General features: G+C 44.2%; 3 protein-coding genes and 1 non-coding gene across 4 annotated transcripts in view; 2 read left to right on the forward strand and 2 right to left on the reverse strand.

The window, feature by feature from the left end:
• The first annotated feature begins 24,119 nt into the window (after window positions 1–24,119).
• LOC129653694 (polycomb group RING finger protein 6-like) lies at window positions 24,120–26,411 on the forward strand. The gene has a single exon (XM_055583409.1). The coding sequence runs from the start codon at window positions 24,171–24,173 to the stop codon at window positions 25,224–25,226; it is 1,056 nt and encodes a 351-aa protein (XP_055439384.1). The 5' UTR covers window positions 24,120–24,170; the 3' UTR covers window positions 25,227–26,411.
• Window positions 26,412–29,622: 3,211 nt separating this feature from the next.
• On the reverse strand, window positions 29,623–29,695 carry TRNAE-UUC (transfer RNA glutamic acid (anticodon UUC)). The gene has a single exon. It is a non-coding gene; the product is annotated as a tRNA-Glu (tRNA).
• Window positions 29,696–37,075: 7,380 nt separating this feature from the next.
• LOC129653695 (secreted protein of Ly-6 domain 1) lies at window positions 37,076–43,506 on the reverse strand. Its single transcript, XM_055583410.1, has 3 exons — window positions 43,390–43,506; window positions 39,392–39,505; window positions 37,076–38,347 (listed from the first exon to the last, which is right to left on the reverse strand). Exons 1-3 carry the CDS (start codon window positions 43,451–43,453, stop codon window positions 38,223–38,225), a joined length of 303 nt encoding a protein of 100 aa, XP_055439385.1. The 5' UTR covers window positions 43,454–43,506; the 3' UTR covers window positions 37,076–38,222.
• Window positions 43,507–65,807: 22,301 nt separating this feature from the next.
• ACRV1 (acrosomal vesicle protein 1) overlaps window positions 65,808–71,725 on the forward strand; it is a 7,086-nt gene continuing 1,168 nt past the window's right edge. The window contains exons 1-3 of the mRNA XM_055581234.1: window positions 65,808–65,859; window positions 68,158–68,682; window positions 70,701–70,820. Of these exons, the coding sequence (XP_055437209.1) occupies window positions 65,808–65,859; window positions 68,158–68,682; window positions 70,701–70,820 (697 nt within the window). The remainder of the gene's footprint in view (window positions 65,860–68,157; window positions 68,683–70,700; window positions 70,821–71,725) is intronic.

A 71,725-nucleotide genomic window follows, 5' to 3' on the forward strand; every position in this document is an offset into this window, starting at 1 on the left:
ATTCCAGTACTCTTGCCTGGAAACTCCCATGGATGGAGGAGCCTGGTAGGCTGCAGTCCATGGGGTCGCTAAGAGTCAGACACAACTGAGCGACTTCGCTTTCAATTTTCACTTTCATGCATTGGAGAAGGAAACGGCAACCCACTCCAGTGCTCTTGCCTGGAGAATCCCAGGGATAGGGGAGCCTGGTGGGCTGCCGTCTAGGAGTCTCGCAGAGTCGGACACGACTGAAGCAACTTAGCAGCAGCAGCAGCAGCAGCATACTACATTTTATTTACCCATTTACAGTATTTGTTGGTGAACACATGAGTAGCTTCCACCTTTTAGCTAGTGTAAGTAATGCTGCTATAAACATGAGTGTGCAAATATTTCTTTGAGACCCTGCTTTCAACCCTTTTGGTTACATACCCAGAACTGAAATTGATGGTAAAAAGGATACACTAATAACAATAATATGGGAATTCTATTTTTACTGTTTCGAGCAATCATTATGCCATTTTCTATAATGGCTGCACCATTTTACATTTCCACTAACCATGCACAAGCTTTCCCATTTCTCTACATTTTTACCAACACTTTTGCTTTCTGGTTTTTTGATATTAGCCATCCTATTAGGTGATAAGTGATAAAAGGCAGTCTTTAAAATAATAAAAGGCCCTCACTGATCCTGTTCCATCACCATGACCCATCCACAGTTCTTTTTGGTGGAACCAAATATAAGTACACCTAGCTTAATATAGGCTGGAATATGTGAGTTGGGTTTTATTGTCATTGGTCTTGATGGAGCTGTTGCTCACACTTTCGCATTTAATAACAAGGTTTTAGCTTAAGCCATGCTCCTCAGTGGCTCATCCAATTTGTCTTCCTTTCCACCTCCTATTTCAGCTCAAATATTTTTTAAAAAATATTTAAACTTGATATTCTGAAAAAAAATAGGTTTTTAGAAGATTTTTCTTATGACTTTGAAATGTTTTAACAAAGTAAAAGTCATGGAACTTCCCTGGTGATCCAGTGGCTAAGACTCTGCTCCAAACGCAAGCTGCCCAGGTTCAATCCCTACCGGGGAACTAAGATTCCCACACGCCACAGCTGAAGATCCGCACGTTGCAACTAAGACCCAGTGCAGCTAAATAAATAATAAAAATAAAGCAAATATTTAAAAACCGAATGAAAGTCATAAAGTGGTTTAATTTATTCTTATTTGTTTTCTTAAAAGAAATATAGCATGCCCAATTTAATTTGTTTTAAATTGTGAATGGAAATAATCAAAATAAGCAGTAAAAACACAAATAATGATCTCCATTTCCCCATGGCAAAAGAAAAGAGAAAAAGCATGTTAAGAACAAGAGAAGAAAAGAAAAAGAAAAAAAAAGGAGATAAGACAAAAAGAGCAGAAAATGTTTTATATATATATATATATATATATATACAGAAAATAAGAAGATGTATAAACATACATTGCTAGTTATAACAAGAGGATTTTACATTAAACAAATGTAAACACCAAGAAATAAACATTAAGAAGAAAAAAACTTTTCTTTGATTAAATTCATTAAGGTCGCTCTTCCTATAAAAGATGCTGTTCCACATTCTCAATTCTTCCCAAACTTCTTTGAAGAGCTGCCCGCCCTCACTACGTCCTCCTGTCCTGGTCCATTCTCTCCTCAACCTGCTGTAAGGTGGCTTCTGTGCCACTTCTCCACTGAACCCGCTCTGCCAATAACATGCACGTTGTCATGGAAACACCGAACCCTGCTCTCTGCTTCCCCACCTACTTCCAGGACCACCATCCATCATCTTTTTGGAGAGTGACCTTCACCCAATTTTTCTTTGGGTAGCCTCTAGTGTCAATGACTTGTCCACCCTCTTTCCCACCTCACTCCCTAGAGAACCTCTGTAAGCCTTATCACCAAAGCTGTCGATAGATTCTGAGTATGTATGTAGCATCTAAATCTGATGATCCTACTTTTCTTCTTTGGATGTCAGTACTTGGTATCTTCTTGGACTTTGAGGTCTCTCTGTCCATCTGCCAGGTGGACACATTTTCTTGAGTTTTCCACTGATCCCACGAACTCCTGATGTAGAAAATGGAACCCATGCCCTTTCTGGGCACACGGCAGTCACTGCTGAGCAGGTGGGATCAGAAACCAGGTGGCCAGAGGAACCGAGTGACTGTGAGGGATGAAGGTGGGATGGTGATTTATAGATGTGAAGGAAGCAGGAGATGAACCAAGGGTGAGCTGAGCTGAGAGCAGTTGGTGTTGGGGGGAAGGAACCAGCGGCCAGGAGGGAAGTGAAGAGGAAAGCTTGGAGGAGAGAGGAGGACACCGCATGCTCAGCAGGAGAGCGTGTGGAAGGATCCAGGACAAGAGATACCAGGAAGAGAAGGGTGAGGGGACACCACCACTAACAGGGAATTAGCACTTAGTGACCTGATCATTCTTTTCCTTTTCCGATATATTTATTACAGAAATCTCGACCTTTGCAGCAAAAGGATGAAATCTTCAGGTCCCCAATATAGTAATTTGAAGACATACAGAAATCATAACAGTCCAGTTCAGTGTGGTTGAAATTCCATCGACCTGGAAGAGAAGGACAGTGACTCTCAGCACCATAGAAACATACCCGGAACCTCCCCTGGACACACCCAGTCCGGCCTCCAGACTAGGGACATGTCCACCTCCCAGGGAGGGCCCCTCAGACTACAGCCCCTCCCCAGGGTCAGCAGTGAGGCACCAGCTGGAGCCAGAAGAACCTGGCTTTGTAGAATTACCTTTCTCTGAGAAAAGGAAGAAATCTCTGGTTCTGCATCCGGGACCTTGTTCCATGGTACAATTCCCTTTTCCCTTCAAACACTGACCTTTCTTAAAATTTTTGCAGACCATACATAATGTATCTGGAGCTATAGAAAATAGAAGCAAATGTTGATTACAGAGTCAAATGGGCTGATATTAAGCTGGGCTAGAACACTGGTAGGGTCAAGGGGTCAAGGGAAAAGCACGATCCTAAATATTTCCTTCCAATATACTCTTAAAGCTTGGGAACATTTGCATCATATTATGACTGTGGATTCTGCAAGGACAGGCATTTTTTACACAGGGATTTTTTTTTTTTAATTATTTACTTGACTGCACTGGGTCTTAGTTGTGGCATGTGGGATCTAGTTTTCTGACCAGGGATGGAACACAGGCCTCCTGCATTGGGAGCACAGAGTCTTAACCACTGGACCACCGGGGGAGTCCCTACACAGGGATTTTTACTCTATTAAAATAATATTAAAGCTGTCCCCTTAGCTATGATGCTATTATGAAGAACTCAATGAGATCGTCTACATACAGCCACCTGAGGCCAGATTCTCGTGCTGGCCCTAAGGTACGGTTGCAGTCTCACAAAACTTCCCACCATACCTCCCTCCCCACAAGGAATCTGATGTCCAAACATATCTAAGTGACAATGGAAATATTGTCCCTTGTAACATAAACACTGATTCCAGATGACCTTTCAGCAACCTGTTCCTGCTATATCACTGCCCCTTGGCTGTGTCTTTATGGAAAGTCTGCAGCAACCACTGACTGCCTCATAGGGACAGCCCAGCAAAGCACAAATCCTCTCCCCTTGAGAAGGGGCCCCAGCCCTAGTCTGCCCCATGGAGGGACTGACCCCGCTCTGAGACCTTGGAAAGGAACCTGAACTCTTTCCCTGGGAGCAGTCCGGGTGGGGACAGCAGAAAGAGTCCTCAGATCCTTGCCGGTCAAACCATCCCACAACCTCCTCCTTGACTTTGTCCCCTCCCGACCGGGTAGGGTCACCAGGTGGGCCCTGCTGCCGGGCCCAGCACCCACAGGGACTCACCCACTCCTTGGAAGAACATGAAAGGGAAGACCCCCAGCAGCAGGAGCAGCAGTAGGAGCTTGTCCATCTTGGTCCGGGGGTGCAGGGGGGTGGAAAGGTGCAGAGGTGGCTGGAGCAGGGGAGCAGAGTGCCCAGGGAGGGTGAGGACAGACTGCGCTTGTGTGCGGGTGAGAGGAGGCCGCACACCCTGGACAGAGCCGCCCTGGGCTGTGGGCAGGAGCTTCCTTTTACACACCTGCCCGTGGGTGTTTCACAGCCAAGTGGGCCCAGGAAATGTTCCCACAGGACCAGCCCCCTTGGACACTTACAAGGATGTTATCCGGTGGGCCTGGAAGCTTGTGGTGATTCTAGACACCTCCTATCTGGCTGCTGCCCAGGGAAGCTTCCTGTGCTGGGAGAGATATGGTGCCTGAAATTTGGTGTGCTACAGTCCATGGGGTCGCAAAGAGTCCGACACGACTGAGCAAGTGAATTGAACTGAACTGATCTCAAAGTAGATGGACCATATAATCTATTCTCTAGAGTGAAGCATTGACCTGAGAATTTGACCAGATCATTTTCTGCTTTCCACTATCTTTTCTGAGCTTCCCCAGTGATACATGCTAAGTCGCTTCAGTTGTGTTCTACTCTTTGTGACCCTATGGACTGTAGCCAGCCAGACTCCTGTGTCCATGGGATTCTCCAGGCAAGAATACTGGAGTGGGTTGCTATGCCCTCCTCCAGGGATTTTCTGGACCCAGGGATCAAACTCATGTTTCCTTCAGCTCCTGAATTGCAGAGAGATTCCTTACCACTGAGCCACCTGCGCATCCCCAGTGATAGATAACACGCCTCTTTTCAATACCACAGTATGCATTGTGTCCTATGCACTATTATTATCAATACAACCTTCAAGTTTGCATAGACCAGGGTGGAAGTAGCACTATGGAAGAAGAATTTTGTTCTTTGGTGGCTCCAATAATCTGTTCATATCCTGCTTTCTCCATTTTCTACTCCTTCCTCACCCTCTGCTCTTGCACAGCGATGACGGGGGTGATGTGGAACTCGGGGCTCTTTGGGCAGCCCTGGAACCCCACTATCCTGTGAGAGGGGCTGCTGAGCATACAGGGGACCCTGGATCATTCAGCAAAGTTCCTTATTGTGGGGACTGGGTATCAATGACGTCTTTCATCCACACACCCCACACTGCTGTAGAATCTACACTGAGTCACCTTTGTCTTTGGAAGGCGGTGGAGGGGAGTTCTCTCCTCTCACAATGTGGGAGGAGCTGGACTCCCAGTCTGTGGCACGTGGGGGCTCTGGGCCCCTTTCCCCACCGATTGCCTTCTAGGCTGGCAGACCCTCATGCATTCATGCATTTGTTCTACTATTCTTGTTGAGTCAGAAATAGAGCTGAGCGCCTGCTCTGTACCACGCAGTGTGCGGAGAGCTTCTGGGGAATGGTGAGAGTGACTGTCAGGGTCTCTGCCAGGAAAAGATTGTTCTGATGGAGGAGAGAAGGGAATGGGAGACCCCACCCCCCACCCCACACTGTGACCTGGAACTGCTTCTCTAGCCCCCAATCTGCATGTTGGGACCTTGGTCCATCATCTTTCTCCTTCCTTTGGCTGGATCTCCAAGCATGAATATCATTGTTGGGGAACTGGCTATTTTTATAAAACATGAAGACACTCCAGAGAATATAAGTAGCAAGGACGAATTGAAAGAGTAACATTGAAACATATACATTACCTTATGTAAAATAGATAGCCAGTGGGAATTTGCTCCTTTGCTGATGCAAGGAGCTCAACCCGCTGCTCTGTGACAACCTGGAGGGGTGGGATGGGGTGGGAGATGGGAGGGAGGTTCAAGAGGGAGAGAACATATCTGTGCCTATGGCCAATTTATGTTGATATGTGGCGAAAACTAACACAATATTTAAAACAATTATCCTCCAATTAAAAAATAAAATAAAACTGACATAGCTCTAAAAAAATGTAATTAAAATATAGGAAAAATATTTGCACCCTCTTTGCCTTGTGTGGGTCACCTAGTTAGTCCATGCCAATGACCAAGTGTCTGTAAAAATTCTGAGCCCTCCTATTTAGTCCTGGAGCAGTGATCATCTCTGTCTATATAAATCCAACTTGGTGAATGCAGGATCTGTGCTTTTAGGGGCTAGAAAAAGAGTTGAATATGGTAGAAATTGTTTTATACATTGTAAAACAATGTAGCCATCTACCTAGCTCTAAGGTCTCGATTACTTCTGTTGTTTGGATAGGATTTGCTTTTGCATATTTGTTTACAATGTGTTTATGATAGGTTGAAGATAAATCTCAAATGATGTATTTGCATTTGTAGATTCTGGGTTTTGAAAATACTAAATAAGTGTTGTTGTTCTAACTACTCTCACAATTGCCAACACCGACTTGGCTCTGAGAGGTGACAGGGACTCTTTACTTTCACCAAAAGTGAGTCAAACTCCTCTAAGCTCTCTTTTTGTCCTGTTTCCTGACCTGGACCGTGTCCTTGGCAAGGCCAGTCCAGTTTTAGCAAGAATCTTGCTGGCTCAGTTTTTAGTAAAACCCTCCACCTTGATAATCTGATCAAATTCCTCCTTCCCTGCCTCCATATCTTAACACGCTACCCTCAGCAAGAATCCTGTTGAGTCAACCTAGCAGGTTTCTCTTAGAGCTGATGTTTCCTCTTAGTAATTTTACGTCACTGACGCCACCCCCTGCCCCAACCAGACCCTTGTCTATAAATCTTCACTAGTCTTTGATGGACTCAGAACTGAGTCCAGGATTTCTTCCCTACCACCAAACCCCGCTAGAGTTGTTCCCTGGAATAAAATCTGCCTTATTGCTGTTAACAAATGTCCTGAGTATTTTTTAAGTTGTTATTGAATTTGTCACAATATTGCTTCTGTCCCATGCTTTGGTTTCTTGACTGTGAGGCATGTGAGATCTTAGTTCCCCAGCCAGGGATCAAACCCACACCCCATGCACTGGAAGGCTAGATCTTAACCACTGCACCAGCAGGGAAGCCCCATGAGTATTTTTCATTTAGCAGAGGGCCATGTCGCGAAGAGTCGGACACGACTGAGCGACTTCACTTTCACTTTTCACTTTCATGCATTGGAGAAGGAAATGGCAACCTGCCGGGGTCCAGCCCCGGCTGATCCAGGGTATTCAAAGGAGAGACAGCGTAGGCGACCTATTCAAATGTTAATTAGAGATATAAAGAGTAATAGAACGAGGATAGCTCAGTAGGAAAATTCAGTGGAGAAAAGAAGCTGAGTAGCTTGGTTTACGTGGAAAATCAATATAACCCGTGACACCAGGTTAGTTCTGACCACGGAGGCCGCAGGCGCCCTCTCAAATAGCGGAAGGTGCCCCACCTTAGACACCTTCTCGAGTGGGTCTTAGAAGCCCAGGCAAATAAATGGTCGCAGAGGATATCCGCGCTCCAGATGGAGACTCAGCTGGAAGTTGAGGGGAAGAATGACATGGGGAGACCAAGCGTTGGTGAGCAAGGCCCATAGCTTTATTTTCAACAGGGGCTTATATACCCTAAGTTACACATAGAGGATAATAGGGGATGCAAAGTCAGCAGTCTTTGATCCTTATCAAAAACCAGGGTTTCTTTCCTGCAAATTTATCGTATACAAATGGTTTAGGTGATTTACATCATCTTCTGGCCAGATGGCCTATTAACATTTTATGACTCTTGATAAAGGTTTGTCAACCGTAAGACTTATTTTCTCTAAGAGTAATTATTTTAAGGTTTGGCGCCATCTTCCGAAGATAAAATTGCATTCCTATAGGGCGGATGTGTAATGGGTTTACAACAAAGGAAAGAATTTATTACCTTAAGGGTCTAAAGTTACTAACACCAAGGCCACTACTTATTTTTTCTACATACCAACTATTAATTAATACATATTCAAGGATACAATTCAGGGGATGTGGAAGCTTGGCAACAAACATTGGCTCATCAATGAAATCTTTTACTAGTTTTATTCTGACAGTTTCTAACTCTCTGAGAGGCTCTAAGCTATTTGAATATCTTAAGCTTCCCGTGCCTCTCAAGGCTGGGAAACTGTAAACAATCGTATGCATAGCTGTAGGTGTCCGGGTAAACTTGTCAGGCGAGTTAGAGAGCCATCTGAGGGGTTTGGATTTAAACACTCCTAGTTGCCCAGGAACTTTATTAATTGGAGCTGTAAGTTAACTCTTTGACAGAGAGAGCGAGATGGTCGTAGGGGACAGCCCCCAGTAAAGTCAGAGGTGAGAGCACAAAGCAATAAAGTAGGCAGACTCTGGTTTTTTGGGGGTAGATGCTCGAGAATATCCGGGGGGACTCCCGAGGCTCGATCCTGCCTTTGCGTATGCCGAGCCTCCTTCCTCATGACCTTTGTCACGAGTGGAATGTCTCTCGCCGGCTCCCGGTGCAACCCACTCCAGTGTTCTCGCCTGGAGAATCCCAGGGACGGGGGAGCCTGGTGGGCTGCCGTCTATGCGGTCGCACAGAGTCAGACACGACTGAAGCGACTTAGCAGCAGCATGGTCCTAACTGAGTAAAAACAGAGGGAAGGGGAAGGAAAAGCAAACAGCATGGGCTGCACCTATGATGAGTGTATCCTGAGCCTCAGTGCAGGTGTCCCCCCAGGCTGGGTGCAGGCTTGGACTCCGGGACTGGAGGGGAGTCATGGGGGACGTCTGACCCGGAAGAAATGGCTATTTCAGCAAAGCCCTACCCACAAGAGAAGCTCTTGCTCTTGGGCCTGGAGCAGTGAAATGCCCAGAGAATAAAGAATCAGGGACTGTTGAGGGGCCCAGAGATCTGATCAGGCCTCATGTCCCCCACTGATTAGATAGCAGCCTCAAGGGCACAGGGGTGGCACCTGGGACATTTGTCCTTATAAGTGTCCAAGGGGGCTGGTCCTGTGGGAACATTTCCTGGGCCCACTTGGCTGTGAAACACCCACGGGCAGGTGTGTAAAAGGAAGCTCCTGCCCACAGCCCAGGGCGGCTCTGTCCAGAGTGTGCGGCCTTCTCTCACCTGCACACAAGCGCAGTCTGTCCTCACCCTCCCTGGGCACTCTGCTCCCCTGCTCCAGCCACCTCTGCACCTTTCCACCCCCCTGCACCCCCGGACCAAGATGGACAAGCTCCTACTGCTGCTCCTGCTGCTGGGGGTCTTCCCTTTCATGTTCTTCCAAGGAGTGGGTGAGTCCCTGTGGGTGCTGGGCCGGGGCTGAGGATGTGGAGTTGGGCCTGGCAGCGGCGTCCACCTGGTGACCCGATCCACTCGGGAGGGGACAAAGTCAAGGAGGAGGTTGTGGGATGGTTTGACCGGCAAGGATCTGAGGGCTCTTTCTGCTGTCCCCACCCAGACTGCTCCCAGGGAAAGAGTTCAGGTTCCTTTCCAAGGTCTCAGAGTGGAGTCAGTCCCTCCGTGGGGCAGACTGGGGCTGGGGCCCCTTCTCAAGGGGAGAGGATTTGTGCTTTGCTGGGCTGGCCCTATGAGGCAGAGTCAGTGGTTGCTGCAGACTTTCCATAAAGACACAGCCAAGGGGCAGTGATGTAGTAAGAGCAGGTAATTGGATGGCTTATTTTGAACCAATACTTTTACAGAATTGGCTATTTTTGTAATATTATGTATGCTTAATGAATTCAGGATACTGTCAGACCCTTTTCAGTGGTATTGGGACATAGGTGTTCCTTTGAAGAACAAAATTTTAAATTAAAAAAAATTATCTGCTTCCTTTGTGGCAGAGAAATGAATAATATAGCAGGAATTGTTTCATATTTTTAAAAATAGATTAGTCCTATATAATGCTTTTGTTCATGTTTTATTTGAAAAGTACTTGCTGTACCTCCTCCCCTGGTAGCTCAGTGGTAAATAATCCGCCACCCAATGCAGGAAACTTGGGTTCGATCCCTGGGTCGGGAAGATCCCCTGGAAAAGGAAATGGTAACCCGCTCCAGTCTTCTTGGCTAGAAAATCCCATGGACAGAGGAGCCTATAGGGCTACAGTCCATGAGGTCACAAAGAGTCAGACATGACTTAGTGACTAAACAGTAACAATTGTTACTGTGCTCTTTTTACTTAAATATGTGTGTACTTTGGATGACTTTTGGTGCTGTCCTTGAAAATCTTTGAAGACCAAAATCTGCCTCCTCATCCTTAAACCAGTGTAGTACTTATGCCCCATCCCTTTCCCAAGGGATCCTGGTCCAGGGTAGCTATATGGAATGCAGTGAGTGTGTTCTGCACAATTGCTCCAAAGCTAAAGGCAGCTTGTGAGCACAGAGCTGGTACTATGGGGGTGTTCAGCCCAGATCCCAGGGACCAAAGGCTGAGCAGACATAATCTCTTAGTGCTATTCAGGTGCAAGCTTGGAAATTTCACTCGCTTGGTTAGAACCCATAGCTTTTTTTTTCTCCCCTCTCATATCTCACCTAGTATCTGCCATATCTCCCAGCAGATAATGTGTCATATTCTTGTTCAAGGTTATTTTGGAAAAAAAAAACAGCTTTAGTGGGGCATCATTCACATAGTATGCAATTCTCTCATTAAGTATACAAAAAGTTATTTATCCTGAATGGATTTTGAGATTCCCATGTCAAAGACCCCATTTTCTTAAATATCCAATGGGAGCAGCCTAGTGGGGGTATTTCTTTCCCCAGATAGCATGCAGGACAAGTATTTAGAGCCAGGCTTTGTCCCTCAACTCCTAGGTCCTACTGTGTCTTACATACCTTAGTCGTAGCCCATTCTACCCTGGCCTCCGCTTCCCTGTGTGTGTCTCTGCAGCACCAGCCACCTTGTGTAAGGTCTGCACTATTTTTAAGAGGGGCATATGTTTGTATGGCGAGGGGAACTGCACTGCCGAAGAAGGCCCCGGTTGCAGAACTTCCGATATGTCCTTCTTCAATGTGAAAGGTAATGCTGTTACGTGGGGCTTCTCTGCCTTGAGCGGGCGCCTTATTCCTGACCCTGGGGAAAGGCTGCAGTCTGAGGGGCCCTCCCTGGGAGGTGGACATGTCCCTGGTCTGAGGGTGGGCTGGATGTGGCTGGGAGAGGTTCCAGGTACGGTTCTCCGGTGCTGAGCATCAACATCCTTCCTATCCAGATGGCTGGCTCTACAACCACACGCAACTGGACTGTTACGATAAATGTAGAGCTTGGAACTTGGTGCGTGGACGCCTCAAAGTTTCAAGTTTTTGCTGTAAAGGCCAAGATTTCTGCAATATGTACAGAGGAAGATCACTGCATTGGAAGAGTCACTAACTGCTAATTCCCTGTCAGTGGTGGTGTCCCCTCACCCTTCTATTCCTGGCATCTCTTGTCCTGGATCCTTCCACATGCCCTCCTGCTGAGCATGCAGTGTCCTCCTCTCTCCTCTAAGCTTCCCTCTTCACTTCCCTCCTGGCCACCGGCTCCTTCCCCCCAACACTAAGTGCTCTCAGCTCAGCTCACCCTTGGTTCATCTCCTGCTTCCTTCACATCTGTAAATCACCATCCCACCTTCATCCCTCACAGTCACTCTGTTCCTCTGGCTGCCTGGTTTCTGATCCCACCCGCTCAGCAGTGACTGCCGTGTGCCCAGAAAGGGGATGGGTCCCATTTCTACATCAGGAGTTCGTGGGGTTGGTGGAAAACTCAGGAAAATGTGTCCACCTGGAAGATGGACAGAGAGGCCTCAAAGTCCAAGAAGATACCAAGTACCAAGGTCCAAAGAAGAAAAAGTAGGATCATCAGATTTAGATGCTACATACATACTCAGAATCTATCGACAGCTTTGGTGATAAGGCTTACGGAGGTTCTCTAGGGAGTGAGGTGGGAAAGAGGGTGGACAAGTCATTGACACTAGAGGCTACCCAAAGAAAAAGTGGGTAAAGATCACTCTCCAAAAAGGGTGCGCAGAACATATTCAGTGCATTCCATATAGCTACCCTGGACCAGGATCCCTTGGGAAAGAGATGGGGCATAAGTACTACACTGGTTTAAGGATGAGGCAGATTTTGGTCTCCAAAGATTTTCAAGGACAGCACCAAAAGTCATCCAGAGCACACACATATTTAAGTAAAAAGAGCACAGTAACAATTGTTGCTGCTGTTTAGTCACTAAGGCATGGGTTACGGTCCTGGAAGTAGGTGGGGAAGCAGGACAGAAGAGCAGGATTTGGTGTTTCCATGACAACGTGCATGTTATTGCAGAGCGGGTTTAGTGGAGAAGTAGCACAGAAGCCACCTTACAGCAGGTTGAGGAGCGAATGGACCAGGACAGGAGGATGTAGTGAGGGTGGGCAGCTCTTCCAAGAAGTTTAGGAAGAATTGAGAATGCGGAACAGCATCTTTATAAGAACAATGAGTTTAGTAAGTTGTCAGGCATAGGAAGATTTGTGTCTTCTCTTTAGTGTAAAAATGCTTCTATTATTATGACTAGAAATATCTATCACCATCTTATTACCACTGTCGCTCTGTGTGTGTTTTTTCTGACCTTTTGACCTCTCTTTTCTCCTTTGTATTGTTTCCTCTGTCTTTACCCTTTTCCTTTATTTTCTTTCCCTAACCACTCATGATGCAAGAATATTATCATCTTACTTTACTTTTTTACTATAATCTTACACTTCTCTTTCATAAATTAAAACAAAGTATGAATAATATTTTGTTTCTTTTGTAGAGTCTAAAAATTCATTTTTGTATGATTTTTTTAATTTCAGCAAAATTTTTTGAACTTGTGAGAAAGTCTTCTGTATATCTACTTCTATTTTCAGAAAGTCAAGTGTAAATATTTTTCATGGTATTTTCCCCCTAAAATTGAGGTGAGATAGAAAATAAAATATAAGGCCAGTTAGATTAGCCTTTGTAGGGCGCCACCTAAGCCAGAGCTTTGTCTTTAAACTCTAAAATAAAGCCAGGACATGGAAGCAACCTGAATGTTAATCAGCAGATGAATGATTAAAGGAAATGTGGTACGTATATGCAATGGAATATTCAGTTCAGTTCAGCTCAGTCGCTCAGTCGTGTCCGACTCTTTGCAACCCCATGAATTGCAGCATGCCAGGCCTCCCTGTCCATCACCAACACCTGGAGTTCACCCAAACTCATGTCCATCAAGTTGGTGATGCCATCCAGCCATCTCATCCTCTGTTGTCCCCTTCTTCTCCTGCCCCCAATCCTTCCCAGTATCAGGGTCTTTTCCAATGAGTCAACTCTTCGCATGAGGTGGCCAAAGTACTGGAGTTTCAGCTTCAGCATCATTCCTTCCAAAGAAATCCCAGGGCTGATCTCCTTCAGAATGGACTGGTTGGATCTCCTTGCAGTCCAAGGGACTCTCAAGAGTCTTCTCCAACACCACAGTTCAAAAGCATCAATTCTTTGGTGCTCAGCTTTCTTTATAGTCCAACTCTCACATCCATACATGACCACTGGAAAAACCATAGCCTTGACTAGACAGACCTTTGTTGGCAAAGTAATGTCTCTGCTTTTTAATATGCTGTCTAGGTTGGTCATAACTTTCCTTCCAAGAAGTAAGTGTCTTTTAATTTCATGGCTGTAGACCATCTACTCATCCATAAAAAGGAATGAAATTGGGTCATTTGTAGTAATATGGACAGAACTAGAGTCTGTCATAAAGATTGAAGTAAATCAGAAAGAGAAAAGCAAATGTCATATATTAACGCATATATATGGAATCTAGAACTAAACTAGTACTGATGAACCCATTAGCAGAGCATAGACAGAGACTCAGATGCAGAAAATGACACTGGACACAGGGCAAAGGAGAGGGTGGGACAAACTGAGAGAGTAGTATTAACATATATAAACTATCATGTGTAAAATAGCTAGCTAGTGGGAAGCTGTTGTACAGCACAGGGAGCTCTGTGCTCTGTGATAACCTAAAGGGGTGGGATGGGGGTTCGGGAGAGGAATGTTCAATGGGGAGAGGATATATGTATACATTTAGCTGATTCACTTTGTTGTGAAGCAGAATCTAATACAATATTGTAAAGCAATTATGCTCCAATAATAAAATACAAAAAAAAAAAACACCAAAAAACCACCCTGTAAAACATCAGGAAAAACTCCATCCACGTTGCTGGTGAAAAACCAACTCAAGTATTCCAGCCCACATTAAGCTTGTCTAGTTAGATCTTGCTATACTAAGGACAGAGCTTCCCAGGTGGTGCTAGTGGTAAAGAACCTGCCTGCCAGTGCAGAATACATAAGAGATGCAAGTTCAGTCCCTGGATTGGGAAGATCCCCTGGAGGAGAGCATGGCAACCCACTCCAGTATTCTGACCTGGAGAATTCCATAGACAGAGGAACCTGGCGGGTTACAGTCCATGGTATTACAAAGAGTAGGACACAACTGAAATGACTTAACATGCCCACATGGATACTAAGGAGAACTATGGATGGCCAGGGTGATGGAGGCAGGACCAGTGAGAGGTTCTTTTTATTTTAAAAGCAATCCTCTTGGGACTTCTCTGGTTGTCCAGTGGTTAAGAATCTGCACTTCCACTTCTGGGAGCCTGGGTTCAATCCCTAGTTGGGGAACTAAGATCCAATATGCTGCATGGTGTGACCAAAAAATAAAAACCTTTTTAAATAACTGCATTCTTAGCCATATTCTCATGAGCAATGTGAACCCTGACTATTGTAAAACATTTTAAAAGTACAAATAAGTTAAAAGAACATTAAAAACAGAGTTAATGGGCAATAGTGACATGCTTTCAAGGAGCATAGTATGGTAAAAGGGAAAAAGTCACTTTATCTGGAGTAGCCTGAGAAAAAGTATCTCAGCCTGATAATCAAGGTTAATATCCACAGCAATAAAGCAGGTTAACAGCATATAACTTAGATACTAAGCCCTGAGAACAGCACAGCCCCTCTGTGGTTCTCCTCCCCCATATCCATAACCTTAGTTTAATTGCAAGAAAAATATCAGACAAACCCCAAACAAGGGACATTCTGTAAAATAACTGCACAGTAATCTTCAATATTATCAACAGCACAAAAAAAAACAGAGAAATTCTGAGAAATTGTCATAGTCCAGAGCAGGTAGGGAGATGTGGTGAGTAAAAGAAATGTAAGAATCCTGGAAGAGAAAAAGAAAACTTGGGCAAGAAGCTAAGGAAATCTGACTGCAGTATGGAGTTTAGTTAATAATAAAGAACTGTTGCTACTATTATCTCTGCTAATGAAATAATATTCTTTCATTAGTGGGAACAATACCAGTGCAATGTGATCTGTTTGCTGTCCAGGAAGCTGGGTGAGAACCTGGATACCAGTCCTGGCCTCTTTACTCTCTGCACATCCGTCTGCCCCGGGCCCAAAAACGAGCCTCTCCTGTGGGTGGGTGTGTATGTACTCAGCGGCTTAGCTGGGTCCAACTCTTTTGCAACCCCACAGGCTGTGACCTGCCAGGTTCCTCTGTCCATGGCATTCTCCAGGCAAGAATATTACAGTTGGTTACCATTTCCTTCTCCAGGGGATCTTCCCAACCCAGGGATCAAACCCACATTTCCTGCTCGGGCAAGTGGGTTCTTTACCACTGAGCCCCTTGGAAGCCCTCTCCTGTGAATAGGCTTTGCTAAAGGGGGTCCAAAGTCCCCTACTATTCCCTCCCCTCCAGTCCCAGAGTTCAAACCAGTACCCAGCCTGGCTGACACCTGCCTCAGGGCTCGGGGTGCACTCACTGTGGGTGCATCCCATGCCTTTTGCTTTCCCTTCCCTCTGCCTCTGATTGAGCTCGTAAGTGAGATGTCACAGGGCCTCTCAATACTGAATCCATGTTGACAATACGAGGGTAGTTGTCATAGCAAACCCTGGTGGCTCAGATGGTAAAGAATGTGCCTTCAATGCGGGAGACCCTGGTTCAATCCCTGGGTCAGGAAGATCCCCTGGGGAAGGAAATAGCAATCCACTGCAGTATTCTTGCCTGGAGAATTCCACGGACAGAGGAGCCTAGTGGGCTACAGTCCACAGGGTCCCAAAGAGTTGGACATGACTGAAAGACAAACCCACTAAGTATTTTCTATAAACCAGTATCCACATCTTCTGCTATAAGGCATATCTGAATTAGGACATATCTTCAGCCTATCATATACACATTAAATGTATGGCAAATACTTTCCAAATAAAAAAGGAACTAAAGCACTATAGGGGCTTCCCTGGTGGCTCAGAGGTTAAAGCGTCTGCCTGCAATGCAGGAGACCCGGGTTCAATCCCTGAGTCAGAAAGATCCCCTGGGGAAGGAAATGGCAACCCACTCGAGTATTCTTGCCTGGAGAATCCCATGGAGCGAGGAGCCTGGTAGGCTACAGTCCACGGAGTCGCAAAGAGTCGGACACGACTGAGCTACTTCACTTTCACTTTTCAAAGCATTATAGAGGACTAGACTATTTTATGAAATATGAAATAATTCCTGCTATATTACTCTTATTTCTCTAGACTACAAAGGAAGCAGATAATTTAATTTAAAATTTTGTTGCTGTTGCTCAAAGGAACACCTATGTTCCAGTACCTTCGAAAGTACAATTTTGTGGTATCCTGAATTCATTAGTCATGTGTAATAAAAATAGCTAATTCCCAAATAAGAGTATTCATTCTAGGAGATCCAGCCAAAGGAAGGAGAAAGATGATGGAGCAAGGTCCCAACATGCAGGTTGGGGGCTAGAGAAACCGTTCCAGGTGACAGTGCAGGATGGGGGGTGTCTCCCATTCCCCTCTCTCCTTCTCCATCAGAACAACCCTTTCATGGCAGAGACCTTGACAGTCATGCTAATCATTCCCCAGAAGCTCTCCGCACACTGCGTGGTACAGAGCAGGCACTCAGCCCTATTTCTGACTCAACAAGAATAATAGGACAAATACATGAATGCATGAGGGTCTGCCAGCCCAGAAAGCAATCGGTGGGGAAGGGGCCCAGAGCCCCCACGTGCCACAGACTGACAGTCCAGCTCCTCCCACACTATGAGAGGAGAGAACTCCCCTCCAGCGCTTTCCAAAGACAAAGGTGATTCAGAGTAAATTCTGCAGCAGTGTGGGGTGCGTGGATGAAGGATGTCATTGATACCCAGTCCCCACAATGACGAACTTTGCTGAATGGTCCAGAATCCCATGTATGCTCAGCAGCCCGTCTCACAGGATAGTGGGGTTCCAGAGCTGCCCACGGGGCCCCGAGTCCCACATCACTCTGGTCATTGCTGTGCAAGAGCAGAGGGTGAGGAAGGAGTAGAAAATGGAGAAAGCAGGATATGAACAGAGTACTGGAGCCACCAAAGAACAAAATTCTTCTTCCATAGCGTTACTTCCACCCTGGTCTATGCAAACTTGAAGGTTGTATTGATGATTATAGTGCATAGGACACAATGCGTACTGTGATATTGGAAACAGGCATGTTATCTATCACTGGGGAAGCTAGGAAAAGAGAGTGGAAAGCAGAAGATAATGAGCTAGCCAAAATTTCTCATGGAAGTTTATGCTCCTCAAACATGTTGATGGTGCTTCCTCAGGGAAAGATTTTGGTGCCATCATGAAAAACTCTACAAATAACAAATGCTGTAGAGGGTGAGGAGGAGAGGGAAACCGCCACATTGTTGGTGGAGATGTAAGCTATTGCAGCCACTATGGAAAACAGTCCAAATATATATATATATGACCCAGAAATCCCACTCCTGAACATGTATCTGGAGACAACTCTAATTCAAAAAGATACATGCAGCCCAATGTTTGGAGGAGCACTATTCACAATAGCCAACACATGGAATCAACCTAAATGTGCAACAACAGATGAATTGATAAGGAAGATGTGGTACATATACACAATAGAATATTACTTAGCCGTAAAAAAGAACAAAATAAGGCCATTTGCAGCAACGTAGAAAAATCTAAAGATTATTATACTAAGTGAAGTAAGCCAGAAAGAGAAAAACAAATACCACATGACATCGCTTTTATATAGAACCTAAAATATGACATAAATGAACTTATTTACTAAACAAAAATATACTCAAGGTTTCCCCTGTGGCTCAGAGGGTAAAGAATATGCCTGCAATGCAGGAGATCCAGGTTTGATCCCTGGATCATGAAGATCCCCTGGAGAAGGGAATGACAACCCACCCCAGTATTCTTGCCCGGAGAATTCCATGGACAGAGAGGCCTGGCAGGCCACAGTCCGTGTTATAGTCAGACTCACAAAGAGCTGGACACAACTGAGTGACTAGCTCTTTCACTTTAGAAAACAAACCTATGATTAACAAAAGTGAGAGTGGATGGGGTGGGACAAACTGAAGTTTGGGAGTGGTGGACACACACTCCCGTATATAAAACAGACAAACAACAAGGTCCTACTGTTTTGCACTGGAAACTATATTCAATATCGTGTGATAACCCATAATGGAAAAGAATATGAAAAAGGATACATATATGTGCATATGTGTGTGGTCTGTCTGTCTATGTAAAGCTGAATCACTTTCCTTTTACAGTAATGTAAATCAACTATACTTTTTTAAAAAGACTTTTATACTTTAAGGACAGTAAATATGAATCACCAATGCTTATACTTTTTAGAAAAGATTTAGGAAATGTGGCCCCACTGGAAAATGCCGGTGACAGCTTTCTGATTATGCTAAAATAAAATGGAGATGTGATATGACTAAAATAGCTCTACCTGTGTATCTGAACCTCACATAAGTCATTTAGAAGTATCGTGAGTTAAATTGACACCAAAAAGGCCATGCTTGCCTCAAAGAAGAATATGCAGCCCCACATTCCTGGCTGGCCTTCCTTCATCCATTCTTCCTCATAGTTTCTTAAACAACATTCCATAATGTGTCCAACCAGGCTGCACTGGAAGATTATGGTCATTTTAAATGGTGGAGTTATGCTGAATAAGACATGCACCTCCGTGAATGATATGCTGTGAAATTCTTCTGGTTTTTCAGGAGAGGAGCCTTCAGAGGTCCATCAGAAATTGAGCGCTTGATAATGTCATATATTAAATTCATTCTGAGCCCATGAAACTTCCAAAGTTGGGGAGAACTAACGGTTAGTTCTAATTCATGGTATTCCAAGCTTACTTAGTAAACGCCCCTTTCACCCCCCCAGAGCTTCGGTCTGCTGCTGCTGCTGCTGCTGCTAAATCGCTTCAGTCGTGTCCGACTCCGTGCGACCCCAGAGAAGGCAGCCCACCAGGCTCCCCCGCCCCTGGGATTCTCCAGGCAAGAACACTGGAGCGGGTTGCCATTTCCTTCTCCAATGCAATAAAGTGAAAAGTGAAAGTGAAGTTGCTCAGTTGTGTCCAACTCTTAGCGACCCCATGGACTGCAGCCCACGAGGTTGCTCTGTCCATGGGAGTTTCCATGCAAGAGTACTGGAGTGGGGTGCCATTGCCTTCTCCAGAGCTTCAATCTAGAGAATAAATTATATGGTCAGTTGACCTAGAGGTCATCAGGCACGATCTCTTTCTCAGTGCAGGAATCTTCTCCAGGGCATCAGCCAGGTAAGTGGCGTCTAGAACCACCACAAGCTTCCAGGCCCACGCTGATCTCCATCAGATCTTGCAGTAATGTGTCTAGGCAGAAACCCAACCAGGAAGTGTCCCAGCCAGAGACCAGACTCAGAAATTAGGTGGATCTGGGTTTAAAGACTCACTCTAACATCTACTGGCTATGAAACCCTGCATGGTACGTTGCTTCAGTCGTGTCCGACTCTGCGACCAGGCTCCTCTGTCCATAGGGATTCTCCAGGCAAGAATACTGGAGACCTTGGCAAGTCATTAATCTATAGCCCCCAATTTCCCCATTAGGGAAATAGGAAATATAATTCTGCTTAAGTCATCAGTTCTGCATTCAATTCTTTATATTCATCTTCTGTTCAACTATTAACTAGAGAATTCAGTTAAGAAAAATTTAATTTAAAAACTGGAACTAAGTAATATCATGGGTTTGTATTTAGTGAGCTCTATTCTCTTCTCGTTTCTTGGGCTCCTTCTTATTCACTAAAAGGGCTGATGTTAATGCTGAAGCTCCAGTTCTTTGGCCACCTAATGCAATGAGCCGATTCATTGGCAAAGACCCTGATGCTGGGAAAGATTGAAGGCAAAAGGAAAAGGGGTGGCAGCGGATGAGATGTTTAGACAGTGTCATTGACTCAATGGACATAAATCTGAGCAAATTCTGGGAGACAGTGGAGGACAGAGGAGCCTGATGTGTTGCAGTCCATGGGGTCCCAAAGAACCGGACACAACTGAGCAGCTAACACTCTCACTTTCCCTGAAAAACAGAAAAAGTTTCATCAACTGGGGATTTACTCTGAGAGCCTGTGATACCACCTGAAGTGAGGAGTCAGTGATAGAAGAGCACTGAGCTTGTTAAAAGACCCTGATGGTGTACATGTTTTCATGCTACCCTGCAGTTATTCCACCCTCTCTTCTCCTACCTCGTGCTGTGACCATAAGTCTGTTCTCAATGTTTATATGTCCATTGCTGCCCTGCAAATACACAGCACCATATGTAAAATAGATGGCCAGTGGGAATTCGCTATATGATTCAGGGAACTCAACCCGGGGCTCTGTGACAACCTAGAGGGGTGGGATGGGGATGGAGGTGGGAGGGAGGTTCAAGAGGGAGGGGACCATGTGTATACCTATGGCTGATTCATGTTTATGTATGGCAGACACCAACACATATTTTAAAGCAATTATCCTTCAGTTAAAAAAAAGACCCTGTTAGTGGGGTCAGTTGGTAAACTATCTGCCTGCAATGGAGGGGATTCTGGTTTGATTCCTGGGTTGGGAAGATTTGCTGGGGAAGGGATAGGCTACCCACTCCAGTATTTTGGGGCTTCCCTGGTGGCTCAATTGGTAAAGAATCCACCTGCAATGCAGGAGACCTGGGTTCGATCCATGGGTTGGGAAGATTCCCTGGAGAAAGGAAAAGCTGCCCTCTCCAGTATTGTGGCCTGGAGAATTCCAGGGACTGTATAGTCCATGGGGTCACAAAGAGTCGGACATGACTGAGCGACTTTCACTTTTCACTTTCTACCAGGACTAGTATAAGGCCAAAGCCCTGGGGAGGGGGAAGCGAGGCCCTTTGCCCTACTTAAGGGACTGCCTTCTGAGGCCGATGGACAAGCTGCTAGGGCTGAGTGCAGCTCTAGTTCTGCCTCCTGCCTGGTGAGTGCTGGGTGCGTGGGGAGTCTCATAACCTGGTGACCCCGGTAAACTGGTCAGCTGGCTCAGTGGCTGACCACCCAAAGAAGACCCGCTTCTTGAAAGCCACGTACTACATTTTCATCATCTTTGTGTAAAACGCATTCTTTTAAACAATTTTTTAAAAAACACATCAAAAACCTATAACAGAGTATAGCAGATTCACTTTGCTGTATACCTGAAAATATCACAGCATTGTAAATTAACTATGCTCTAATTTAAAAAAAAGGTGAAAAAATGCTGGCATAAAATATTTTAAAATTTTTTTCAGTTTTTAAAAGTTTTAAAATGTACTTAAGATGTTAAACTTAGATGTATTAAAACTTATTTGCTTAAAAAAAGAAACCAAAAAACTATAACAGGGTGATCAGCTCATCCCAGGTAGCCCGGGACTTTTCTGGCTTTAGCACTGAAAGTTTCACATCCTGGAAAACCCGTTTTTTCTTAGGCAAATGTGAGATGGTTAAACATTTACATACATGAGAATAGAAGTATAGGGACTAATATGTTTATATTGATTGTTGTTGCTCAGTCATTCAGTCGTGTCTGACTCTTTGCAACCCCATGGACTGTAGCACACCAGGCTTCCCTGTCCTTCACTATCTCCTGGAGTCTGCTCAAACTCACGTCCATTGAATTGGTGATGCCATCTAACCATGTCATCCTCTGATGCCAGCTTCTCCTGCCCTCAGTCTTTCCCAGAATCAGGGTCTTTTCCAATAAGTTGGCTCTTTGCATTAGGTGGCCGAAGTATTAGAGCTTCAGCTTCAACATCAGTCCTTTCAATGAATATTCAGGATTGATTTCCTTTAGGATTGAGTGTTTTGATCTCCTTATATTGATTAACTCTGGTTAATAGATTATTTAATAGCTTATTTTACTTGTATTATACATGACCTTATATACTTTTTTTTGAGTCCAGAAAAGTTTGGTTATATTCTCAGTGTAGGAATGGTAGCAATACTTCTTATGGGCAACAGGGTTTAACAAGGACCTAGAAGAAATAAAAAAGAGTCAATATATAATGAATAATGCAATAAATGAGATCAAAAACACTCTGGAGGCAACAAATAGTAGAATAAAGGAGGCAGAAGATAGGATTAGCGAAATAGAAAATAGAATGGTAGAAATAAATGGAAAAAAGAAAAGTGAATTAAAATAAATGAGGACAATCTCAGAGACCTCCAGGACAATATTAAACACCACAACATTCGAATCATAGGAGTCCCAGAAGAAGAAGACAAAAAGAAAGACCATGAGAAAGATAATAGTTATTAATTATTGTTAATAATTAATAAAATATATAGTTAAGAATTACTGAGGAGATAATCATTGAAAATTCCCTAAAATGGGGAAGGAAATAATCACCCAAGTCCAAGAAACCCAGAGAGTCCCAAACAGAATAAACCCAAGGCAAAACACCCCAAGACACATATTAATCAAATTAACAAAGTTCAAACACAAAGAACAAATATTAAAAGCAGCAAGAGAAAAACAACAAATAACACACAAGGGAATTCCCATAAGGATAACAGCTGATCTTTCAATAGAAACTCTTCAGGCCAGGAGGGAATGGCAAGACATACTTAAAGTGATGAAAGAAAATAACCTACAGCCCAGATTACTCTACCCAGCAAGGATCTCATTCAAATATGAAGGAGAAATCAAAAGCTTTTCAGACAAGCAAAAGTTGAGAGAATTCAGCACCACCAAACCAGCTCTCCAACAAATGCTAAAGGATATTCTCTAGACAGGAGACACAAAAACGGTGTATAAACTCGAACCCAAAACAATAAAGTAAATGGCATCAGGATCATACTTATCAATAATTACCTTAAATATAAATGGGTTGAATGTCCCAACCAAAAGACAAAGACTGGCAGAATGGATACAAAAACAAGACCCCTATATATGTTGTCTACAAGAGACCAACCTCAAAACAGGGGACACATACAGACTGAAAGTGAAGGGCTGGAAAAAGATACTCCATGCAAATAGAGATCAAAAGAAAGCAGGAGTAGCAATACTCATATCAGATAAAATAGATTTTAAAACAAAGGCTGTAAAAAGAGACAAAGAAGGACACTACATAATGATCAAAGGATCAATCCAAGAAGAAGATATAACAATTATAAATATATATGCACCCAACATAGGAGCACCACAATATGTAAGACAAATGCTAACAAGTATGAAAGGGGAAATTAACAATAACACAATAATAGTGGGAGACTTTAATACCCCACTCACACCTATGGATAGATCAACTAAACAGAAAATTAACAAAGAAACACAAACTTTAAATGATACAATAGACCAGTTAGACCTAATTGATATCTATAGGACATTTCACCCCAAAACAATGAATTTCACCTTTTTCTCAAGTGCACATGGAACCTTCTCCAGGATAGATCACATCCTGGGTCATAAATCTAGCCTTGGTAAATTCAAAAAAATTGAAATCATTCCAAGCATCTTTTCTGACCACAATGCAGTAATATTAGATCTCAATTACAGGAGAAAAATTTTAAAAATTCCAACATATGGGGGCTGAACAACACACTGCTGAATAACCAACAAATCACAGAAGAAATCAAAAAAGAAATCAAAATATGTATAGAAACGAATGCAAATGAAAACACAACAACCCCAAACCTATGGGACACTGTAAAAGCAATGCTAAGGGGAAGGTTCATAGCAATACAGGCATACCTCAAGAAACAAGAAAAAAGTCAAATAAATAACCTAACTCTACACCTAAAGCAACTAGAAAAGGAAGAAATGAAGAACCCCAGGGTTAGTAGAAAGAAAGAAATCTTAAAAATTAGGGCAGAAATAAATGCAAAAGAAACAAAGGAGACCATAGCAAAACTTAACAAAGCCAAAAGCTGATTCTTTGAAAGGATAAATAAAATTGACAAACCATTAGCCAGACTCATCAAGAAACAAAGGGAGAAAAATAAAATCAATAAAGTTAGAAATGAAAATGGAGAGATCAGGGGCCCTGCAGGCCCTTAGCGCCTGCGCGTTGGCAGCTCAGGCAGGCGGATGGAACTCCCGCGCTATCCAGCCACCTGGTCTCGCCTCATCTGTTCTCTACCTACGGCATGGAGGGGGTCCCGGCTGTAACCGCAGGCAACGCGGGCGCTGCCAAGGCCGAGGGAGCCGCAACCATGCCGCCGCCGCCTCCCGTCTCCCCGCCTGCCCTCACTCCGGCACCCGCAGCGGGTGAGGAGGGCCCGCCGCCCCTACCCGAGGCGGGGGATCCCGGCTGCTCGGGCTCCCGGCCCCCTGAGCTGGAGCCGGAGCGCAGCCTGGGCCGCTTGAGGGGCCGCTTCGAGGACGAGGACGAGGAGTTGGAAGAAGATGAGGACCTGGAGGAAGAAGAAGAGGAGAAAGAGGAGGAAGAGATGAGCCACTTCTCGCTGAGGCTGGAGGGGGGCCGGCCGGACTCCGAGGACGAAGAGGAGCGCCTGATCAATCTCTCTGAGCTGACTCCATACATCTTGTGTTCCATTTGCAAAGGTTATTTAATAGATGCAACTACCATTACAGAATGTCTTCATACATTTTGTAAAAGCTTCATTGTCAGACACTTTTACTATAGCAACAGATGTCCAAAATGCAACATTGTAGTACATCAGACACAACCTCTTTACAACATAAGGTTGGACCGACAGTTACAAGACATAGTGTACAAATTAGTGATCAATCTAGAGGAAAGAGAAAAAAAGCGAATGCATGATTTCTATAAAGAAAGAGGTCTAGAAGTACCTAAACCTGCTGTTCCACAGCCAGTCCCTTCAAGCAAAGGAAGAACTAAGAAAGTCTTAGAATCAGTGTTTCGTATTCCACCTGAACTTGACATGTCTTTATTACTAGAGTTTATTGGTGCTAATGAAGGCACAGGACATTTTAAGCCATTGGAAAAGAAGTTTGTCCGAGTTTCAGGAGAAGCAACTATTGGACATGTAGAAAAATTCCTCAGAAGAAAAATGGGCCTTGATCCAGCTTGTCAGGTGGACATCATCTGTGGTGATCACTTGTTAGAACGGTATCAAACTCTAAGGGAAATTCGACGTGCAATAGGCGATGCAGCAATGCAGGATGGTCTGCTGGTCCTTCATTATGGACTTGTGGTATCTCCTTTGAAAATTACTTGAAGATTGTAAGACTGTTATGAGTTGAGTGAACAAAATAAGGCGGCTTCTGCAGGATTGCATTCTCACCAAAGATTTCCATGAAACATGTAATTGCTATCATTTTGTGCTGTTTGAGACAGAACTTATCTATTTTCAGCACGAAGAATCATAGGAGTCTTATAAATCATAGGATTTTTAAGTATAACTTGTAATGATAGAATGCATCTGTTTAGTCAAAGATCTGTTCAGTAAAAAGTCTCTCTAGTAAGTGACTATATAAAAAGCGTCCATAGCTCAGGGGGAAAATTTTTTAAAGCATTTACTTTTTATGATTTCAGATACTTTGATATAGATTTTGTTTCCTAATCTTTGAGGTAAATCAGTCACTGTTTTTGTCTTCGTTGAGCCATACCCCTTTCAAGTTGGTGATTGGGATTCTGCTCTTTGGAATGGCATCAGTTGGGCAGTCATCCAGTTGGAAAAGAAGTATGCTTTTGAACTGAAAATTTAAAACCAGACTTTGTTAAATTACAGAATGTACTTCTCAGACAAAGACCAAAACTATGGGCCACTTTTGTATGTTGCTGCATTATTTTGAACTTATGTCTTTTTTTTTTTAAACCAGCAACACTACTAAAGAGATATTATCCACTTCTAAAAGGGATGAATTATATTTTTGTGTGTGAGAGGATACTGTCCCCTATAGGGTTTAGGTCTTCAGTATATTAAAGGCACCTTTAACATATCTTACAACAAGGGGTGCCTCTTTGCAACATTTTTTTGAATATTAGTTGTATTAACATTAATTTTGAGTACAAGTGTGATTGTCAGTACCTTGTAATGATATTGCTTTTGAAAGTAATTTAAAAATTTGAATTTAAGGTTTACAGAATACTTGTTCATTGTTTCCTCAGTAAGTCAGTTTAATGTTCATTTTCCCATTTTGTTGCTGGGATAAAGAATACGGGTGTTTGAGGGCTCACTCACTTGCATGCAAAAATTTCCATTTTAAAGATTATTTTGCTTAAAATTAGCATTGTAATACTTTAAAAGAAATACTTTGTAAACCTTATTTCACTGCAAAATTTCCAAGTCTGCATAAAAACAATTATAATTGGAGAAAGATTGGTAATTGTTTTATAAAGAATTTATGAATTCTGTATAAATTTCTTCTAACATTTAATACAATTTTTTAATAAAAATTTATTTTAACCTAAAAAAAAAAAAAAAAAGAAAATGGAGAGATCACAACAGACAACACGGAAATACAAAGGATCATAAGAGACTACTATCAGCAATTATATGCCAATAAAATGGGCAACGTGGAAGAAATGGACAAATTCTTAGAAAAGTACAACTTTCCAAAACTGGACCAGGAAGAAATAGAAAATCTTAACAGACCCATCACAAGCACAGAAATTGAAACTGTAATCAGAAATCTTCCAGCAAACAAAAGCCCAGGTCCAGATGGCTTCACAGCTCAATTCCACCAAAAATTTAGAGAAGAGCTGACACCTATCCTACTCAAATTCTTCCAGAAAATTGCAGAGGAAGGTAAACCTCCAAACTCATTCTATGAGGCCACCATCACCCTAATACCAAAACCTGACAAAGATGCCACAAAAAAAGAAAACTACAGGCCAATATCACTGATGAACATAGATGCAAAAATCCTTAACAAAATTCTAGCAATCAGAATCCAATAACACATTAAAAAGATCATACACCATGACCAAGTGGGCTTTATCCCAGGGATGCAAGGATTCTTCAATATCCACAAATCAATCAATGTAATACACCACATTAACAAATTGAAAAATAAAAGCCATATTATTATCTCAATAGATGCAGAGAAAGCCTTTGATAAAATTCAACATCCATTTATGATTAAAAAAAAAAAAAACTCTCCAGAAAGCAGGAATAGAAGGAGCATACCTCAACATAATAAAAGCTATATATGACAAACCCACAGCAAACATTATCCTCAATGGTGAAAAATTGAAAGCATTTCCCCTAAAGTCAGGAACAAGACAAGGATGCCTACTCTCACCACTACTATTCAACATAGTTTTGGAAGTTTTGGCCACAGCAGTCAGAGCAGAAAAAGAAATAAAAGGAATCCAAATTGGAAAAGAAGAAGTAAAACTCTCACTGTTTGCAGATGACATGATCCTCTACATAGAAAACCCTAAAGACTCCACCAGAAAATAACTAGAGCTAATCAATGAATATAGTAAAGTTGCAGGATATAAAATCTACACACAGAAATCGCTTGCATTCCTATACACTAACAATGAGAAAATAGAAACAGAAATTAAGGAAACAATTCCATTCACCATTGCAACGAAAAGAATAAAATACTTAGGAATATATCTACCTAAAGAAACTAAAGACCTATATATAGAAAACTACAAAACACTGATGAAAGAAATCAAAGAGGACACTAATAGATGGAGAAATATACCATGTTCATGGATTGAAAGAATCAATATAGTGAAAATGAGTATACTACCCAAAGCAATCTATAGATTCAATGCAATCCCTATCAAGCTACCAACGGTATTTTTCACAGAGCTAGAACAAAGAATTTCAGAATTTGTATGGAAATACAAAAAACCTTGAATAGCCAAAGCAATCTTGAGAAAGAAGAATGGAACTGGAGGAATCAACCTGCCTGACTTCAGGCTCTACTACAAAGCCACAGTCATCAAGACAGTATGGTACTGGCACAAAGACAGAAATATAGATCAATGGAACAGAATAGAAAGCCCAGAGATAAACTCATGCACCTATGGACACCTTATCTTTGACAAAGGAGGCAAGAATATACAATGGAGAAAAGACAATCTCTTTAACAAGTGGTGCCAGGAAAACTGGTCAACCACTTGTAAAAGAATGAAACTAGAACACTTTCTAACACCATACACAAAAATAAACTCAAAATGGATTAAAGATCTAAACATAAGACCAGAAAGTATAAAACTCCTAGAGGAGAACATAGGCAAAACACTCTCTGACATAAATCACAGCAGGATCCTCTATGACCCACCTCCCAGAATATTGGAAATAAAAGCAAAAATAAACAAATGGGATCTAATTAAAATTAAAAGCTTCTGCACAACAAAAGAAACTATAAGCAAGGTGAAAAGACAGCCTTTAGAATGGGAGAAAATAATAGCAAATGAAGCAACTGACAAACAACTAATCTCAAAAATATACAAGCAACTCCCACAGCTCAATTCCTGAAAAATAAACAACCCAATCAAAAAAGGGACCAAAGAACTAAATAGACATTTCTCCAAAGAAGACATACAGATGGCTAACAAACACATGAAAAGATGCTCAACATCACTCATTATCAGAGAAATGCAAATCAAAACCACAATGAGGTACCATTTCACGCCAGTCAGAATGGCTGCGATCCAAAAGTCTACAAGCGATAAATGCTGGAGAGGGTGTGGAGAAAAGGGAACCCTCTTACATTGTTGGTGGGAATGCAAACTACTACAGCCACTATGGAGAACAGTGTGGAGATTCCTTAAAAAACTGGAAATAGAACTGCCATGTGACCCAACAATCCCACTGCTGGGCATACACACAGAGGAAACCAGAATTGAAAGAGACATGTGTACCCCAATGTTCGTCACAGCACTGTTTATAATAGCCAGGACATGGAAGCAACCTAGATGTCCATCAGCAGATGAATGGATAAGAAAGCTGTGGTACATATACACAATGGAGTATTACTCAGCCATTAAAAAGAATACATTTGAATCAGTTCTAATGAGGTGGCTGAAACTGGAGCTGATTATACAGAGTGAAGTAAGCCAGAAAGAAAAACACCAATACGGTATACTAACGCATATATATGGAATTTAGAAAGATGGTAACGACAACCCTGTATGCGAGACAGCAAAAGAGACACAGATGTATAGAACAGTCTTTTGGACTCTGTGGGAGAGGGAGGGGGGGATGATTTGGCAGAATGGCATTAAAACATTTATAATATCCTGTAAGAAACGAATTGCCAGTCCAGGTTCGATGCAGGATACAGGAAGCTTGGGGCTGGTGCACTGGGATGACCCAGAGGGATGGTATGGGGAGGGAGGTGGAAGGGGGGTTCAGGATGGGGAACACATGTACACCCGTGGTGGATGCATGTTGATGTATGGCAAAACCAACAATATTGTAAAGTAAAATAATAATAATAATAAAATTAAATTAAATTTAAAAAGAAAATAAAAAGATTAGGATTATGAAAAAAAGAGATCTTCTGACTTGAATTCTGGATGCTGTTCCTTTCAGTTAGCCTTCTACCTATCTGACTAGCATCCCCTCATTCTAAAGGTGCTTCCCTCATCCAACCTTGTATTTATTTTAATTTTTTGGCCACGCCATATGGCTTGAGGAATCCTAGCTCCCTGACCAGGGATTGAAACTGGGACTTCTGCAGTGAAAGCACAGAGTCCTAACCACTGGACCACCAGGGAATTCTTCAACCCTTTAACTTTAGTGTTCCTTAGAATTCCATGCAGTTCCTATCATTCAGCACCTGGGTCACTGGAAAACCACCTAACTCAGAATTTTAGCAGTTTATACATCCTTGGTTAGCATGTAGCCATCTATGATCCCAAACATCACATCTCCAACTGTACAATTATACAAGTGTTCATACCTTTGTATCCAGTTACCAAGCCCATCATTTCTTATGTGGCCAATAAAGAATTCATTATGTTTGCAGAGAAAGGATCTCCTTTTCAGAATCTGTATGATTGAAAAACAAGCCTCCCATTCAGCGAGGAGCTAAAACCAGTGTGAGAGATGAGAAAATGCAGTCAAAGTCCTAACCAATGGACTTCCAGGGAAGTCCCTGCAATGAAATAGTTGAGATAACAGTGACAGACTATTTTGGGGGGGCTCCAAAATCATTGCAGATGGTGACTGCAGCCATGAAATTAAAAGAAGCTTGCTCCTTGGAAGAAAAGTTACGATCAACTCAACAGCATACTAAAAAGCAGAGACTTTACTTTGCCAACAAAAGTCTGTCTATTCAAAGCTATGGCTTTTCCAGTAGTCATGTATGGATGTGAGAGTTGGACTATAAAGAAAGCTGAGCACCGAAGAATTGATACTTCTGAATTGTGGTGTTAGAGAAGACTCTTGAGAGTCCCTTGGACAGCAAGGAGATCCAACCAGTCCATCCTAAAGAAAATCAGCCCTAAATATTCATTGGAAGGACTGAGGCTAAAGCTAAAACTCCCAATACTTTGGCCACCTTATGTGAAGAACTGACTCCTTGGAAAAGACCCTGATGCTAGGAAAGATTGAAGGCAGGAGGAGAAGGGGACGACAGAGGATGAGATGGTTGGATGGCATCACTGACTCTATGGACATGAGTTTGAGTAAGCTCTGGGAGTTGGTGATGGACATGGAAGCCTGGCATGCACAGTCCATGCGGTTGCAAAGAGTCAGACATGACTGAACGACTGAACGGAACTGAACTGACTCAGGAAAAGGGTTGACATGCCCCCATGCCTCAGTCCTCAGATATTAATAAGGTAAGACTTTGCATCATTGTTGTTGTTCAGTTGTGTTCGACCTCATGGACTGTAGCGACTGTAGAGACTCTTTGCCACCCCATGGACTGTAGCCCACCAGACTCTTCTGTTCAGGCAAGAATACTGGAGTGGGTTGCCATTCCCTTCTCCAAGGGAATCTTCCCAACCCAGGGATCGAACCTGCATCTCCTGGATCTCCTGCATTACCGGTGAGCCAGCATGGAAGCCCCAGGGTCCTGAGCACCAGTACCCAAGTCTCTGCCTCAGTCCATACAAGTCAGTTGTATCCAACTCTCTGCGGCCCTGTGAATTGTGCCCTCCAGGCTCCTCTGTCCACGGGATTCCCCAAGCAAGAATACTGGAGTGGGTTGCCATTGCCTCCTCCAGGGGATGGTCTGGTAAGACTAGATGATGCTGGGCCTTGAATGCCAAGCTGTGAGCTTTCTAGATTGTTCAAGAAAAGAGAAGGCTTGGGAGATCCACGAGGAAGACTAGAGGGAGCCTTGATGACTGCAGTTACAGAAAAGCTGGCAGGGACCTGAGCGGCCCACCTTTCTCTGCAGGAGCCTCTTCCTCTCCAGGGTCCCTGATGGGGGACTTCCAGTCTCCCCGGCTTCCAGGATTGGAGTTCAGGCTGGGACCAGAGTGGAGCAGGGTGACTAATGCCACAAGATCCATAACTGGTTGGATCTGGGCTCAAATCCTGACTCCAGCACTTACTGGCTGGAACTGTGGCCAAGTTACTTAACTTGTCTGAAAGCATCAGCTGCCTCATGGACTGCAGCCTATCAGGCTCCTCCATCCATGGGTAGGCTACGTGGACTGCAGCCTACCAGGCTCCTCCGTCCATGGGATTTTCTAGGCAAGAGTACTGGAATGGGTTTCCATTGAAGGCAATGGCAACCTATTCTAGTGCTCTTGCCTGAATAATCCCACAGACAGAGGAGCCTGGACAGCTACCATCCATGGGGTCACAAAGAGTCAGACATGACTGAAGTGACTTAGCATGCACACAAAATATAACAACAGATATCTTTAGGTGATGTAATTATGAGTGTTTTTTCACTATTCTTTTTGTGCACAAAAAATCATTTTCACAACCAAACAAATGTCACTTGTTGTTCCTGTCATCATACCCAGCACATCATTTATGACTCCCTGTGTAGGATCACCAGCTCCTTAAATCAGGTTGATGTAATTGGAAATGTGAAACTGCTTATGGCTGCAGTTTGCGCCTGTGGTGGTTAGATTCTCAGGGCAGCTTTTTTTTTTGTATTCTAAAGAAGTACAGTTGATTTACAATTTTGTATTAGTGTACAATAGGTACGCTATACAATAGCTGTATAGCAACGTGATTCAGTTATATATCAATCAACCATCCTTGTGTCTCTGGAATGAATTCAACTTGATCATGGTGTATGATCCTTTTTATGTGTTGTTGGGTTCAGTTTGCTGAGATTTTATTGAGGAGTTTTACACCTATATTCATCAAAGATATTGGTCTCTAATCTTTTTGGTAGTGTCTTTATCTGGTTTTGGTATGACAGGTGGCAGGAATACATGAAGGAAAAAAGACAGCTTCTTCAGGAAGTGGTATTGGGAAAATTGGACAGATACATGTAAAAGAGTGAAATTACAACATTCTCTAACACCATATACTGAAAAATAAATAAATAAATAATGATAGCCACCTCAAAGTAGATTAAAGACCTAAATCTAAGATGGGACTGTCCACTGATCAAACTCAGGCACCCTTTTCCACCCACTACCACCTGCAAAGCTGCTTGCTCCACACATTCTCACTAAAACCACCAGTGGAGGGAGAAGTTAGAAGTGTGCTTATGAACACATAAAGATCTTCCTGTCCCCCCATATATGTCTCTGTGTTTGGCTTGAGCCACCAAATGATAGAAACCAATCCCTTTCATTGCTTCTCAGCTTGGCTTCTAAACCTACTTCCCTCCCTCCCTCCCAGTGCTAAGCACATTTTTACCTCTTAATGTTTTTTCTCTGTGTCCATTATCAGGGTTTTCAGTGTGATTTTTATGGAAGGAAGAGACACGGAACTGGTACACGGAAGCTGATGGAAGGGCTGATTGGGATGGAGGCCAGCGATTCCATGAGAGAGAGAAGACTGGAAGGCAGCGTACAGTGCGGGGGGGTGGGATTGTTCTTAATCTCTAAATAGTCCGAAACAGGCTCTAGCCAATTGCGTAGGTTCTATAGTTGCCAGACAAACTGCTTGATCCCAATCATGATTTTCTTGCCCTTATGCCTTGCTGGGCATTCACTCATGAGTGTGTTGACAAGAGAAGACAAGCAAGGTGAAGGAAGCATTGGAAGCAAGTAAGCCACGTTTTAGGAAGAAATGAGAAGTCATCAGTAAAACGCAATCAAAACCAATTGGAACCCCTGTACATCATAGGGTTATAAAATGGTGTAGCCACTTCTGATAACACTTGGGCAGTTCTTTTAACTTTTCTTTAAAAAGTTAAACAATGAATTACTGTGTGACATAGCAATTTCATACCCAGGAATTGGCGAAATAAAAATTTGTTTAAGGCAGAACAAGAAAAAAAAAATTAAGCATAAAATCCTGTCTCTATCCATTTGGGCCACTACCCCTCTTCACTGTGCATTATTTGCATGCTCAGTTGTTGAGTCGTGTCTGACTCTTTGCAGCCCCATGGACTGTGCATTATAACATCCACATTATACATTAACCAGATCTCCTTGAAAGATGTAGGAATGCCTGATTGACTGAAAAGAGAATTTCCTTCTGGCACCAGCAAGGTAAGTCCTTAGGAGATAACATTCTTTCTCAATTCTGTAAGGGGTCACAGTGATCTGCTTTGGAAGTACAGATATGGGCTATGTAGACTATCCATATGCTACTTTCATAGATAACCTTTTGTCTCAAAAATGTACATAACTGTGCTTTGATCTGTTATAGGTGGAACAGCCCTCAGAGATTTCTGAAAGACTGTTTGCTGGGTTATAATCCTCAGATTAGGTTGAATAAAATTCTCCCCTTCTTTCTTAGATTGACTATTAATTTTTTCGACAGTATACATGTACAGCTATGAATTGTGAGTTTATGTTTTATTCAAGGACTTACTGAGGACTATAGCCTGGACACCAGCCTCTCAGTAGCTCTAAGGGGATTATCTGAAGAGGCAGAGGGGCTTCCCAGGTGATGCTAGTGATAAAGAACCTGCCTCCCAACGCAGGACATGCAGGAGATCTGGGTTTGATCCCTGGGTCAGGAAGATCCCCTGGAGGAGGGCATGGCAACCCACTCCAGTAGTCTTACCTGGAGAATCCCATGGACAGAGGAGCCTGGCAGGCTACAATTCATAGGGTCACAAAGAATTGGACACGACTGAAGTGACTTAGCAGGCACACATGCACCTAAGAGAATTAAAAACAAGCTGACACAAAAATTTGCACACAGATGTTCATAGCAGCATAATCCATAATAGGCAAAAAGTAGTTGGTGATGGACAGGGAGGCCTGGCGTGCTGTGATTCATGGGGTTGCAAAGAGTTGGACACGACTGAGCAACTGAACTGAATTGAAAAGGAAAAAAATAAAACCCTATCCATACAATGGAATATTATTCAGCAATAAAAAGAAATGCTGTACTGATACATACTTGTCTACTTAAAGAAAAGTGTACAGCTAAGAGTTGTGAGGTTATGTTTTATTCAGGGACTTACTGAGGACTATAGCCTGGATGACAGCCTCTCAGTAGCTCTAAGGGGATTATCTGAAGAGGCAGAGGAGAAGCCAGTTTGTGATTTTTGGCTAGGGAGTACATGAGGCCAGGTATACATCTTGATGAAGGGTAACTGCTAGTCAAAAAGAACACCTGTCTCAAGTTAATGACTTTAGGGTTTTTCCACTGTATAGGTAGATGCAAGAATATGGGGTTATTAACATTTTTCCTGAGATATATATCTAAGTACCTAAGGGGCCTGCTTGTCCACAGCACAGGGTGCCTCACCTGTTATCACCTGAATTTCCACTCAGAGTGCCCAGTGAGCTCTGCAGTGGGTTACAACTTAACCCTTGAGAAACCGGGGGTTGAGCAATGCTCTCTGTTCTTCTTTGTTAACATGCCACAGCATGGGTGAACATTGAACAAACGAAGAACTATAGAGAAATGGTAAGTGCTTTCAAATGTCAGCTGTGCCTTCGTCTTTGGGTTTTCTTCTTTCTCAAAAGGAGTTTGAGATGGACGTGTACACACTGCTATATTAAAAATGGATAACCAACAAGGATCTACTGGATAGCACAGGGAACTCTGTTCAATGTTGTGTCAGCCTGGATTGGAGGGGAGTGAGAGGGAGAATAAAAGAAAGTGAAAGCTGCTCAGTCATGTCCGACTCTTTGTGACACAATGAACTGTATAGTCCATGGAATTCTCCAGGCCAGAATACTGGAGTGGGTAGCCATTCCCTTCTCCAGGGGATCTTCCCAACCCAGGGATCGAACCCAGGTCTCCCACATTGCAAGTGGATTCTTTACCAGCTGAGCCACCAGGGAAGTCCTTGAGGCAGAATGGATACGTGTGAATGTATGGCTGAGCTCCTTTGCTGTTCACCTAAAACTATCACAACACTGTGTTGTTTTAGTATATAGTGTCCTTTATTCTGTTTTCTTTTTCCTTTGGCTGGTTTTGGCTGCACAGGTCGTCTTTGCTGTGCGCAGGCTCTCTCTAGCTGTGGCGGGTGGGGGGCTTTGAGGCCAGTGGGGGGCTTTTCTTCTGGCAGCGTGCAGGCTCAGCAGTTGTGTCGCATGGGCTCAGGTGACCTGAGGCTCGTGGAACCTTCCTGGACCAGGGATCAAACCCACATCCCCTGTACTGGCAGGCAGATTCTTAACCACTGGCCCACCTGGGAAGTCCTATCACAACATTGTTAATGGACAATACCCCAGTACAAAATAAAAAGTTTAAAAAAAAGAACAACCTTTTAAAGACTGGAAAATTCAAGAGAAGAATAGTATTTTATAACAGGCAAAAGCTATATGAAATTCAAACACAATATTGTAAAGCAAATTTGCTCCCATTAAAAAAATTTAAAAACCTAAAAAAAACTATATGAATTTTAGAACACAGCCATGCTCATTCCTTTACCTATTTTCTGTGGCTGCCTTTTTGCTACAAATGGCAGAGTTGAATAGTTGTAAGAGATCTTATGACTCATAAAACCTAAAATATTTACTCTCTGGTCCTTACAGAGAACATTGATCTGTTCTTGCTCCAATCAATAACTTTTGGATTGGAGAGCAGTACTGTGAACTTTGGAGACATATTGTCTGGGTGGAAATCTACTGCCATAGTTTTGGGAACTTACCACACTTCTCTAGTCTTTAGTTCCCTCATCTATAAAATGGGAATAATAGTACCTCCCTCACAGAGCTGTGAGAATAAAAAGATACAATGGATACAAGGGTACTGCTTTTGATATGTGCTACTTATGATTATTATTGTTATTATTATTATTGGCTACTTCACAGAAAGATATAAATGCTGACAGCAGACAGTCCCAAAGGTGGGATACACTGTCGTGACATTCAATGCCTTTGCTAATGAAATGCACCTTTGGGTGAAATATTTAGACATCAAGCATGGGTGGATTAAAAATGGGTACTCAGTGCACCAGAATTAGATCACATATGTACTCTGCTGCTTTTTAAAATATATTTATTTATTTATAAATTATTTATTTATTTGGCTGCTCTGGGTCTTAGTTGTAGCATCCGGGATCTAATTCCTTGACCAGGGATAGAACCCAGGCCCCCTGCTTTGGAGGCATGGAGTCTTAGCCACTGGACCATCAGGGAAGTTCCTGCATTCTGCTTCTTATTCTAAAGATAATTCTACCACTCAGAATTGTCTCCAGTCTTCCGTTCTTTGCAGATGGGCTTTCTCTGGTTCTCCATCATGTGACTGAAGATGGATACCCCAAAGCAGCTGAGTTTCATATTACAGTTCTAATCACATTCAAAGAATTAGTTTCTAAAACCCAGTAACAAAATGCCAGGAAAGAGAATTTTATTGAGTCAACTCAGTGGCAATCACCACTGACCCAGTCAACCCAGACCACAGGAAAGTCTTAGTATGTCCATATGTTTTGCACCCTCGAGGAGATGTATCTATTAATACACTTATTCTCCCGCCCAGCCTGTGGCATGTCTTCTGTGAATACAAAGCAAGCTATGGCCATCCAGAGACCATTATCAGGTAATAACCAAAAAAATGCAGAAGGCTGCAAATAAGAAAACGAGTTTATTGAGAGTGCTAAGAATTGCATTTTGGGAGGCAACCATTTGAATGGCAACTCACATGTGCTCCAGGTGGGGCAATAGACAATAGTGGGGGATTATAAAGGCAACAGAGACATTCTAGAGAAGAAACCATTACAGAACTATGATTGGTGCTGGCAGGCATTCAGTCACTTGCTGGCAGCAGACTGATTGCTAAGCTGTGCTCTCTAAGGAGAAAAGAAGAAAGTTCTAGGTGGTCTCAGGATGTCTGGGTTCAAAGTTCATGTTGGGTTTAGCAGTTGATGTGTGTAAGTTCCACTTCCTTAATGCCTCCCAACTCCATCTTGGATCCCTTTGACATAAGCGACTCCATTTTTTTAAGCCACTGATACTTAAGAGATTTGTGTTACAACACCTAGCCCACTGAACTAACCCATCGTTTATGGAGCCCCTCACACTTCTACTTTTTTCAGCCTTGGAAGACTCCCCCTCCTCCTTCAGTTCCTGCCTCCAGAACATGCAGAATCACAAATTCAGCCTTCCCCAGACCCTGCCTTTTTAAGCAGCCAATCAGTGTGACTGCCAATTAGGACCTGAAAAGGAAGAAAGTATCCTTGGACCTAGCTATGCCCACTAATCTTCATCCCAATTTGGTTTCAAAGACTACATCCCTGGGGCTTCTTGCAGTGAAGAAAAAGGAGTTTGAAGACAGAACAAGTCTGAGACTGCTTCTCATAGGGGATTCACATTCAGATCAGAGAATTTTGGAGGCTGCGGTGGTTGCAATTTAGGGAGAGTCCCTTGGACTGCAAGGAGATCCAACCAGTCCATTCTGAAGGAGTCCATTCTGAAGCCATGGGATTTCTTTGGAAGGAATGATGCTAAAGCTGAAACTCCAGTACTTTGGCCACCTCATGTGAAGAGTTGACTCGTTGGAAAAGACTCTGATGCTGGGAGGGACTGGGGGCAGGAGGAGAAGGGGACAACAGAGGATGAGATGGCTGGATCGAATCACTGACTCGAAGGATGTGAGTCTGAGCGAATTCCGGGAGTTGGTGATGGACAGGGAGGCCTGGCATGCTGCGATACATGGGGTCGCAAAGAGTTGGACATGACTGAGCCACTGAACTGAACTGAAATTAGTTTCATGCATAAAAGATCAGGGCAAAAGCTGGGGGCCCTGACTTTAGAACTTGTTGCAGAGAGACGAGTCATGACAGCATTTATATTCCACAATAACGTTAGGATTAAAGAGCTTCATAGGAATACATAGTTGGCTACAACCCTGGTGTCCGTAGGAAAGCGTGCCATCTGGAAAGGAGAAGAGAAGACAAGTGAGACCCCAGAACCTAGGACGCAGCCCCAGCTCAGCATATCCTGGGGGTACTGCTCAGTAAATATTCCTGAATGAAGCACAGGATTAATGCATCAACCAACTAATCAAGAATGAGGAGGAAATAGCACATTTCATGGAGGAAGACTCATACGTAGTAGAGAGAATGTCAGCCATCTGGGACTGACAGACTGGAGGTAGGGCCCCCTGGTGGGCTCTCCTGGGATAGCTTTGCAAGCTCCGTATGCAAGCATGCATGCTCAGCCGCTTCAGTCGTGTCCGACTCTTTGCGATGCCATGCACTGTAGCCCGCCAGGTGCCTCTGTCCGTGGGATTCTCCAGGCAAGAACACTGGAGCCATGCCCTCCTCCGGGGGATCTTTCCGACCCAGGGAAGAGTCTCCTGCACGGCAGGCGGATTCTTTACCAGCTGAGCTACCAGAGAAGCCCAAGCTCTGTATATTAGAGTACAATCCATCCCCCCACAAAAAAAGGCAGAAAGGATGAATAGAAACTGTCCTCTCCGCCCTGCCCATTTCTCCCCCAATACATGTCCCTAGTTCCCCAAAACCCCATCCCAGTCAGTCCCACTCAGCCTAGTTCCAGTTACCTTCAGGAGCTGAACTCCCTGCTTTCCCCCTCTGTTCCTTCCTCCTCCCTCCCTCAGTCAGCCCTCCCTCTCTCCTTCATCCCTTTCCCCCTCTCCTCTCCTCCCCCTCCCTTAAAGGTCCCCATTCTCGTTAAGGGCCAGTGGCAGCCCAGTACCAGAACGAGGGGATATGCTTCACTAATTTAGCTTAAAAAAGAAAACCAACCCCTTTCTATGTGGCTCCTGCTCCCAGGGTTCCTGAGGGACCACTTTCCTGAGTCCCACAGCCACCCCGACTTGTCCTTGGGGTCCAGGTACTCACAGGGTCCCATGGAGGGTTCATACTATCCCCTGTGCCCCTTTCCTGGAACACCCACTGTCAACCCCTAACCTCCAGCAAAGTTCACCCCGGAGACCTGTTAGGCACCACCTACTTTCGTAGATCCTCCTCAGAAAGCACTGCTGGCTGCCTTGAGTCTGGCAGATGCTTCCCCCGGTCTCGCAGACCCCGCTGGCGTTGACTCTGTTACACTGGAAACATTCTAGAGCTGGAAAGTGAAACCAACATAATAAGGTTCTTTCGGACCAGCCTCCCGGCAGCTCAGGAGGGAGAGCACCCGTGACCCAGGGGCGCCTGGACGCTGACGGTTTCCCTCCTCCTGATGAATGTTCTGGAGGCAGGTGATTTCTCCCTGCTTGGCTTCCACCCAGGCGGAGGCATGCGTGCCCCCAGGCACAAGACCTGCACCAAGCACAGAGAGCTCCGCAGTCCTCCCAGGAACCCGCGGTGCCGCTGGAGGAAGGGCAAGTCCTTCACTGCGGCTCCGCGGATCCCACTTGCCAGCTGATTATCACCCCAACCCCAGGGGGCGCCACTGAAGATGTTCCGTGTGAATGGCATCTGCAGGAGCGGTGCGATGAGGGCTGGAGTGAGGAGTCAGCACCGCCCACTCCCCTCCTTCTCGCAGAGCCCCCATCCTCCACCCTTTCTGTTCATCTAAAGAGACAACTCTAGGACTCAGCCTAAAAAGGGGCAGGGAAGGGAGAGACAGGACAGGTGGGCGGAGGGTTTTGGGAAGAAAAAGAGATCAGGAGAGAGTAAGGCAAGATAGGGGGAGACGAGGAGCAGAGGAAGGGAGAGAGAGAAGAGGGTGAGGAGGGAGAGGAGGGGAGGGAGAAAGAGGAGAGGGAGGAGGAGGGAGAGAAGGGGGAGGAGGGAGAGGAGAGGAGGAGGAGGGAGAGAGGGTGATTGACAGAGGGAAGGAGGGAGACGAGGACCAGGAGAGAGGGAGGGATCTGCCAGACAAACGCATGCGCCTGGGGTCACAGCTCCTCACTCCCTCCTCGCTGGTCCCGGAGTTATTTACCAAACAGTGAGTTCCTGCCAGTGAGAGGCGCTATTCTAGGTGTTGGAAATAGGGTGCTGAAGGGAGCACCGAAATATCCATTCCACCTGTCAAATACTAAACAAATAAATTGGGGAAATGACTGACAATGAAGAAATAAGAAAGGTTATTTCAGGTCCTGGTGACTCATGACAATGGGAAGGAGGATCATGGAGGAGCGAGCGTGAGGAGGCTGAGGGGAGGCAGAGAGCTTTCTCAGGGGTGACTTGAGCTCAAACCTGATTTTTTTTTTTATGCTAACCACTAAAACAACTGGCAGTAGCTAGCAAACTGGTTCCAGCAAGACACACAGGCAAGTGCGCAGACAGTTTCTGAGCTGCAGTTAGCTTGGCCAGTTTGAGAAAGAGAAGCATCAGCACAGGCAAAGTGGAAAAGGGCGAGAGGATTGTAAAACGAGACTGAAGAGGTTGATAGGGGTCAGACCACAAGCACGCATCTGCTTGGACCTGCGCTGTTGCGATGGTATTCATGGACCATGTGTGGCTGTTGAGCCTGTGAAATGCCAGTAGTCCTTTCAAACACAGCACACACACACACAAATCGTTTAAATTGCTCATCAGTGACTTTGATGTTGATTGCATGCTGAAATGATAGTAGTGTCCGACTCTTCGTTACCTCATGGACTGTAGCCCACCAGTCTCCTCTGTCCATGAGATTCTCCAGACAAGAATACTGGAGTGGGTAGTCATTCCCTCCTTCTGGGGATCTTCCTTACCCAGGGATTGAACCTGCATCTCCTGCGGCTCCTGAATTGCAGAATTCTTTACCACTGAGCCACCAGGGAAGCCCAATAGTTTAGATATATTGGGTTAAATAAAGTGTATATTAAAGTTAATTTTCCACATTTCTGAGTTTTTTAATATGCCTACTGGAAGAGTAAAAATGATGTCTGCAGCTTGGCTTGCATCTTATTTGGACCATCATTTAGGCCATCATAAGAACTGACATTGTATTCAAAGTTGGAAAAGGCCATCAGAGGCTTTTTCAATAGGCAGTGACATTGACTAGCTTTTTGCATGTACACTCTGGCAGCTCTGTAGACAATAGACTTTAAAGGAGAGAGTAACAGAGGCCCAGGACAGGGTTGGTGGAAACTGGAAGTTGGGAAGGAAGCCACAAGTCAACTGCATCCAAGCAAAAATTTGAGAAATTATAGGTCAGGTATATTGAAATAGGACTTCTCAGGTGGTGCTAGTGGTAAAGAACCCACCTGCTAATACAGGAGATGCAGGAGACCCAGGTTCGATCCCTGCGTGGGGAAGATCCCCTGGAGGACAACATGGCAACCCACTCCAGTATTCTTGCCTGGAGAATCCCATGGACAGAGGAGCCCGGCGGGCTACAGTCCATAGGGTCACAGAGAGTTGGACACGACTGAAGCGACCAGGCATGCCTGCACATTGTCTTACTTCCCCACACCCCTCCTGGTATTTCCTGGAATCAGCTTCCAGACAAATGATTTTTTATTCCTATCAGCTTCAGATGATGGATTTTCATTTAGATCAAGTGTATGCTCTTATAAATTAATTTTTCATATTTTGTACTCCAAGTCTTCTTGTGCTTTTACAGAACAAACAAAACATTGACTATTGGCAGGCTGATTCCATTTGCTAAAGAACATTGAGAAAAAGTGGTGCCTGTTAATGCCAATGATCATTCCAGTTTTAATCAATCATGGAATAAAAAAAAACTATGAAAGTATATTCTGTAGAAGGTGAAACACTTTTTGTAATGCTATAATAAATTTAATTGAAAAATCCACAAAGCACATAAACTCATTAATTTTTACAATGGAAGAATAAATACAAATGCCAGTAGAATATGATATTGCAGCAAAAGTGACTAAACTGAGAACCCAGAGAGTGAAAAATGCCCTTGCAGTTGGTTTTCATGCACACATAATTGTGAATTGTGTCCTGTGTCCAAACAAGATAGTATATGAATATAAATAAATGTATATGTAAGTATATTTTAAATATTTATACATTATAAACATATCATATATGAATATTAAAATACACAAATATCTATTAATACATGAATATTAAAATAAGTGATGTCTTTGTATAGCATATATTATGAACCATATATATGAAAATATATATTCTATATGTATGTGCACATACACACCCACAGGTAGAATAACTGAACTGTAAAAGTTGTGTGGTAAAGGTGATGTGGAATAAAAAATAGTCTTCAGCAAAAATTCTCCCTTCTCCCTGTCATCAAGCAGATCAGAAAATGGTTACACTTCTGAAGAACTACACTGGGATTCAATCTGTGTTCTACAACAAGTAAAGGACATTTTGTAAAAGGTCCTGCAAGTATTAATTGCATTTTGGTCATGTAATAGTGTCTGACTCCGGTTTTTGATGTTTCACAGCTGGCAACCTTGAAGTCTTGCCCCTTGTGCCCCACATGCGGGCCCCAAGGAGCTCCTTCTTTCAACACTGGTGGGAGTTTCACGCCACACAAGCCCCTACCTGAATGCAGGAACCATCACCCTGCCTCTCTTCCTCACCATCATATAAATTCAAGAGTCTCCTTTCTCTGATCCCCTAAGCCATCTTAAGATACCTGGCAGTAAGCCCTGCTCTCCCAAGAAAGCCTCATGAGATAACTAATTAAGGCTTTTCACACCCTCCTGGTACATATGTGGCATCATCAGTCTTGACATGTAATCCAAGTCTGAGTGAGGATTCATCCTGTTTCTATCACATAACCCCAACAGTTTAATGTCAAGTGTTTAACAAATGAAGTACCCAAGTATTTCAGCTTTCAAAAATGTTTAACCAGTTGAAATGATGAAAAACAGACTTTCAAGCAAAAAAGATATAGAAATGTATTCCTACAAAAGCAGAATGCCCCAGATTATAGGGTAAATGGTAATCTTATCTCTTGGAAATTCTAATGTCTAGGCAGGCAGACAAAGAGTGGAAGAGACAGGCAATGCCTAGAACCATAAGCTGCCACTCAGCCAGGTTCCCCTCTGCCCTCCTACATGCTGGGGGAGCAGGGGAGCTCACCTTGTGGGAGTCCGAGCAGTGAGGACAGGACCACCAGCAGCAGTAGCAGAAGGCACTTAGCCATCTCTGGATCTGGCTCAAGCCCCAAAGACTTACAGAAGGCAGGACCGAACCACAGCCTCAAGAGCCTCTGAGATCCCGACTTTATAATTCCAGGCTGGGAGGAGCAGCCAATGGCAGCCCAGGCAAAGGCTTGCACTTTCCCAGACAAAGAGAACAGAGTGCCTGAAGGAACTAGGGCCCTACATTCTTTCTAGCAATTACTGGCCTTGCTCACTTCCACTGGCCCTACTGAGGAAGCCAAGGTATGTAAGAAGAGCTGACTCTCTTGTGTCCCCATTGCGCAATTATAAAAATTGAAGACTAGAGTCTGACTTACATCACCTAGGGACTTGGGAATTCAGTTGAATTCATGATGTTTTACCATTTAAGAGGTTTACCATATTGAATGGAACTACTGAAGTATTGGAGGAAGCAATGGCACCCCACTCCAGTACTCTTGCCTGGAAAATCCCATGGACGGAGGAGCCTGGTAGGCTGCAGTCCATGGGGTCGCTAAGAGTCGGACACAACTGAGCGACTTCACTTTCACTTTTCACTTTCATGCATTGGAGAAGGAAATGGCAACCCACTCCAGTGTTCTTGCCTGGAGAATCCCAGGGATGGGGGAGCCTGGTGGGCTGCTGTCTATGGGGTCGCACAGAATCGGACACGACTGAAGCGACTTAGCAGTAGCAGCACTAAAGTATGGTGTGGGGGAAGTGGGAACAAGCAACAGGTTCACTTGCTCACTTACTCACTCAGGGGAGGCAAGCTGGTTCCTTACATGGGGTGACAGTAGGGGTTTGTCCAGGAGTCAGGCAAGAGGAGTTACTTAGGTGGTTTGCCCACCCCTTTAGTGGTGTTGAGTGCAGGGGCCATGCATATACCCTACATTTGCTCCCAGCTCTTCAGAAATTGGGTTTTTGGTCTCTTTTTATCTTGTCCATAATCTGCTCCAACTGCACATGTACGCAGTCATTTTTAGTTTCTGGGGGGTTTTCTGCTCAAGGAGACATTTGTCAGATACAAGGCCTGGAGCAAATTATCCCAGCCTGTTTGTCAGATACAAGCACTTGAGCAAAGGATCCCAGCCTGTCTCGGTAGTATTGTCTCCTTTCTTGGAAATGAAACACAACTGCATTTGTTTTTTTCACTTTTTGGCTAATAGGAGCAAAATGGAGTATTTCTCCCCAAGTCATCAAAATCTGTACTACAAGTGTTACTGAAAGAGTGTAGGGGGGGTCCAGCTGCTCACCGCTCAAAAGCCAAAAAACAGGCCAGGTTGGTGGAGAGTTTGCTTTATTTCAGGTGTTGGCAACTGGGGGTGGGGGGGAGGCGGGCAGGGAGGGTGGTGGACGTCTGTCCAAAGGCTGGCTCCCCTCCCTCCCCTGGCAGTCAGTGGGGCAAGAGCTTTTACAGACAGAAGGAAGGGGCCACATGCAGAAACAGCACAGTCAGCTGCTTCATTGGTCACTGACGGTCTGGCCCACATCATTTTGACTTTTAGGTATAGTGAATCTTCAGTTCCAGGGTCCATTTGTTCCCCCCCTTTTTAGACGAATTCTCAGAGAATTGTGGCAGCTTATGTCATGGGTACAGTTTGGTCATAATGTAGCTAATTTCTTCACCCTAGTGTTTTCATATCTATAAAACAACTCACAGGATGTAGCTCAAAATATTATCTATAGTCCTTGGTGGTTCAAATGGTAAAGAATCTGCCTGCAATGCAGGAGACCCGGGTTCAATCCCTGGGTCAGGAAGATCCCTTGGAGAAGCGAATGGCAACTCACTCCAGTGTTCTTGCCTGGAGAATTCCACGGACAGAGGAGCCTGGCAGTCTATAGTCCATGGGGTCACAAAGAGTTGGACAAGACTGAGTGACTTTCACTTCTCTTGAGAAAGAACTAAAGGTCCTTGACATGACCATATTATTATTATTTTGGTCTCCGTTGACTGTTTTCTGTTATTTCTGGATTTCTCATTTGTCTGATTAAACTTATTCTTTGACTAAAGTTTCCCATAGACAAAAGGCAGATAGAGGACATGGGGAGGTGAATTGGGGGAAGGACCATAGGGTCCTGCCCTGTTTCACAAGTAACCCAGAGTTTTCATTATTTTTTTTTAATCTCATTTTTCCTTTTTAAATAAAATTTTCTTTTCTATTCTGGATGCTGGACTACAGCTACTGGAGAACTCACTTTCCAGAATGGCGTCAGAAGAAAATCTGCTGACCCATCCCCACACCATCCAATGAAATAACTAACTGGCAAAAAGGATCTTAAATACAAACATTCTAAATCTCTGAAAATTGTCATAAGGGCATATAGCAAATCAGGAAATTATTTTTTTTTTCCAAGAAAATCTACTAAATCTCTGTAGGAACAATGAGAATCTGGGCGGGTAGTGCCACCAAAAGTGGGATCCAGATGCTTGCCACTCAGAAGCCATTGAAGAGGCCAGGTTGATGGAAGGAAAGTTTGCTTTAGTTTGGATGCCAGCAGTCCATAAGTATATAAGAATCTGAAGTTCTCCCCCAAAAGAACAAACTTGATTTTAAACAGAGTGTGGGGATGTTCAAGAAAAAGGGCGCCCTCAAAAACAATGGAGATTGGTAAATAAAGAAAAGACTCTTACCTCCCTGCAAGGACCACTGTAAACTATAGGTTAGCTAGTTTACCAGAGAGACCCAGAGAGAGAAACAGCTAAGAAAATCCTACTTGGGGCAGAACAGATTTGAAAGACTGGCCTGAAGGTTGACCTTTGCAAAGGGTCAACCCTTTGAAAATAATTGGATCAGACTCTGAAGATTTTCATGTCCCCGGAGGCCATCAGCATGAAGTCCACAGCTCGGTGTAATGACAGTTTCACAGGAAATCAGGGAAAGATCTGGCATACCCCTCTCATCCCAGGATGACTGTGACCATGCACTAAACTGTGCCCTCTAAGGGTGACATCAGAGCTGACACACTACAGGGGAAATAGATTTCACTACACTTGAAACCGCTATGGTGTTATCTCAGGCGGCTCTGAAGAGCACTGGTACCATAGTCCCTTATGTCTCAGCACAAAAAGAATTCAGTGACCGGCAGAGTGATAGATGAGCTTCCCAGGTGGTGCAGTGGTAAAGAATCGCTCTGCCAATGCAGGAGATGCAAGAGACGCAGGTTCAATCTCTGGGTCAGGGAAGATTCCTTAGAGTAGGAAATGACACCCTACTCCACTATTTTTGCCTGGAAGATTCCATGGGCAGAGAAGCCTGGTGGGCCATAGTCCATGGGGCTGCAAAGAGTTGGACACAGCTGTATTACTGAGCACACACAGCAGAGTGATGGATAAGAAGTGATGTATTAGAATAGGATGCTTGTGAGGCTTACAAGTAGTGGACGAGAGGGTACCATGCCTTGAGGACTATTGGGGCTACAGTTTTATAATCAAAGGAAAGGTGGGGAAGTGGAGAAGAACTTCTTGGTCTTTTTTGAATAGACATCATGTTTCTGTCATCAGCTCCTCCTCCAGTTGACCAGGGGAATTTTCTTGTTTCTACATGGTCAAGCTAGGCTCGCAAATTACTGTTTTTGTGTGTGAGAGCACATACCCTAGGGATCATTCATTTACTGAGCTCACCAGGTAGGCTGTGGGTCTCATGCCTCCATTGTTTTATTGTTTCGGGGCATGTCTCATGCTTCTGTTTCATGGTTTTGTTGTTACGCAAGCCTGCTTGGTTTTGTGATTAAGCAAACCTGCTTTCTTGAGTAATTATTAGCTTAGGGGGTCTCTCACATATTTTTCTACTTACAGTCCTCTAGTGGGATTAACTAATCACCGACTTTGTCCCTTTGCGCTGTCCCTATAACAGTAGTCCAACCAATTCACTAAACAAATAAACAGAAAATCACAGCAAAAACAACAAACGCTGGGAGGCTAGGTGAAAGAGCAGGAATCAATATCCAGAATTGCAGTGATGATTTATTTAAATGTTCAGTTTTCAACCCCATATCATGAGAAATGCAAAGAAACAGGAAAGTATGACCCATACACAGAAAGAAAATAAAACAGGCGATAAAAACCTCCTGTGACTGGGGGGTGGGAGGTGTGGAGGGGGAGATGCTGGTCAGAGGGCACAAATTTTCATTGTAAGATGACTAAGTTCTGGAGATCTAATGTGCAGCAAGGTGACTATACTTAACAAAACTGTATTGTGTACTTGACACTTGCTAAGAGAATAGATCTTGAGGGTTCTTACAACATACACACACACCCAAAGATAACTATGTAAGGTAGATTTTAAAAAATACTTTTTTTATTTATCATTTGTTTTTGGCTATACTGGGTCTTTGGTGCTGTGTGCCGGCTTTTCTCTAGTTGTGGCAAGCAGGGGTTACTGTCTGGTTGCGGTGCTCTGGATTCTTATTATTGGTGGCTCTTTTGTTGAAGAGCACAGACTCCAGGTGCGTGGGCTTCAGTGGTTACAGCACATGGGCTCAGTAGTCGTGGTTCACAGGCTCTAGAGCACAGGCTCAGTAGTCATGGCCCATGCACCACATGCTCCGTGGCATGTGGGACCTTCCTGGACCAAGATCGAACCTGTGTCTCCTACATTGGCAGGCATATTCTTTACCACTGATGCACCAGGGAAGTCCCATAGATGTTTTAATTAGCTTGACTGTGGTAATCATTTCCCAGTATGTACATACATGAAACCATCACACTGTATCTTTTAAACATACATAATTGTCATTATCGATTATACCTCAGTAAGGGCTTCCCTGTGAAACTAGTGGTAAAAAACCTGCCTGCCAATGCAGGAGACATAAAGACATAGGTTTGATCCCTGAGTCAGGAAGATCCCTGGAGAAGGGCATGACAATCCACTCCAGTATTCTTGCCTGGAGAATCCCATGGACAAAGGAGGCTGGCAGGCTACAGCCCATAGCGTCACACAAACTCACACTACGGAAGCAACTTAACATGCACGCATACCTCAATAAAGCTGGGGTAGGGGTTTCAGCTGAAAAAAAAAAAGCGCAGTCTAAAAGTTGAGTTGTTGTTCAGTCGTGTAGCTGTGCCCAACTCTTTTTTGATCCCATAAACTGTAGCCCAACAGGCTTCTCTGTCCATGGGATTTCCCAGGCAACAATATTGGAGTGGGTTGCCATTTCCTTCTCCAGGAAATCTTCCTGACCCAGGGATTGAATCCGTGTCTCTTGAATTAGTAGGGAGATTCTTTACCACTGAGCCCCTGGGGAAGCCCATGTTGAAAGTTATGTCAAATGTTTATTGATAAAGAAAATCAGATATCCCAAGTTAAGGAATTTCATGCTTTTCTATGTACGGGAAGATCCAAGAGTCTGAGCTCACTGAAATCTTTCCTTTGCTATGCACCTCAGCTATCTGGGGCTAGTATTACATCCTAAATTCCCTCAGGGCTCACCAGTGTTGCAGAGAAGAAGCCAATTGTGACTCCATGTTGGAAGCCGTTTCTTTGACTTGCTTTTCATTGCTGCTGTTATTATAATCATGCATAATGGCTTGCCTCATAGGACCCTACCCCTATGCCTGAATGTTAAACTAAAGTGTCTTTGTTCAGCTCACAGAGAGATAATCTGACTCTGCCCACATTAGAATGGCTACAAAAAAGAGATTAACACACCCCTTCCAAAGGCTGGCCCTTCCCAGAGATGTTTTGCAAAACTAAAGACCCTTTTTACTTCCTCACTGCCTCTCCCTCTCTATTCTGCCTTCTGACTTTAGTTCCGCATTGCTTCTCTCTCTCTGACTCTATAAAAGAACCTGTCATCCAGACCCTGACAAGATGGTCGCTTTGAGACATGAGTCTGCCATCTTCTCGGTCAGCCTCGGATTTATTGGCCTCTCATGCAGTGAGCAGAGAGAGCTTGGACTCGGTAACAAACTTGGAAAACCGGCCAATAAAACTGAGAGACAAGATGTTGAGGCAAGGAATACGACTTTATTGGGAAGGTCGGTTGACTGAGAAGATGGCAGACTAATGTCTCAAAGTAGCCATCTTGTCAGAGTCTGGATGCCAGGTTCTTATAGAGCCAGAGAGAGAGAGAAGCAATGAAGAACTAAAATCAAAGACAGAATAGAGAGGCAGAGGCAGTGAGGAAGTAAAAAGGGTCTTCAGTCTTGCAAAACATCTCCAGGAAGGGCCTTCCTGTGGAAGGGGTGTGTTAATCTCTTCTTTTTGTCTAGCTATTCACAGGTGGGCAGGGCCAGATTATCTCTCTATGAGATGAACAAAGGCTCTTTAGTTTAATAGTCAGGCACACAGGCAGGGGCCACTGATGCAGGCCATTGTGTATGACTGTAATAACAAAAGGAACAAGAAGCAAGTCAAATGAATAGTTTCCAGCATGGAGTCAGAATTGGCTTCTTTATAATAATATGGTTGGTTCTGTTTCTCTGGGGAACCCTGACAGGTACATTATCCAGAAAGCTCAACAAATTCTTAATAGGGTAAACCCAAGAGAGATTTACACCTGGGATTATCATGGTAAAAATCTTTAAAGATCAAAAATATCACGTAAGCAGCATGAAAAAAAAAAAAATGACCCAGGACATACAAGGGACTTCCTAAATAAAGTTAAAAGCTGACTTCTGTTCAGAATTAGTGGAGGCCAGAGGACACTGTGACACTGCCCTAAAGTGTGTGCAGAAAGTGAAGAGGAACTGAAGAGCCTGCTGGTTAAGGTGAAAGAGGAGAGTGAAAGAGTTGCCTTAAAACTCAACATTTGAAAAACTAAATCATGGCATCTGGCCCTATCACTTCATGGCAAATAGATGGGGAAACAATGGAAACAGTGACAGACTTTATTTTTTTGGGCTCCAAAATCACTGTGGATGGTGACTGCAGCCGTGAAATTAAATTCTGTGTCCCCTTCCCTGAGTTCCAAAGGGCAGGTTCAGACAGTTGCCAATCATGGAAGGGATGAAATGCAGAGATAAGGGAGGAACAGTCAGAATGCAATAGTTGTAGCCTTGGGAGCAAGGCTCTGGTCCCCGCTCTAGGCATACACAAAACAATAATTTTGAGCTGTTTTCAAATAGAGAAACCCCTCCAGGTGGGAGAGGCAAGCTGCCCAGAGGCACATAGACCCAGACAGCTGGAACCAGAGGCTGAAGATGACCACTCTCACTGACCTCACCACCTACCAATTAGAAGAATGTCCACGAGCTGATCAGACCCTGTTCCTTGAACACTGTAAAACTCATAACTCCCTCTAAGTTGGAACACACAGTTTTGATGGCTCTGGACCCCTTTGCCTGGCAAGACAAAAAAGCTATTCTTTTCTACTTCACTCCAAACTCTGTTTCTGAGATTGAATTCAGTGTTGGGGCACAGATACCTATTCAGCTTCACCCTCTTCGGGCCTCCATGAGCATACTGACTGAAGAAAGCTGCTTTACCAAGTGGTTTTTCTAGTCTCCCGATTATGTGGTTTCTGGGGGCCTCAGGTAGGAAGAGGGACCTTTGGCTTAGCTCAGCCCTGTGGGATTCAGTCCCTGGGAGCTTCTCTACAAAGAATCCAAGTCTAGGGAAGCTTCCAGCTCAGTGGGTGTTACAATCTCATACTGCTCTCCTTGATGGAGAGTGCTGACATTAGGGGAAAAAAAAAAGCACAACATGAGGGTTTCGTGGTTGGTTTTATTTGGGGGGAAATGAGGACTATAGCCCAGGAGATTGCATTTCAGATAGCTCTGAGAAACTTCTCCACAGAGGTAGGGTGGAGAAGGTCAGTATACATGTGATTTGGTGTATACTTTGGTGAAGAGGGAATTCATGCATTCAAGCACATTTTTTTTTCCAGAAGATTTCTGCTAGTCATGGAGAGCAGACATCATCATGAAGGATTCTAGTACTTTTCTAGATATGGGGAGATACAAGAACTGGGCTCATAAAATTGGCTCCTGAAGATATCTATCTAAAGACCTGTTCTGCCAGTTTTCCCCAGAGAACAGAATGTCTCATTTCTGTTCTGCACCCTGAGCTTCTTTCAGGGGGGTGTTCAAAGTCAGCAGCTGCAGCGGTACGTAATTTAATCCTCGTAGAGGTAGATGGCAAGTGCCATGGCAAGTGCTGATTTAAGAGGGAAAGATCTCCACCTTGGGGTTATGAAGATGGCTAAATACACAGCAAGTAACAGTCGGACGGGGGAGACTGATAGCAGTTTATTAGTCGTGTGTGAGTCTGTGTGTGTGAGTCTGTGTGTGTGTGTGCTCAGTTGTGTCCAACTCTTTGCAGCCCCATAGACTGTGGCCCGCCAGACTCCTCTGTCCATGGGATTTCCCAGGCAAGAACACTGGAGCAGGTTGCCATTTCCTCCTCCAGGGCATCTTCCTGATCCAGGCATGGGAGCCACACCTCCTGCGTCGGCATGCAGATTCTTTACCACTGCGCCACCGGGGAAGCCACTATTAGTCACACAAGATGCCCCAGTTATGTGGCAGGATAACAAACGGACTCACTCAACTCTATCCTTTCCCCCTTCTCCTTCCCCGAAGAACTCTAATTTCTTCTAAGAGGCTTCCAAGCTTTTTCAAAACCTGGCCTCACAGAGGGTTTTTGGCAAGCACAAACAGAAGTTGTCTAGGACAACTTTGGGCTTCTCAGCTGGCTCAGTGGTGAAGAATCCACCAGCCAATGCAGGAGACACAAGAGACATGGGTTTGATCCCTGGGTCAGGAACATTCCCTGGAGGAGGAAATGGCAACCCACTCCAGTACTCTTGCCTGGAGAAATTCATGGACAGAGGAGCCTGGTGGGACCCCCGTCCATGGGGTCCCAAAGAGTTGGACATGACAGAGCAACTAACACTTTGGAACTTGAGGTCTTGTAAACTGGTGAGGTAAAGTCTCATTAATTGTTCTTTTAGGGGATTTTCCTCATTCTCTTAATTGAGAGTCATTCCTCTGCATTTTCATTTTACTGAACTTCATCTGTCTCTATGAATTTCGGAGAAACTGTTATCTGCTGTGGTCTTGAAGGAGTGTTTCTATGTGGGAGCATCCCTGTGTAGTCTGTGTCCAGTATTTTTGTTACAAGGGCTGGTTTTAGTGTGGACACCAGCCATGTCTTTCCTCCGAGTGTGCTGGCCATATGCCCTTGGTAGGCTGTGTGTGTTGTGTTGGGGTTTTAGAGCCTATGCAGGATGAGGTGGGGCTTCCTGTCCACACTGTGCTGTCCCTGCTCTGGCAAGGGTGGGGTCTGCTCCCCAGTTGCTGAAGTAGAGGTCCCAAGGGTCTGGTTTGATCAGGCTCCATTGCTGTGGAATGCATTCCCTGCCCCAAAGGAGAAGATTGCTGAAGCGTGAAGCCTGTGCAGGCACAGAGGGTCCAAACGTTCCTGCCTAGATATCCATGGTTCCGTTCAAGTCAGTTCCAACTCCAAGCCTTTTCTGTTGTGTTGATCTCAGATCTAGGGTATGCCTACGGTGCGGAGTGGTGGTGTAAGTTTGGAGGTCGGGGTGTTGTGGCTGCAGGAATTGAGGTGACTGTCATTTCCCAAGACCTGTCTTCCCCAGACCCTGGGCTGTAGCTAAACCAAGTCCTCTCCCAGGGCCTATCTGATGTTCAGTGTTTAACCACTGCACCCTCTGTGGCACCACCCAGCCTCTTGTGAAGGTGGTGGCCACTAAGGCCTATCCGAGTCATAGGCCAGCCCCCCTCGTCTGTCTGTGCTGAGTGCTTAGTCACTACATCATGTCCGACTCTTGCAACCCCTTGGACTGTAGCCCACCAGGCTCCTCTGTCCATGAGGATTCTCCAGGCAAGAATACTGGAGTGGGTTGCCATGCCCTCCTCCAGGGGGTCCCTCCAGGGGATCCTCCCAACCTAGAGATTGAACCCAGGTCTCCCTCATTACAAGCGGATTCTTTACCATCTGAGCCACTTATGCACGCTTGCTCCTTGGAAGAAAAGCTAAAACCTAGACAGCATATTAAAAAGCAGAGACATTATTTTGCCGACAAAGGTCCGTCTAGTCAAAACTATGGTTTTTCCAGTAGTCATGTATGGATGTGGGAGTTGGACTATAAAGAAAGCTGAGTGCCAAAGAATTGATGCTTTTGAACTGTGGTGTTGGAGAAGGCTCTTGAGAATCCCTTGGACTGCAAGGAGATCCAACCAGTTAATCTAAAGGAAAAGACTTTCCGGTGATGCTGGGATAGATTGAAAGCAGGAGAAGGGGACAACAGAGGATGAGATGGTTGGATGGCATCACCGACTCAATGGACATGAGCAAACTCCAGGAGTTGGTGATTCACAGGGAAGGCTGGCGTGCTGTAGTCCATGGGGCCACAGAGTCGGACACGACTGAGTGGTTGAACTAAACTGAAACCAAGTCCTCTCCCGGGGCCTGAGATTCAGAGCTTAGCGGCTGCGCCCTCTTGTGGCGTCTCCTAGTACATACTCTGACGTCTGCTGTGGCTAGAGACTTGCTGCCCACTTACTGTATGGGCCCTCAGTGGGCTCTGTGGCTCCCGACCAATCACACCCCAGGCGCCCTGGTCTGTTTTTGCAGAGCTGGAGCAAATCTTATCCCAGATCTCGTGTCAGCCTTTGGTGTGCTGTGAGTGGGCCAGGGTGTTTGCACCTTCAGGTTGGGAAGTAAAGCAAGCAACAGCAAGCCAGCATGCATGCATTCCTCACAAGTACAGTCTAGCCTTCTCCAGTCCCTGGTCTGTGTCATTGGATTTCCTGGGAGGCAAGGGAACTTGTCTCCTCCATTTGGGAACCTGATGGGATGCCCTAATTACAGCTTTCCTTGCTCACCCCCCAGGGCGGGAGTCCATCTGTATGGACCTTCTCTTCCTTACACATCCCGTCAAGTGTGCAGGTTCCGAGGCAATGCCTTTGTTTTCTATCCTACTAGGTTACATGAAGATCTTTTTTACAGCTTTGATTGTATAGTTCTTTTGCCGGTTTCCAGTTTTACATGGAATTTTTTTTTTCATTTCTCTTTCTCTTCATTATTGGTGTATAGAAAATCAACAGATTTCTGTATGCTAATCTTATACTCTGCAACTTTACTGAATTCATTTATTAATTCTAACACCTTTTTGATGGAGACTTCAGGGTTTTCTTTATAAAGTACTGCAAACAGGGACAGTTTTACTTCTTCCTTTTGTCTAATTGCTGTGGCTAGGACTTTGAACACTGTGTTAAACAGACACCAGCCCCTACTATTTTCTATTTTCTTAGAGTTCATCTGAGTTGCCACTTGAATCTGCCAGCTCCCTGATTGGAGCCCAACCTCAAGTTCAAGTTGGAACTGATGCCTGAAGGGCAACCACTAGGAGCTGGGAGACTCAGGGAAAGGATCGGCAGAGGATCCTCTCAGAGGAGGAAGATGACAGACCGGATGACGGCTGGCTACTTCAGGGATGTGGCCCTCTACAACATGGGTGATGGAATGAAGGAGTAAACAGCTATGTTACATCTGTAAAGTGAGCATAATAACTTTACCGCACCCTTTTCCTGGATTTTGGGGGGGGATGTTTTATCTGATACTCTACATGGAAAGTACAGGTATTTTTATATAGGTATCACCAACTTCTGGACATACTCTGAACCTGAAAGTGCGTGTGGAAGTGGAAATGTGGAAAGTAGCCTCTCTGTTGGACTTCCTGGGTGGTGCTGTGGATAGGATCCACTTGCCAAGGCAGGGGACATGGGTTCGATCCCTGGTCTGGGAAGATCCCACATGCCTCAGAGCAACTGAGCCTGTGTGCCACAACTGCTGAGTTCTAGCTGCACCGACTGAAGCCCGTGCACCTGGAGCCTGTCCTCTGCAACAAGAGAAGCCACCACATTGAGAAACCGTCCCACCGAGAAGCCCGAGCACTGCAACGAAGACAAGCCCCTGCTTGTTGCAACTAGAGAAAGCCTGCGCGAAGCAACAAAGACCAAGCACAGCCAAAAATAAATATTACTGAAAAGAAAAATTAGCCTCTGTGTTACAACCAGGTCTTCCTTCCTAGTTAACTAAAATACTAAAATCCTAATTGCATGTCATCATTTAGAAACAAACTATAATATATTTACTTTCTGAGTTCAAACCTATTCCTTATGTCCAGTGATCCTCACAACTGTTCATGTGTGAAGCCAACTGGATTAAGTCCAAAGAGCATCCAATTGAGGTTCAGGGTCCTAATTCTGCTGCAATTGTTTTTCATTTGTAGATTAAATACTAAGTTTATGGAACCTAACATTCTTATTTCTGGTACCACCATTTTTGCTTTTCAATTTCCCACTTTATTTTTGCAATCAGGAGAAGCAAAATGAAACAATTTTGGAGTAATCTCCCGAACACTGCCTGAGTTAAGCAAGGTGGGGCTGGTCAGTGGCTCCCTCTTGTGTCAAATGGGAGCATTCTTTGTCAGTAGCGCAGAGTCGGACACGACTGAAGCGACTCAGCAGCAGCAGATTCAGCATTTAATGTTCAAAAGTTCAGATTGAGTAGTAGCTCAGCTGGTAAAGAATCCACCTGCAGGAGACCCCAGTGTGATTCCAGGATTGGGAAGTTCCTCTGGAGAAGGGGATAGGCTACCCACTCCAGTATTCTTGGGCTTCCCTGATGGCTCAGAAAGTAAAGAATCCATCTGCAATGTGGGAGACCTGGGTTCCATCCCTGGGTTGGGAAGATCCCCGGGAGAAGGGCATGGCAACCCACTCCAGTATTCTTGTCTGGATAGAGGAGCCTGGCAGGCTACAGTCCATGGGGTCACAAAGAATCGGATACGACTGAACGCCTAAACACAGCGCTGAACTAAAGTAGAAACGCATAGGACTGCCGGCATGTCAGTTCAGTGTTTCAGCAGCCAGCAGTCTGACAAAATTCATATAAGAATTAACCGTCAGAACTAGACTTCTGAGCTTTTCCATAGGTGTGAGCCATCAGACTTAGTCCAGGACTTCTTCCTCAGATTTGCAGAAAGCCCTGTACATAGCCAAAGTTCAAAACTGTTTTCTGAATGCCTGCTAAAAAGTCTAGAGAAATCTACTGTCATAAATGGGTATTATAGATTAATGATAGGAGTATATTATTCGTGTAATGGAGAAATATAATCATTGAAAACACTGATTCTAAGTGAATTGGCATCGTCTTGGATGGATTAAGGTCGCTACTGATGATGGCAAGGAAAAAACAACAAACTTTTCCAGTTCTGAAAGCTAAGGCCTCTGTTTTTGTAGAGAAATGGTGGGATCTGTACATCTGTGAAGGCAGAACCAAGGATAAGACAGGGGATGGAGAAGAAAATTGTTCTTCCTAAGGATGTGAGGATGACTGGGGGAGATTTGTGGTTATTAGGGCTCCAGAGAAAAGAGAGAGAGGCGTGGAGAGGGAAGAACAGTTGTAAACCACGCAGTGGTTGCTTACACCCTCAAACCTCAGACTCTCAAAAACCCTGGGCACAAAAATGCGGTGGTTTTTTTTTTTTTTGGTCACACCACACAGCATGTAGGATCTTAGTTCCCTGACCAGGGATTGAACCTACACCCCTTGCATTGGAAGCGCAGAGTATTGAGAGAGTCATTTCCTAGGCAGGTTGATAAGAAGTCTACGGGTCCCCAAGGAGAGAGGGGTCTGGAATTGTTAAGGAGGAAGAAAGGACAAACTTTTTTTTCCTTCTCTACATTCCTTAGGATTATATAACAATAATGTATCCTGCCTGAGGACAGTCTCTGGATTAAATCTTCTGGCTAATTCTGTTATCTTAAAATGTAAATTATGGGAGTTCAGTTCAGTCGCTCAGTCGTGTCCGACTCTTTGCGACCCCATGAATCGCAGCACGCCAGGCCTCCCTGTCCATCACAAACTCCCGGAGTTCACTCAGACTCACGTCCATCAAGTCAGTGATGCCATCCAGCCATCTCATGCTCTGTCATCCCCTTTTCCTCCTGCCCCCAATCCCTCCCAGCACCAGAGTCTTTTCCAATGAGTCAACTCTTCGCATGAGGTGGCCAAAGTACTGGAGTTTCAGCTTTAGCATCATTCCTTCCAAAGAAATCCCAGGGCTGATCTCCTTCAGAATGGACTGGTTGGATCTCCTTGCAGTCCAAGGGACTCTCAAGAGTCTTCTCCAACACCACAGTTCAAAAGCATCAATTCTTCAGCGTTCGGCCTTCTTCACGGTCCAACTCTCACATCCATACATGACCACAGGAAAAACCATACCCTTGACTAGACGGACCTTTGTTGGCAAAGTAATGTCTCTGCTTTTGAATATGCTATCTACGTTGGTCATAACTTTCCTTCCAAGGAGTGTCTTTTAATTTCATGGCTGCAGTCACCATCTGCAGTGATTTTGGAGCCCAAAAAAATTAAGTCTGACACTGTTTCCACTGTTCCCCCATCTATTTCCCATGAAGTGATGGGACCGGATCCCATGATCTTTGTTTTCTGAATGTTGAGCTTTAAGCCAACTTTTTCACTGTCCTCTTTCACTTTCATCAAGAGGCTTTTTAGTTTCTCTTCACTTTCTGCCATAAGGGTGGTGTGGTCTGCATATCTGAGGTGATTGATATTTCTCCCGGCAATCTTGATTCCAGCTTGTGTTTCTTCCAGTCCAGCGTTTCTAATGATGTACTCTGCATATAAGTTAAATAAGCAGGGTGACAGTATACAGCCTTGACGTACTCCTTTTCCTATTTGGGACCAGTCTGTTGTTCCATGTCCAGTTCTAACTGTTGCTTTCTGACCTGCATACAGGTTTCTCAAGAGGCGGGTCAGGTGGTCTGGTATTCCCATCTCTTTCAGAATTTTCCACCGTTTATTGTGAGCCACACAGTCAAAGGCTTTGGCATAGTCAATAAAGCAGAAATAGATGTTTTTCTGGAACTCTCTTGCTTTTTCCATGATCCAGCGGATGTTGACAATTTGATCTCTGGTTCCTCTGCCTTTTCTAAAACCAGCTGGAACATCTGGAAGTTCACGGTTCATGTACTGCTGAAGCCTGGCTTGGAGAATTTTGAGCATTACTTTACTAGCATGTGAGATGAGTGCAATTGTGCAGTAGTTTGAGCATTCTTTGGCATTGCCTTTCTTTGGGATTGGAATGAAAACTGACCTTTTCCAGTCCTGTGGCCACTGCTGAGTTTTCCAAATTTGCTGGCATATTGAGTGCAGCACTTTCACAGCATCATCTTTCAGGATTTGAAATAGCTCAACTGGAATTCAATCACCTCCACTAGCTTTGTTCGTAGTGACACTTTCTTAAGGCCCACTTGACTTCACATTCCAGGATGTCTGGCTCTAGGTGAGTGATCACACCATCGTGATTATCTGGGTCGTGAAGATCTTTTTTGTACAGTTCTTCTGTGTATTCCTGTCACCTCTTCTTAATATCTTCTGCTTCTGTTAGGTCCATACCATTTCTGTCCTTTATCGAGCCCATCTTTGCATGAAATGTTCCCTTGGTATCTCTAATTTTCTTGAAGAGATCTCTAGTCTTTCCCATTCTGTTGCTTTCCTCTATTTCTTTGCATTGATTGCTGAGGAAGGCTTTCTTATCTCTTCTTGCTATTCTTTGGAACTCTGCATTCAGATGCTTATATCTTTCCTTTTCTCCTTTGCTGTTTGCTTCTCTTCTTTTCACAGCTATTTGTAAGGCCTCCCCAGACAGCCATTTTGATTTTTTGCATTTCTTTTCCATGGGGATGGTCTTGATCCCTGTCTCCTGTACAATGTCACAAACCTCATTCCATAGTTCATCAGGCACTCTATCTATCAGATCAAGGCCCTTAAATCTATTTGTCACTTCCACTGTATAATCATAAGGGATTTGATTTAGGTCATACCTGAATGGTCTAGTGGTTTTCCCTACTTTCTTCAATTTAAGTCTGAATTTGGTAATAAGGAGTTCATGATCTGAGCCACAGTCAGCTCCTGGTCTTGTTTTTGTTGACTGTATAGAGCTTCTCCATCTTTGGCTGCAAAGAATATAATCAATCTGATTTTGGTGTTGACCATCTGCTGATGTCCATGTGTAGCGTCTTCTCTTGTGTTGTTGGAAGAGGGTGTTTGCTATGACCAGTGCATTTTCTTGGAAAAACTCTATTAGTCTTTGCCCTGCTTCATTCTGTATTCCAAGGCCAAATTTGCCTGTTATTCCAGGTGTTTCTTGACTTCCTACTTTTGCATTCCAGTCCCCTATAATGAAAAGGACATCTTTTCTGGGTGTTAGTTCTAAAAGGTCTTGTAGGTCTTCATAGAACCATTCAGCTTCAGCTTCTTCAGCATTACTGGTTGGGGCATAGACTTGAATTACAGTGATATTGAATGGTTTGCCTTGGAAACAAACAGAGATCATTCTGTCGTTTTTGAGATTGCATCCAAGTACTGCATTTCGGACTCTTTTGTTGACCATGATGGCTACTCCATTTCTTCTGAGAGATTCCTGCCCACAGTAGTAGATATAATGGCCATCTGAGTTGAATTCACCCATTCCAGTCCATTTTAGTTCGCTGATTCCTAGAATGTCTACATTCACTCTTGCCATCTCTTGTTTGACCACTTCCAATTTGCCTTGATTCATGGACCTGACATTCCAGGTTCCTATGCAATATTGCTCTTTACAGCATTGGACCTTGCTTCTATCACCAGTCACATCCACAGCTGGGTATTCTTTTTGCTGTGGCTCCATCCCTTCATTCTTTCTGGAGTTATTTCTCCACTGATCTCCAGTAGCATATTGGGCCCCTACTGACCTGGGGAGTTCCTCTTTCAGTATCCTATCATTTTGCCTTTTCATACTGTTCATGGGGTTCTCAAGGCAAGAATACTGAAGTGGTTTGCCATTCCCTTCTCCAGTGGACCACATTCTGTCAGAGCTCTCCACCATGACCCGCCCATCTTGGGTTGCCCCACAGGCATGGCTTAGTTTCATTGAGTTAGACAAGGCTATGGTCCTAGTGTGATTAGATTGACTAGTTTTCTGAGTATGGTTTCAGTGTGTCTGCCCTCTGATGCCCTCTTGCAACACCTACCATCTTACTTGGGTTTCTCTTACCTTGGGCGTGGGGTAGCTCTTCACGGCTGCTCCAGCAAAGCACAGCCACTGCTCCTTACCTTGGACGAGGGGTATCTCCTCACCGCTGCCCTTCCTGACCTTCATCGTGGGATAGCTCCTCTAGGCCTTCCTGTGCCCATGCAGCCACTGCTCCTTGGGTGTCTTTACAAGGATTATATAACAATAATGTATCCTGCCTGAGGACAGTCTCTGGATTAAACCTTCTGGCTAATTCTGTTATCTTAAAATGTAAATTATGGGAGTAGGTCTGGTGAGGTCTTTACAACCTCCAGACATTCTTTGGATTCATTGGAGAGTATATAACTTCATTGTTAACACTAGCAAGGGGGTACTCTTTCTGCCCCCTTCTGATGCCTATGTAAGAAGCTTTCTCTACCTCCTTTATACTTTAATAAAACTTTATTACACAAAAGCTCTGAGCGATCAAGCCTCATCTCTGGCCCCGGGTTGAATTCTTCTCCTCCAGGGGCTGAGAATCCCGGTGTCTTTGCGTGATTCAACAACAACCTTTCAGTCTTAGCCACTGAACTGCAGGGAATTCCCCTATTTTTGTTGTTGTTGTTGGTTTTACTTTGTTGTTGTATTTCTGTGTTTGGCTGGGTCAGATGTTGGTTGCCCAAAGCATGTTTTGAGCCATATATATCTAAGCATGTACAATCAGGGTAGAACATTTAGCATTTTGCAACAGTTCATTCCCCTAATAATAAAAACTGAATGAAGTTTATAGTCCAATGGGACATGAGGTGAAGGGCTGGGCTTCCTCAGGATGCGGTAAACCCAGTGTCTGATGGGAGCCCTTCAGTCCTGCACACAGCCTCTGCTCACCTCCACCTGCTCTACCGAAGAAGCCATGTTCTTTCCTGGCTTCTTTTGCTCTCATTTTAACTAGCTTTGAGTTTTTTTAAATAATCTTATCTATATATTTATATTTGGCTGTGCTGGGTCTGTGTTGCTGTGCGCAGGCTTTTCTCTGGTTGTCGCCAGTGGGTGCTTACTCTTCCTTGCAGTGCACTGGGCTTCTCGTTGTGACGGCTTCTCTTGTTGCAGAGCACGGGGCTCTAAGTGGGCAGGCTTCAGTGGTTGTGGCGGGCTTCAGTAGTTGCAGCTCTCCAGCTCTAGAGCACAGGCTTAGTAGTGGCGGCGCACACGATAAATTCAGCATCACAAATGTCGAGTTTCAAGTGTTCTGGGATATTGAGCTGGAAGTGTCCAGCTGGTATTCAGATGTATGGGCCTGAACTAAAAAGAGAGGAGTCTGTGAAACAGATTGGTGTATCTGGGGAGTCTCCAAATGGTAGGTGGTGACTGACATGGATTAAGAATTAATTCTTGTCAGGAAGTTGAGATGGAGAAGTACAATGTCAAGAAGTGGTGGGGGGGGCATAAAAATACAGAGGGCATTGCATATTCAGAGAATAATTAGAAGTCGTGTATGAATGTAGCCATGAGAAGACTCTTGAGAGAGTCCCTTGGACAGGAAGGAAATCAAACCACCCAATTCTAAAGAAAATCAACCCTGAGTATTCATTGGAGGGACTGATGCTGAAGCTGAAGCTCCAACACTTTGGCTACCTAATGCAAACAGCTGACTTATTAGAAAAGACCCTGATGCTGGGAAAGATTGAGGGCAGGAGGAGAAGAGGGGTGACAGAGGATGAGATGGTTGGATGGCATCACCGACTCAAAGGACACGAGTTTGAGCAAACTCTAGGAGACTGTGAAGGACAGGCAAGCCTGGCGTGCTGCAATCCATGGGGTCACAAAGAGTCAGACATCTCTTAGCGACTGAACAATAGCAATGGATGTGGCTTGGGATGGAGCTTGGGATGAAGATGGAGGAAGGAAAGGGGAGGGACAGAAAGACAAGACAGAGGAAGGAAATGTCGGGACAGATGTTGCACAGTCTTGATGGCTTCCCCTGGCAGTAGGACTCCCCAGATGAAGCAAAAGACCTGAGAATCCTCAGTTTTGTCCTCCAACTCCAGCCAAGTAGGGTAGGCCTCTGCAACCTCTGACCCCTGAGGTCCTGCTTTCTCCAACTGACCCAGAATCTTCACCCAGCACACTCTCAGTTCAGTTCAGTTCAGTCGCTCAGTCGTGTCCGACTCTGCGACCCCATGATCACAGCACGCCAGGCCTCCCTGTCCATCACCAACTCCTGGAGTTCACTCAAACTCACGTCCATCAAGTCGGTGATGCCATCCAGCCATCTCATCCTCTGTTGTCCCCTTCTCCTCCTGCCCCCAATCCCTCCCAGCATCAGTCTTTTCCAATGAGTCAACTCTTCGCATAAGGCGGCCAAAGTACTGGAGTTTCAACCTTAGCATCAGTCCTTCCAGTGAACACCCAGGACTGATTTCCTTTAGGATGGACTGGTTGGTTCTCTTGCAGCCTAAGGGACTCTCAAGAGTCTTCTCCAACACCACAGTTCAAAAGCATCAATTTTTCAGCACTCAGCTTTCTTCACAGTCCAACTCTCACATCCATACATGACCACTGGAAAAACCATAGCCTTGACTAGACAGACCTTTGTTGGCAAAGTAATATCTCTGCTTTTGAATATACTATCTAGGTTGGTCATAACTTTCCTTCCAAGGAGTAAGTGTCTTTTAATTTCATGGCTGCAGTCACCATTTGCAGTGATTTTGAAGCCCCCCAAAATTAAGTCTGACACTGTTTCCACTGTTTCCCCATCTATTTCCCATGAAGTGATGGGACCAGATCCCATGATCTTCGTTTTCTGAATGTTGAGCTTTAAGCCAACTTTTTCATTGTCCTCTTTCACTTTCATCAAGAGGCTTTTTAGTTCCTCTTCACTTTCTGCCATTAGGGTGGTGTCATCTGCATATCTGAGGTGATTGATATTTCTCCCGGAAATCTTGATTCCAGCTTGTGCTTCTTCCAGCCCAGCATTTCTCATGATGTACTCTGCATATAAGTTAAATAAGCAGGGTGACAATATACAGCCTTGATGTACTCCTTTTCCTATTTGGGACCATTCTGTTGTTCCATGTCCAGTTCTAACTGTTGCTTCCTGACCTGCATACAGGTTTCTCAAGAGGCAGGTCAGGTGGTCTGGTATTCCCATCTCTTTCAGAATTTTCCACAGTTTATTGTGAGCCACACAGTCAAAGGCTTTGGCATAGTCAATAAAGCAGAAATAGATGTTTTTCTGGAACTCTCTTGCTTTTTCCATGATCCAGTGGATGTTGGCAATTTGATCTCTGGTTCCTCTGCCTTTTCTAAAACCAGCTGGAACATCTGGAAGTTCACGGTTCATGTACTGCTGAAGCCTGGCTTGGAGAATTTTGAGCATTACTTTACTAGCATGTGAGATGAGTGCAATTGTGCAGTAGTTTGAGCATTCTTTGGCATTGCCTTTCTTTGGGATTGGAATGAAAACTGACCTTTTCCAGTCCTGTGGCCACTACTGAGTTTTCCAAATTTGCTGGCATATTGAGTGCAGCACTTTCACAGCATCATCTTTCAGGATTTGAAATAGCTCAACTGGAATTCTATCACCTCCACTAGCTTTGTTCGTAGTGATGCTTTCTAAGGCCCACTTGACTTCACATTCCAAGATGTCTGGCTCTAGGTGAGTGATCACACTATCGTGATTATCTGGGTCATGAAGATTTTTTGTACAGTTCTTCTGTGTATTCTTGCCACCTCTTCTTAATATCTTCTGCTTCTGTTAGGTCCATACCATTTCTGTCCTTTATCGAGCCCATCTTTGCATGAAATGTTCTCTTGGTATCTCTAATTTTCTTGAAGAGATCTCTAGTCTTTCCCATTCTGTTGTTTTCCTCTATTTCTTTGCATGAAGTAGAGAAAAGGCAACTCATTCATTCCTTCATGCAGGAAAAAAAATGTATTGGGGTGGCCAAAAAGTTCATTCTGGTTTTTCGTTAACAGCTTATGGACAACCCAAGTGAACTTTTTGGCCAACGCAGTATTAAACACCTGTTGTGTGTCAGCATGCTCTCAGGTAGCAAGGACACAACAGTGATCAAGACAGACTGAAACATCACTTTCATGGAGCTTAAAGCCTAATGGGGGAGAAGAGCATTCAATAATTATGAGTGACAAATATGTCTATTCTAGATCCAGCATTCTGTGGTATATGTAATGAAGGGTCCAAGAGAGGTGAGCAAGGAAGAGGAGGAGATGGGGGCTAGGAGACCTCTGCCACCAGTCATGTCTGTAGCCCTCCAGGCTCCTCTGTCCATGGGATTCTCCAGGCAAGAATACTGGAGTGGGTTACTATGCCCTCCTCCAGAGGATCTTCCCAACCCAGGGATCGAACCCACGTCTCTTACATCTCCTGCATCGACAGGTGGCTTCTTTACCACTAGCACCACCTGGGAGGCCCCGTCTTCCAAAAGTTCCAGCGTAATACCAGGTAGATGCTTCGCTGCACCCATCTTTTCAGCAGTCAGCTCGAGGCTGTAAATCCCTTTTCCATGTCCATATCAGGTACATTCTCCTGTCACCCATCTGAGTTTGCCATCTGTTTCCTGCCGAAACCATGATTGATATGGACCTTTATGAAAAGATGATTGACAGAAGTGAGCAGGGTTAAGGAAAAAACAAAAATAAAGTTGGGGCATCCAGGTTTAGCAACAGTAAGAAATTATCATCCTTCTTAGGCCTCAGCGGGGAGGGGAAGGAAGCCATGCTCCCATAGCCTGGTGGAGAACTGGAGCCATGAGGAGAGACAGTCAACAGAAACTGTCAAGACCCAGCCAGCGTCAGAACTGTGGTAGGAAGGTAATAGGAGGAATAAATACTTCAGTCTCAATCTGTATCTGTGTTCCCTTCTCCAGTCTTCCACTGGCTGAACACAATCTGAAGCCAAACCCAACCAGCCTTCAAGGTGATCAGCTCAATAGAGATCGGCCTTCTGAGGCCCCCAACCCAAATAAAAGGGCTCATATAGAGAACCAAATAAAAAAATAACCAGCTAATCACACCTCACTGTCATGAACACTTTAAAAAGAGAGTAGATGGCTTTTAAAATTTATTACAGAGAGTATATATGTTATTTTGGCAACTTGATTTTTTAAAGAAAAGGCAGAGGGCCACAGTAAAGTACCAGGCACAGGGCATATCAGCCCCACAATCTGGTTTGCTGGGGGTTGCCAGAGCGTCAACATGCCGGATCAGGCACCTGATCAGCACAACCCATTGTGAGGAATCATGGATTGTTTCTGAGGTTCTAGAATTCGCAGACTCTGTGGCTCGGCACTGGAAGCCTCCGCTCACAGGTTTTCTTCACTGCTCTTGGGTGCCCCACACCAGGGTCCCCTCTTGCCCAAAATCCAGATGAAGAATTTCCTTCTACTAGTGAGTCTGTGTTTCCTTGGATCTACCAGAGGTGAGTTCTCTCTCTTGGTTCCAGGTGGACATGGAAGAGGCCTGTTTAAGGCCCTTGAAGAATGAAGACCAGTATCTTAGTTACCCAGACCAATCTGAAGCAGGAGTGGCTGAACAAGTTCAACTCTGAGAGTTGTTGAATCGGTTGATTCCCCCTAGTTAATGGCTTCACCATCACAGACTAGCTTGGCACAGCTCATTCCTAATACTTTCAGCCACTCGACATTGTACCTGATGCTCTGTGAAATGAGAAGACAGGTCTAGGGTTCTGGAAGTCTGGGAAGGTTTGCCCCAGTGAACTGAGTGTGTGGGATCCTTGTGTACTTAAAGTAGAAGGAAAAACACAGGAGAAGGGAGTGAGGTATGCCTGAAAGTCATCCAGGGGCCAGAGATCCTAGAAGCCTCCTCTTCTGGGTTCTGGTCTATCTGTTCAGTCATCTGTTTCTCCTCTCTCAGGATCCCCATTCAGGGTGAGCTCTATTCCCTTCTTCCTTCTGCAGAAGCCAGAGGCCATGAGTTTCGAGCTCTGCATTAAATGAGAGTGTTTTCTGTAATGTTGGTTCTCTGAGATTTTGTCTTTTGCCCTCTTCAGTTTTCAAAAATTGACTCAGAAACAAGCTACATACCAGATGGTAGTATGTGCCAGCCACTTGGTGAGGCAGTGAGTCATAAATGATAAGAATGACTAAGAAAGGAGTGTGCTTTTTCAAGCCTCTTTTTTTTGTATCAAAAATCTCTTTGTTAAAACTTCTGTTCACTTTTGAAGAATCAGTCAAGCAGGTAGTATTTCTGTAACAACTTTTTAAAATTAAAAACTCCTAAAAGCCTTAGTCGGATTTCCCAGGTGGCACAGTGGTAAAGAATCCTCACCTACCAACACAGGAGATGCAGGTTCTATCCCTAGGTCAGGAAGATCCCCTGGAAGAGGAAATGGCAACCCACTCCAGTATTCCTGCCTGGAAAAATCCCATGGGCAGAGGAGCCTGGCAGATGCACAGGGTTGCAAAGAGTGTACACAACTGAGCACTTATGCAAAAGCTTTAGTCTATCTTATCTTTCCTTTATCAACATAGTCTAATGCTAGTCTTTTAAAAGTCATTGGTTATAAGGACTTCAAATCACTCAAGATACACACACACACACACACACACACACACATTCTTACAGGATCATAATCAGGATGATACTGACTATATTATATTCCTCTCAGCTTTTTGATAGGATTAATAACATACTCATCATTAAAGTCTATTCCCCACCCTCTTCTAGGTTATTCAGCCTAAATCAGTTACTCAAAGAGTAATAATAATTTAAAAAAGGGTAATAATCAAATTGTCTGCATGATGCTACACTTAATAAAATAAAAGCTATACTTAAGGAGTATTTGTCTGACGGTCATTGATAAACTGGATTAAATGTAGGAGAGACACGTCAGAAGAGAATGACCAGCTAAGAGTTTTGGAATTCCAAATGCAAGGTCAGGAGGAGGGAAAATTAAAGTTAATTAAGCACTTCAGCAATGGACTAGGCACTTCACAATTTATCTTATTGAAAACTCATGACAACTCCATGAAGTAGGAGTAAATGGTACATCAAAAGGAATCTCAATGCAGAGATATAGAAGTATATAATATTTTTGTCTTAATAATTCATGGCAACTTGGTTTTCGGTTCCCAACCACATGGATAGGGGATTGGGTGTGGGAAAAAACATGAACTTGCCAAATAAAGGTCTTAATCCCTTCTGGTAATTTTCATGGCCTCATTATGTATCTGTCATCTCTAGTTTCAAATTCATTTTGTTTGGAGTTTAAAATCTTCCACCCTCGGTTTCAGGTAGAATTACTCAGTTGCTGAAACACTGCAGAGTCTCTCTCTGTTGTATCTCCATTCCGACCTTTCACCCACAGGGGAACTGGAGGGAGGCGAGCGGTGGAATTCTGGTTACATGAACGATGGGACGTTGATTTCCTGATGCTGGCTTTGTCAGGGAGGCACAGGCGCTTTTGGTGCCCCATGCCCACTCAGGGTACACAGATCCACACAAATATTGCGGATCTTAAAATTCTTCCCTTCAATCACTAAGGTAGCCTCTGCGGTTCCTTAACACCCCTGGCCTTCATGGTCCCTTGAGCAATCGGTTGACTGCCTCCAGCCTCTGCAGTATCTTCAGGTGCTTGACCAGACCCCCAGAAACCCAGCGTTCCCACAACATGAGCCTTGCTTCATAGGAAAGGACGCCTTACCGGGACATCCTCTCTCACCCTCACCAACTCTCTTCTATTACTTCTCCACCCCAGGAGCATCAGCTCAATCTGATGAGTTTCTTGGCTCTATGGATCATCAAGCATCAGTTCAGCAACTCTCAAGTGACTACTTTTCACTTGCAAACCCTTTGGATGAGGCTTTATATGAGACTTCTTCAATCGACAACACTTTGAGTGAGCGTGGCTCAAGTGAGACCGCCGCAGCCCAACACGCTTCCGGTGAGCCCTTGGCAGTTGAACATGCAAGTGCGCCCGCTTCAGTTGATCACGCTACTGCGGTTGAGCATGCTCCAGGGGAGGCTGCTGCAGGTGAGCACACTCTGAATGAGCACACTTCCGGTGAACAACTTTCTGTGGAACAACCTATAGGTGAGCGGCCTCTAGGCGAACAGTCTGTCGGTGAACAGGCCATAGGTGAACAGCCCACAAACGAACAGGTTGCAAGTGATAAACCTGCAGGAGAACAGTCTGCAGTTGAACCGATCTCAGCCGAACAGGTCTCAGCTGAATCATCAGGGGAACAGCCCTCAGAGCTCCCACCTTCAAGCACATTCTCAGGTGAGTCGTATTTGCATGGGTGCCCTTCCTTGACTTTCGGGGGGAAGTAGGTGACACATCAAGAAAGCCAGTTTTAAGGCATCAGAAGAAAGAACAGTTCAGACAGAACAAACAACTCTCTCAAATAATCTCTTTACATTTCTTTGCAATAATCCCCAGAGGCAGAATTTAGGTGTTGTGGGGCTTTTGAAGGCTAAACAGTTCAGAGGGCCCTCTTTAAGAAAAACAAAATACAAACTGCCAGCTGTCCCTGCAACTTCATTCCACATAAGAAATTAGGAAAATGAATGCCCACAGCTCCACTGGAAGAAGGGGCTCATGGAAGACAACCTTGGTGAGCTTCAGGCTAAATCGGCCTGTTCACAAACTATGTTAAAATCTTTGCAAATCCTCCAACAACATGGCTAGCACCAGACAGGTAGCTCTGGGCTTTTTTTGTCTGAACATGATGTCAGTGGAAATAATAAACAATCATTAATAATAGAAAAGTTTTATTTGAGCCAAACTGAGGACTAGCTGGCTCCGCAGATTAGTCTGAGAAACGGCCCTGGAGAAGCAGTTTTCGGCACAGTTTTATATCTCGTCCAGACAAGGCATATTGAACAAGTCAGGGTTATATTTCTTCACGGTTTTAAAAAACCATAACAGACCAGTTCATACACATACAGCATGTACAGTTTGGGCTCCCCACCTGGAAAGGGAGTTTAATCATCAGTGGAGGACTTGAATCGGTGTCCCAGAAAGAAGGGTATTTAATCTTTATTTTTAACGTGAACTTTTTTTTAACTTCTGGTCAATGTGACCTTTTCTTTACTAATAAAAGAGATGTACAATGTATGTTTGATAGGCCACAAAGAAGTTATTGTAGTTAGCAAAAAATTCAAGTTAACTCATGTATAAGCCAGAATGACTTCTCTAGACCTCAATATGTGACCGTTTCTTTTATCAATGGAAAGTCAAGCATGCCAACACTTTGGTCTACAAGATACAGAAATAAGTTCCCAGGACAACTGCAGCTCTTTGGCTCTTACAAGGGTTTATTCAGGAAGAAAAACAAGATTGAAGGTTGTCGTCTCAAGTTATTACTAGACATAAACTTTATGTTCACCCCATTTGTGTAAGTAGCAGTATTCTAGAAGAGTATTCCAGTATTTTCAGAAGACAGAGTGAGGTTTACCTCATCTGGCTAGAAAGAAGCAGAGCTAAGATTCCCACTGAAGTATGACTCCAAAGCCCATATTCTTTCCACTTTATGCTTCCTTAATTAGGAAACTGGCAGTGGAAATAGGCAATATTGAGTCATTTCAGAGAGGCTCTGCCCTTTGTGACAAACTGCCCTGATGGAGCGAATTGATACAAACACTTTGCCAGGTTTGCAACATTAGAACATTCCAACATAGTCTTTTAAAAAAAAAGCAATTTCTCTTTTCTTTGTTATTTACTTTTAATGCATACCGTTTAAAAAGTCTTTATTGAATTTTACAGTACTGCTTCTGTTTTATGTTTTGATCTTCTGGCCTTAAGGCATGTGGGTTCTTAGCTCCCCAACCAGGGATTGAACCTCCCCTCCCCCTGCATTGGTAGGAGGAGTCTTAACCACCGGATCACCAAGGAAGTCCTTAACACAGCTTATTAATCAGTCAAATTTTACCGCAAGTGTCTGTGCCTTGTGGATAAGTGAGAATATCGTGAGGAGTATGAATGTCATGTGAAAAGTTCCATCGCTCCTATTGAGTTAGACACAGCAGAAGGACATCTAATGATCAATGTCCAGGAAGCCACTGGGCTATGAATTAAAGTCAGTACTGGAGGGAGAAAGGTGGGATTCATCAGCAATGAATATCATAGATGAAGCAGTAAGGATGAAGTCATTTTCTCTGGTATGGAAGAGAAAAGATGCTTTCTCAGACCTACAAAATGGTTCTACTTGTTGTCCATCATCCCTTCCCAGATGTGTGAGTCAAGGCTACACACTGGATCACAGGGTTATTTCATCAGGCTGATCTTAAATTTTTCAGGCCCATCGTTAAGCTGCCACACATGCTCTTATATGAATGACCAAGGGAAATGTCTTCGTGGAGAGGGAGTCTGCTCCACTCAGAATTCCCAGCAGTGCATGATAAAGAAGATCTTTGAAGGTATGTGGGGACTTCATGGGCTGGTCTTTGACAGAGAACTCATCAGCCAGCTTGAGTACTGATGGGGGAGGGGGTGGTTAGGGTGGCAGGGGCCGAAGGAGGGATCAAGCTGGGATTCCCTAGAAGCTTAGAGATTCAAGAGGACCTCAATTCTTACAAGAATCAAGAGTAGAATTCCAGCTATTGAGGGAGAGGCCCTTCCCCAAAGGCCTCTGATGTCTTAAAAGAAGACAGGGAGATTGTCTCTTCCTATTAATGTGTGAGTTGCCCCTTGGGCCAATGGGACATTGACTGCAAGCTCAGGAATGTGTCTATCTTGTTCATGGCTATATATTCCTAGCACTTAGCACAATGCCCAGTCCATGGTAGGCATTTAGTAAGTATTGAATAAATAAATTAAGTAGTCAACAGTTGTCCACTAGTCTGTGTTCACAAGTTGCCAGGCCTGAGTATATTCCCACACCCCTCCACCCTTACACTCAGTCCTTGTGCTCGGTTGCTCAGAGGTGTCCAGCACTTTGTGATCCCAGGGAATGTAGCCCACCTGGCTCCTCTGTCCATGGGATTCTCCAGGCAAGAATACTGGAGTGAGTTGCCATTTCCTACTCCAGGGGATCTTCCTGACCCAAGGATCGAACTTGCATCTCCTGTGTCTCCTGCATTGGCAGGCGGGTTCTTTACCATAGTGCAACCTGGAAAGCCTGTATTCAGTCCTTATCCCTCAAATAAGGGAAGGGATCTTGGTTACTTTATCCTGTGAACCCCATTGCCTGACTTCTCTTGTGGTTTGTCTGGTCCCTCACTAGAGAGCATAGGCAACTGATGGGGAAGCAGCCCAGAAGAAGCAGGTGGAAGGGGAGGGGAGAAAGAATATGCAAGTTGGAGGACTTGGTCATGCCTGTGCA

This window comes from Bubalus kerabau, chromosome 5 (genome assembly GCF_029407905.1).
Source record: "Bubalus kerabau isolate K-KA32 ecotype Philippines breed swamp buffalo chromosome 5, PCC_UOA_SB_1v2, whole genome shotgun sequence".
Classification (NCBI taxonomy): Eukaryota; Metazoa; Chordata; class Mammalia; order Artiodactyla; family Bovidae; genus Bubalus; species Bubalus kerabau.

Excerpts from the sequence above, each read along its gene's own strand:
- LOC129653694 (XM_055583409.1), top strand. The coding sequence starts at position 24,171 with ATGGAGGGGGTCCCGGCTGTAACCGCAGGCAACGCGGGCGCTGCCAAG.
- LOC129653695 (XM_055583410.1), bottom strand. The coding sequence starts at position 43,453 with ATGGCTAAGTGCCTTCTGCTACTGCTGCTGGTGGTCCTGTCCTCACTG. Across the intron at positions 39,506-43,389 it reads ACTGCTCGGACTCCCACAAG|CTCTAGAATGTTTCCAGTGT; the intron begins GTGAGCTCCCCT and ends TTCACTTTCCAG. Across the intron at positions 38,348-39,391 it reads TCTGAGGAGGATCTACGAAA|ATGGCACGCTTTCCTACGGA; the intron begins GTAGGTGGTGCC and ends TCTCCTTTCCAG.